General features: G+C 42.3%; 1 protein-coding gene across 1 annotated transcript; it reads left to right on the plus strand.

Annotated features, from left to right (window-relative positions):
* Positions 1-40,092: 40,092 nt before the first annotated feature.
* Positions 40,093-58,341, plus strand: TRIB2 (tribbles pseudokinase 2). The gene is made up of 3 exons (XM_009985359.2): positions 40,093-40,362; positions 44,368-44,660; positions 57,706-58,341. Exons 1-3 carry the CDS (start codon positions 40,093-40,095, stop codon positions 58,172-58,174), a joined length of 1,032 nt encoding a protein of 343 aa, XP_009983661.1. The 3' UTR covers positions 58,175-58,341.
* Positions 58,342-72,089: the final 13,748 nt, after the last annotated feature.

Raw genomic sequence — 72,089 nt, forward strand, 5'->3', positions numbered from 1 at the left:
CAAGCCTATTTCAGGGCTTCCTGCTTCCTAAGTTCTTATGCATATTCCAGTGATAAATTCGAATTCAGTAAATTAATAATACACCAAATGGCTTTTAAATGACTGCCCTCTTGCCAGACAGAAAAATCCCTCATGAAGAAGTCCAAGAGACAGTCCCTGAGGCATGCGGCTTACTATTCAGAAAGGAAGCTGGAGAGAGATGATGTAAACCAGTGTATTCCCACCCCTCTCTGGGCAGAACATGCACTGTGTGTTCATTCCAGATTTCCCTCCTTCCCATGGCCTGATCTTTATGACAAAAAAAAAGCTTAAGAGTTCTTCACAGTCTTGGCTGCTCATGGAACTTCCCTCATTACACATTAAACTTTTTAAGGAGCTACCAAGGTAGCAGCCTTCCAAGGTGATGTCCTGGAGCAGACTGTGCAGTATGTGTACAGGTTTCTCCTCGTGCTGTGGGGACAACCCTGAGCTCCCTCAGCAGCACTTGCTCTCCTGCTATGGCTTAACTGGTAGGGATTACACAGTCCGCTGAGACTTGGGTCACTCTTACCTCAAGGCTTTCGACCTACAAACAGAGCACAGCAGGGGAAAAAATAGCAACTAGCTGAAGACAGGGTAAAAGAATAGGAAGAAAGAGGAAGTCTTAGACAGTTCAGGGTATCAGAGTTGGAAGATACTGAGCCTTTGGAAAATGAAAACAAGTCAGGAGAGGACCGTGCAGACCTGCTGTGACAGGATGGGCTGCTCTCAGGTGAGATGGGCTACCTGCTCTCTGGTCCCACATTGTCCTCATTCTCAACTTCTCCTGTGGAAAGGAGGGCTCTTCTGTGCTCAGCTAGATCTTTTAACCACTTCCACACCTCTTTCCTATCCTCAGTCTTACTCCTTTTTAACTCATTACACATTAAACTTTTTAAGGCCATATTCACCTCCTAGGAAATGCAGGACTCAACCCAGGCTAATCTTAGCTGATTTTGGAGCCTTGTTTTTGGCTACTCAGCCGTGCCTAGCTCTCCTTTCCATTCCACTTTACTGTAGGAGCCTTTCCAGAACTACCTGCTCTTAGGAGGGTCATGTTTGTAAATAGCATTAGCTATTTTCAGCTAATCAGGGCCTGCTCTACTTAAAACCATATTACACCTGCTGGTATTTAAAGTAACTTTAAAAAAGGAAACAAAACACTAAGACATGCCTCTGCCCATCTGTTCTCACTTCCACATAGACTCATGGACCATTAACATCTCTTTCTGACATAACAAGTAAGAAGTTACCTTGTTAGGACAGAAGACTACCAAAAGGAACTGGATCATACTTGGATGTTCCCTTTTAAAGGAAAACATTTTCAACACTGTAACAAAACTGGTCAGTCAGCAAAATTTGTGAGCAGCAGTTTATATTTCTGTAATAGCACTTTCCTAGGTCTGGATTCCATTTCTTCATCTTTTCGTTCTGTTTGGTTTAGCTGATCCCAGTTACATAACTGTTCTCTTCAGTCAGTAAACTTAAAGGTCAGTATAATATAACATCAAAATCAGGATTATACTGTGTGAAGGGGCAACATGACAAACCAATGCGCTTTGAGCTGGTGAGTCCATGTGATGTAACTGACTGCTTCCTCCCCACTTCCTATCTGTAATTGTCCTGTGACTTGCATCTCACTGGTATAAGCCAGAAGAGAAGCATCTGTGCCACCAGTCAGAGGTAATACTTTGAGGTGCCATTAGCTCCCAAGAAAGGAGTGTATTTCAGGTTACTGGAAACTGGGGAAACAGGGTATGTAAAAAAAAATATAAGAGAAAAAACAAGGAACAATGGTTGCTAGGAAATTCAACAGAGTCAACAGGCATGGTCATGCTCTTTCAGCCCTCAAAAATGTATCTGAATGAAGTACTGGATCACTTCCAAACTAAAGTAATGGCAATAAGGTAATACAAGTATGCACCTCCTATACATTGTAGAGACCACTTCCACTGAATATGTTCCAGGACGTCCAAGTACAAAAAATGTTTTGTTTAAAAATTTTTTAAAAGCTGATTGTATATTTTTAAAGATATAGACCAGTGAAAAGTCAGTCAAGAAGCTCCTGAGTGGCACTAGAAACTCTTACATCCTCTAGCCTAATAATACACATTCAAAAAGAAAACTTGCAAACAATAGTGCTCTGTGTGAATTTAAGCATTTCACCTGAAAGGAAAAATATCAGGATATGGATAATTTCTCAGTTCTTCAAGAGGATCAATCCCATATCACTTGGACTTTCACAGAGGAAAATACACATTGGCTTTTGAAAAGCTTATACCCATTGTCTTAAGTAGTATATTGCTATTTAACTTTTGCTGTTCAATTTTAGTCATCTGCAAATCTAGTCTGAGTTCATCTTAATTTTGGCACATACCTTTCAGACTTCTTAGAGTTCACTGGAATTTGCCTATGTATACAAAAGTTTTGCAACATTAAGAAATAAAGCAGATTAGGGAGGCTTCTTTCCGAGTCTTACAGTTCTAGACTTGCTAGTAACAACTCATTCATTTGCCACTGAAATTTTCAAGATGGCCATGAGCAAATGTGAGCACATGAAGATGAGACTTAAAAGACAGAAGGAGAACAGATCTTAAACAGACAGAACTCTAAAGATAAACTCAGTCACCATCATTGCTACTCACTTTTTTCAGGAAAAATATCAGAACCATTTTTTCCACATGTAAAGCACCAGTCATCTTCCAGTATAGACACAACACTGTCACATTGTGCTCTCCGAATCATTGCCGTTAATCTAGTTTAACATCACTCTTGCTAACTTTCATGAAAGTTTGTCTGTGACTTTGTCCACAGAAGGTCACATTCCAAACATGCTCAGATTTTCATGTGTTAAGGACAAATTCATAGCAAATTAAATCCTATTTTAACCTCTTATGTGAGGGGACAGAATTACCGCTCTTCCACAATGGGGACAGAGTTCTGTTTGACTATGATTTCCAAGTACTTGACTTAAAGCTGAGACAAATCATCTCATAGAAGGCCTATTTTGTTTTTTGTTTTGGTGTGAAATCTAATATTTATTTAAGCTAATGATTTGAAAATTTATAATGCAATGTCTGGATTTTGAATTAATCAGCTCCAGATCATAGCTCTTGTTTTTGTTCTCTCTTATCAGGTGAGAGATGGAGTCCATGGAGGGAGATGATGACAATAAGCTCTCTAGAACATACCAAGTTGGGTGATTCAGCAGAGTGTCTCCACACACTGTAATTAAAAGGCAGGCAGACACACATTTTCAATAATGTGAAGGAAAGTGTTTTCTAATTGCTGGGTTTTTTCCAACTGAAATACACTTGTTTAACCTATACTGCAATCCATCCCTTCCTACCATTATGTGTCATCAGTGAATCTGAAGGTTTATTCAAACTCTGTGCTATACTCCCCCGACCATTTCACATAGGGAAGATTTAAAGCATGTGTTAGCATTCTGCAATAATTGTCTCAGACAGGCTATACAGGCATTTTCAATACCTTTACTATAAATTCAGAAAGGATGGACAAACCCATTTGAAATCAGGTCTGAGAGCATTTAAGAATTAGAGGTGAGAATCATGCTATCATCAAGTCCTATGTGGAGTATATGCATCTATTTACACCTCTCTGTGTAGGCGGAGTAGTTTGTTCTCACATACCCTTGCAATGATACATTTACATACAGAGCCTACTCACAGACCATATCAACTCTGAAGCATTTGGCACCATGTCGCATTATATTTAATGTTAACACTTATGTTAAGGAAGGATATACCAGGGATACAGAACAGTAGTGTTCTTTCAGTAGTGTTGCTTTCTTTCAGTTTCTCTCTCTAGCTTGCTGTCACCTTATTATTATGTGCAACACAACAGTAATTTATATTAAATTTAAAATTTTCTTTTTATAGAGCATAATTAAGTCTTTTTTTCTCCCTTGCTTTTATTTTGCTGATCCCCAATGATCCACTTGCTGTTTAGTCCTTGGAAGATGTCATTACTGTGTGAAGCTGTTTTTCATTCACTAGTATTTGTACACATGAATACATTTAGGTTTGGACTCGGTCTAGTGTTGCAGAGCCACACATTTCGTGACCTTTGCTGAAGAAATTATATTGGCTAAATTAACTGAAGAACCCTTGTTCTGCTGCTGATTCAGGGGATCTTGAATTTTCAGCCACTTCTCAGTGAAGGTCCAGGAAACAGTTTCTAGATTGAGATTAGAACTTGAAATTAGTTCAGAAAAGTGTAATCAGCACAAGGAGAAGTATATCATTTTAGTGATTTTTTTCCTCTGAAGTATAGAATAAACATTCTTTTTAAACAAAGGAATTATTTCAGCTGTAACTTAAAACATGTAGAATAACCATGTATATTCAAAAAAGGAAAAGGGTGAAGAGTTACCCGAGGAGGAAGAGAGTTCAATACTGGCATTTTGACCTGCATTGATAGTACTTAGTTTTCAACAAAAGCCTAAGAGAGGCTCCTATTTTGTGAATACTTTATCTTAAAGACAACTTTACTGAGGAAACCATGATGGCGCTTAAAGTCTTAGCAAACGTTATTCCCATTATTAAATATTTTTCCTATGATCAGTGTTGACTAAATAAAGCCTTAGATTGTCGAGGAGCCTGCACAGAAGAAAATTTTGCTGCAGCTCATTTTGTTCTTAACAAGTGAGAGGGTAAGAGAGCTTATCTGTATGAGGAGTCCACTTAGGTAGCAATGTTCAGGTCCAGGCTTTTACTGAAAAAGCCCCCGGCTGTGGAGCTGTAACAGGTAGATCAGGTGAACAGACTTCTGCTTGGTTTCCCGTGCCTACTTAGCTTACAGTCAGCAATAAATATTAAAGATCATCCTCTCAGGTCACACAAATAGCCTCGGGCCATATCTACAGTGGGGATTTGTTTCTTTTTGCAGTCGTTGGAAACCATTCTGCAGAGCTGCTGCACCAACACTGTCCTCAGGCTCGACAGACGGGGCTGGAGCATGAGCAAAGGTAGCTCACGCTGGCTGCAGGCAGAAAGAGCAAATCTCTGCCTGTGTGTAATGGGTCTATGTGCCTACAGACACAGAAGCAAACGACAACCCCCTGTACAAACAGGGACAGAGACCCAAACTGGATCTCTCTTCCTGTCGACATAGATTTACCTCTTCAATTCACGATTTTCCTGGCAATTCCTCTGCACACTTTTGAAACACTGAGAGTACCTAATTCTGAAAGCAGGCTTGATCCTGCTCCTAATGAAATCATTAGAATTGTTGCTGCTACCATTGATAGGTGCAGGACTGGGCCTGTAGCTCATATGCATCATGTTTCCTGAAATATTAGCTAGACCATGAGTTGCAGAATGCCACACGATGTCCCTGCCAATCCTTGTCCCTCCAGGAGCTGTTTGTGTGGAAAAGTCATCAGCCTGGCACTCCTGGTCTGCTTTAGCTTACCAGTGGTTAAGGGACTTCACAGACTTTAATTGAATGAATTATATAAATAACTATTATTGCTTGCACTTGGAATTGAAAAGGCAACTTGGAAAGGATTTTGCTTTTGTTTTGAAATTATACTTGCCTTCTTCCTGGCTTCTTTACGAACACCACAGTGAAAAAACTGAAGTTTTTATTGTGTTTTCAGATCATGATATTTGACAGCTCTCGGGCTTTTTTTATATACAGGGAAGAATCTCCTGACTGTCTCACAGAAGGAGCATTTGCTCCTGCAATTTAACAGCTAAAGGCTCAACAGACCCACTGACTTCCTTCCTCCAAAGTACTACTGACATAAAATGGATGTGAACAAGGGCATCAAAAGGTGAGGAAGCAAGAAATCTGCCTGCTAGCTTTTCCATTCCTAAATGCACTCAAAAGCAAGCCTGCTTTAAACAGTTTTTTATTCTACCCCATGTGAGCAAGTTAGGTGGAGTAAACATGTCTGTGCAGTGATAATACAAAGAGAGCCATGTATCATTTCATCCCGAGGGAAGGAGCATCTGGTGCATCACAGATTTGTCAGGAATTAGGTTGGGAGTCACAGTACTATGTTTTTAATCTTGTTTGACTTAAAACTGTGTTTTGTAATCAGCGTAACAGAAAGGCACTGCTGAGACACAGGGATTAGCTGTAGAGAAGAAAAACAATAGTACACCCGGCTCTTTGATGTATTTCTATTTGAATTAGAAAGTGCCACTTTAACAGCTCAGAGAGCTGCATATGAAATCTCAGCTTAGCAATCACACCATCCAGTGCTTGAACTTCTTGCAAAACATTGTTGAAGTCAGACAGAAGGGAACTCTGAGCAATTTAGAAGTGCAATAAAGGGTTCAGCACAATAAATCACAAGAAATATGGATCATATTGGGTGGATACAGCTATCAGTAATGTCAAGCATGTGAGTAGAAAGGAGCATTTACTAATGAAAACAAAATGTTTAAAAGAAGATATTGAATGAAAGAATGCCTGTTCTTTAATTAGGGAAAGTGGAAGGGAATCAGGGCAAATAATACATATGACTTTAGACTTTCCTTTTGTGTGATTTTTTGGAATCCTGGCTTATGAACACAAGCAGAATGATCATGGAGACCTTCCGTCTGTGGAACACAATCCAGGATTTATCACCCTAGAGGAACTGCCACTGTAGAAATGCCTGTTTCAACATTGTTAAAAGCTGAACATATTTGGCAGTGGAATAAAGCATTAGGAATTCTTTAAAACCCATCTTTTGATGCAAACTTGTGTTGTAAATAACACAGCAGCAGCTGCAAAGGATTCTCAGTTTCCAACATTAACTTGGTAGGCAGACACTTTTCTTTCCGTAAGTATATTTAAAACTTGCTGAGTTGATTTCACAAAGCTTATACACATCCATAAGAGTAAATAAAAGCAAAATATATGCTTTTTATTATTATTATTTTAGTGGATCGGCTCCTACACATGCTACACTTGCAATCCTGTTTAAATAATAGAAGTTTTGCAAGAATTTAAGTTGCAGAATCAGGGCTAAAGGTGCACTGAATGGTTCCTTTCTGCTGACAGTCAAGTTGCATGCCATGAGCATCCCATGGAAAAAAGACAGTGTTTAATTTGGAGTTTTACAAATTAAGTTTTGAGGAGAGAACATGGCCCAAAAGTCTCCATTTCGTGCCACATAAGCTCTGAGAAATCAGATGGTCGGTCTGAGAAAAGGGCTAATGAGGCTAATATTGGAAAGCTGCTTTAGGCTGCATCAGAAAGATCCAGAAGTTTAACTTTAGCGGAAAAGCTAAGATTGTGCTCCCTGAGGTATGAGCCAGTGATCAGTCCTGCTGTGGCCAGTTCTGTTTCTATCCATGCCCAGCTTCATCTCTTTTTCTTCCAGTGCTAAACAACACAACACATGCTTCAAGACTAAGCCTAGAAAGATACACAACCTAGACAAACTCTTTACTGTTTCTCAAGGGATTGCTCTTTCCTTCTAGCAAAGGCAGAGCCTTCACTTTTCCTCACTAGCTCAATGTTCAACTAAATGAGCAGAGTTCCTTTGCTCACAAGAAGGAATTAAAATCCACACCGTAGCTTAGTAGGAAAGGACACTCACCACCCAGCTGTAGGATACAGCAGTGTGTGTGCACAGCAGGCACCTCTCTCCTCATCGGTTTGATACTACAGTGGGCCTGTACCCTTTAAAGCTGATTGAGTAAAGTTACTTGCCAGTATGAAAGCCTGAACTTAGTTCTTATTCCAAAAACATGAAATAAACTATTCTTGGAGCGAGGAGTACAACACAGGCCGTCTCCATTTTCTCAGGAACCCAGACTATTGACCATACACTTGGAGAAGCTGACTCCACTGAAAATAAGAATATGATTTTTTTTTTTCACCCAAGCTGTCTTCCACCTTTTCTTTTTCATGGTCGGACAATGATCAAGTTACTTCGTTGTCCATTGAAACCTCTAGGAATTGACCATTTCAGACATTAAACCTGTCCCCTGCCCTTTTCACAATCCAACAGTTTTGCTTATAACTCAAATCTTTTTAACTATCAGGAACATCAAATTACTTCATAAAGCACAAGAGTTTGGGTGGAATGCCTGCAGGCACTCTCCTGGCAAGGCTGAGTGCTTCCCATGCCCAATAATGAGGACAGCCAGGTACAATAATATGATGAAACTGTACAGGAAATGTAATTGCTGCTAAGAAAGGTTTACCCTACTCCTGGCAGCAATCAAAGGTGTAATAGACCCTTTCTGTTTCCACAGAAATTCAAAGACTGTCTACACAGACAGAATGCTAGGTCTCAGTAGAGAATTGAAGGGAACTGTGAATCTAGAAAGATATATGGAAGAGTTTGCTTTTCTTCTTTTCCGAGACTCAGGGAACAAAGTAATCAGCAAATATTTGGTATATTTAAGACAACAAATGGCAAGATGTCTTCTTTTTTCTTTGATCTGTCACAAAAACCTTGCCCTTCTTAAAATTTGCCAACTAACACATGTTATTTTAATTCTGGCTTCTATGATTTTATTCTGAACTCTCACTACTCTATAAAGCCATCTTTCACCTATTACATGACTATGTTGTAGCACATGTACCTTGCTAGCTGCATGCAGAGTAATATTAAGGTAGTTGGGGTGGACGAGTTGTTCATTAGTAGTAAATTATTTTTTATATTTATTTGTTTATATGTCTCTCTAAGCTGTTTCAGGTCCAGTCTGAGCATTTGAAAATGTATGTGGATCAAATGGGTGTCTAAAATCTAGATCTCAAATAAACAAACTCTTTTGTCAGGAGCAAAGGCTAGATGTGGTACATCACTCGCTCTGGTTGCCATCAGTGGACAGAGCTGAGGCATATGTTAAAGTAGAGTGGTGGATCCAGTCAGAGAAGCTAGTATTTTTTCAACAACCTTGCTATTGACAAACTGCCATTCAAGAGCACTGTATGCAACTAGACAGAAAAGAAAATGCAAGGAATATCCTATAATTTACTTAAACATGCAATACCACAACACTTTTCCCTTGACCTTTCTGGTTTTCAGCTGGAGACCAGAGATCACCCTTCCCATTTCCCTTTCTTTCAAGGTAAATTCAATGAGGCTATGCCAGGTTTCACCTGATGTGGATTTGGCTCACTGAATATGAGACTAATGGCTTCAGAAAACACTTCAGCCTTGGCAGGATTGGTAAATACTGTTTCATGTTAGTTATGTATACCTCACACACTTAGCTCTAACTTACTGTAAATAGAATGAAGAGTGCCTTGTTGCTGAATAATTTATTACACATTAAATATAGCCCAAGGCAATAGAGTTTTCAAGTTCCACAAAGGCCTTATATATTTCCTGTTGTTATAATTATGTAAAGGAAATACTGACAAGCTGAATTATGAAGTATAGATTATCCATTCAGCAACAGTTTGAAGATATATTGTGTGTGAGGGTAGTGAGCAAAGACAAGGGATTTCGAACATCATGCATACTCATGGCAGGTACAGTATCTATTCAAGTATCTCCTTGCTGTGCAGCAAAGCTGCAGAACATGAAGAGATCTTCAGCTATCCCAGCAAATGGGCATGGCTGACACTACTGACTCATATCCCCTTTATAGTCACATTTTTTTCTCTTTGCTTTGTTTCCTAGTCTTACTTCACCCTTCTTTTCATGTTTAATGAGACATAAAAATACTTTTACTTCACTGAGCACCTTTCATCCAAGGAGCTCAAAGAATACCACATTAAGGCTCACACCACCTCTATGAGGAAGGCAAGAGGTACCCAGAGATTTTTTTTTTTACCTACCATAAGCTGTATGTATCTGTATTGGGTTTGTGTAACAAGGTTTTGGTAGCAGGGGGGCTACAGTGATGGCTTCTGTGAGAAGCTGCTAAAAGCTTCTTCCATGTTTCATAGAGCCAATTCCACCTGGTTGCAAGATGGACTCGCTGCTGGCCAAGGCAGAGCCCATCAGCGACAGCGGTAGTGCCTCTGTGATAACGTGTTTAAGAAGGGGGAAAAAGTTACTGCGCAACAGCAACCACAGCTGGAGAGATGAGTGAGAATATGTGAGAGAAATGACTCTGCAGACACCAAAGTCATTGAAAAAAGAGTGGGAGGAGATGCTCCAGATCCCAGAGCCAAGATTCCCCTGCAGCCCATGGTGAAGATCATGGTGAGGCAGACTGTGACCCTGTGGAGAGCTCATGCTGGAGCAGGTTTGCTGGCAGGACTTGTGACCCCATGGGGACCCACACTGGAGCAGTCTGTTCCTGAAGGACTGCGCCCCATGGAAGGGACCCACGCTGGAGCAGTTTGTGAAAAACTGTAGCCCGTGGCAAGGACTCAAATTGAAGAAGTTCGTGGAGGACTGTTTCCTGTGGGAGGGACCCCACACTGGAGCAGGAGAAGAACGTGAGGAGGAAGGAGTGGCAGAAACAACATGTGATTAACCAACTGCAACCCCTGTGCCCCGTCCGCCTGTGCTGTTGGTAAGGAGGAAATAGAAAAAGTTAGTTAAGCCCAAGAAAAAGGGAGGAGGGGGGGAAAGTTTTTTAAGATTTAGTTTTATTTCTCATTACCCTATGTGATGGTTGGATGGGGGAGGGGGGGTGGGGGGTGGTTCTGGTGGCAGGAGAGGGGATTTGCTCCCTATGCCACCAGATCGGACTCCCATCCCCCTCGGGGTTGAGCCAATCGTCTCCTCTGCGAATTGCCCTATTTAAGTTGGGACAAAGGAACCAGAAAAGGTGCTTTGCCCAGGAGCGAGGAGAGAGGAGGAGGGTGCTGCCCTTGCTCCCTGGCCCCTAGGCGGGTGGATGCTGGCGCCGGATGCCCGCGCCGGGCCAGCACCACCTGCTCAGGATGGCGGCGGCAGAGCCGCATGGGGAACTCGGGGAGCACCCTGCTCCCGGGGTGCCCGCTGGGCTGAGTTCATCCAGAAAGGACTGAGATCTGAGAGAAACGGCCACATCGACACCAGGTCAGTGAAGATGGAGCGGGAGGAGGTGTGCTGGAGCTGAGTTTCCCCTGCACCCAGTGGCGAAACGGCAGGCGGCCCCCCTGCAGCCCGGACAGACTCACTTGCAGCCCATGGAGAAGCCACGTTGGCGAAGAGATGCCTCGGCCTGAGGATGGTCATGGAGCATGGGATGCACGACAAGGTTGAGACTCATCTAGAGTCCATGGGATGACCCACACCAGAGTGAGTGGCAACAGCTCCCTAAGAATCCGAGACTGTGGCAAAGCCCGCACCGGAGCAATCTGATGGGGAAGGATTGTGTCCTCTGGGAAGGACTCATACTGGAGAAGTTTGTGGATTTTTTCCTCGTGAGTAGGGGATCCACTGGAGCAAGGGAAAAAGGTGTAAGGACTCCTCCTCCTTTAAGAAAGGAGCGGCAGTAACAACATGGATGAACTGACTTGCACTCCCCCAGTCCCTGCCCCCTGTGCTGCTGGGGGAGGTAGAGCCGGGAACAAAAGGAAAAGGGAGTGGGGAAGTGTTGTTTTTAAGATCTGGCCTTGTTTTCTCTTTATCCTCTCAAGTAACCGGTTTTGTTTTCCCTTTGTCCTTTTTAAGCAACTGTTAATAAAGTGTTTTGCTTTAAGAAAGCTGAGTCTGTTTTGCCCGGGACCATGGTTGGTGGGTGCTCCCTCTCTGTTCTTGTCTCGACCCTCAGTCATAGAATAGAATCATAGAATAGAATCATAGAATCATAGAATCATAGAATGGTTAGAGTTGGAAGGGACCTCAAAGATCATCTAGTTCCAACCCCCCTGCCATGGGCAGGGAAATCCTCCACTACACCAGGTTGCCCAAAGCCTCATCCAACCTGGCCTTGAACACTGCCAGGGATGGGGCATCCACAACTTCTCTGGGCAACCAAATGTAAAGAATTTCTTTCTTATATCTAACCTAAATCTGCCCTCTTTCAGTTTAAATCCGTTGCCCCTTGTCCTATCACTGCACACCCTTGTAAAAAGTCCCTCTCCAGCTTTCCTGTAGGCCCCCTTTAGGTGGGGGGAAAGCTGCTATAAGATCACCCCGGAGCCTTCTCTTCTCCAGGCTGAACAGCCCCAGCTCTCTCAGCCTGTCTTCATAGGAGAGGTGCTCCAACCCTCTGATCATCTTTGTGGCCCTCCTCTGGACTCGTTCCAGCAGCTCCATGTCCTTCTTGTGTTGGGGACTCCAGAGCTGAACACAGTATTCCAGGTGGGGTCTCACGAGAGCTGAGTAGAGGGGCAGAATCACTTCCCTCGACCTGCTGGCCACGCTCCTTTTGATACAGCCTAGGATATGGTTGGCTTTCTGAGCTGCCAGCACACATTGCTGGCTCATGTTGAGCTTCTCATCAACCAGCAGTCCCAAGTCCTTTTCCTCAGGGCTGCTCTCAATCCATTCTCCGCCCAGCCTGTACTTGTGCTTGGGATTGTCCTGACCCACATGCAGGACCTTGCACTTGGCCTTGTTGAACTTCATGAGGTTCTCACAGGCCCATCTCTCCAGCCTGTCAAGGTCCCTCTGGATGGCATCCCTTCCCTCCAGTGTGTCCACAACACCACACAACTTGGTGCCATCTGCAAACTTGCTGAGGGTGCACTCAATCCCACTGTCCATGTCTCCAACAAAGATGTTAAATAGCACTGGCCCCAGTACCAACCCCTGAGGAACACCACTCGTCACAGGCCTCCACGTGGACATTGAACCATTGACCACAATTCTTTGAGAGCGACCATCCAGCCAATTCCTTATCCACCGAGTGGTCCATCCATTAAAACCATGTCTTTCCAGTTTAGAGACAAGGATGTCCTGTGGGACACTATCAAATGCTTTGGATAAGTCCAGGTAGATGATGTCAGTTGCTCTTCCCCTATCCATCAATGCTGTAACCTCATCGTAGAAGGCCACCAAATTAGTCAAGCAGGATTTGCCCTTAGTGAAGCCATGTTGGCTGTCACCAATCACCTCCTTATTTTCTATGTGCCTTAGCATAGTCACCAGGAGGATCTGCTCCATGATCTTGCCGGGCACAGAGGTGAGACTGACTGGCCTGTAGTTCCCTGGGTCTTCTTTTTTCCCCTTTTTAAAGATGGGGGCTATGTTTCCCCTTTTCCAGTCAGTGGGAACTTCACCAGATTGCCATGACTTCTGAAATATGATGGATAGTGGCTTAGCAACTTCATCTGCCAGTTCCCTCAGGACCCGCGGATGCACCTCATGCGGTCCCATGGACTTGTCCGCCTTCAGGTTCTTTAGATGGTCTCGAACCTGGTCTTCTCCTACAGTGGGCGGTTCTTCATTCTCCCAGTCCCTGCCTTTGCCTTCCATGACTTGGGCCATGCCGCTAGAGCTCTTGCCAGTGAAGACTGAGGCAAAGAAGTCGTTGAGAACCTCAGCCTTCTCCATATCCTGGGTGGCCAGGTCCCCCGTTTCCTTCCGGAGAGGGCCTACATTTTCCCTAGATCTCTTTTTATCACTGACATATCTATAGAAGCCTTTCTTGTTGCCCTTGATGTCCCTGGCCAGATTTAACTCTATCAGGGCTTTGGCTTTCCTAACCTGATCTCTGGTTACTCGGACAATCTCTCTGTATTCTTCCCAGGCTACCTGTCCTTGCTTCCACCCCCTATAGGCTTTCTTTTTGTGCCCGAGTTGGTCCAGGAGTCCTTTTATTATATATTTTTCCTCTCCATTTCACTGGAGAAGGAGTGAGACAGCAGTCGTGTGGAGTTTAGTTGCCGGATCAGCCTAAACCACGGCACCCTACTTTGATTTGATTGGTAATAAATTAATTTCCCCAAATAGAGTCTGTTTTGCCTGTGACGGTAATCGCCGAGTGATCTCCCCCGTCCTTATCTCGATCCATAAGCCTTTTGTTGTATTTTCTCTCCACTGTCCAGCTGAGGAGAAGGAATGATAGAGCAGCTTTGATGAGCACCTGGTGTCCAAACAGGGTCAACCCACCACAGTATCTCTGAAGTGGAGGGTAGTAACTATTCTGAGAAGTAAAGTACCTCAAGATAAGTTTTAAACAGCATATTACGCTGATCTAGTCCTGCAAGGTGCTGCGTGACCTATCCTCAGCCAAGAAAAACACTCAATACTTGGGCTTAAATTAGATGTGTAGATTTGCTGGAGCTACTCGTTCTTAAAACATCAGGTGAGTAAAATTTTCACTTTTACACCTCAAAGAACCAAACTTTTTAGGATATCAGGATCAATGGATTCTGAAGTCTCAGTGAGACCTGAAGAAAACACCAGTTGACACGGATAGGTTTTCAGCTATGAACGAATTTTAATGAGGATACTTTGCAATTCTGCAATGACTTGCATCAGAGTTCTATATGCATTATAAAATTTATGAAGCACATTATCTCTGTTTTACAAATGAGGAAGCTATGCACAAACAGATGATACGATTTCCAAAGGCTGACAGCAAACTAGCATAGCACAAACAGAAACACCCTGCTGGCTTCCTGGCCTCTACCTTTCACATTGGGTTGTACTTCCTCTCATATACTTTTTAGAGAGACTTATATGCTCCCTTTTGAATTTAAGCAAAGTTATCTAAAGATCTTAATGCTGGAAACACTGATCTGGGGTCTATTTTATATTTTTTTTAAAAAGCCATCAGGTGGGAGACAGAGATATTTTGAAAATTATAAACATGTAGATTCAAACATATTTTTCTCTTGATATTTGGAGTGAATTTTTCCTATGTTTATGCTTCTTTGCTTTTTAAAACAGATATTTAATGGAAGGCTCTCAGAAAACCCACACCTTTGGGAGGAAGTTTGCTAATTTTTCCAGATCCTCCCAAAACATGCCTGGCCAAATGGAATTATGAAACTTTCCTATGATACTTTGACTGATGTATCATGATAACTGTGGAGATGATGTATGATAAGATTTCTGTATTTCAGAAGATGGAAAAAGAAATGGTTTGACAATCAATGACATGTTAACATTTTAACACAAAAACTACTCGTGCTAAGTGATATTCATTATCTTAATGCCACATCAAATGCTCTTTGTTCTATGTATGGCATGTATATATCCTTAGTCATGCAGGCATGGAACTTCGCCCTTGCTATAACACTGTATGAACGGAAAACACGCTGAGAAAGCAATTCCAGCTGTTATACTGAGGGTAAGTTGGATTAAGTTTAACTGAATCAGAAGTGCACTGCAGTCACTGGGAGGGGAGAGTGAGAGAAGGCATTCTTGGCACCTGCAAAAAGTGGCAAAACAAGTGTGATTTCACTAAATAGCAGATTTAGGGAAGGGGGTTTGACTTGCCCATATAGCCTCTCTCCTACTCTTTGTACTTAAGTATTATGACTGAGTATTTAATTATATTGATCATGTACTTTTTTTTTTTTTAATTCTGCAGAATCACTGCCTCATTTAGTGGGTGGTACTCAGTCAACAAGGCAGCTGTTCAATATTCCTTTTTATCCACTTTATTCACTGTGTGTGGTCTCATGCCTTATTTAGTTCACACAATCCCAAGTTGGCCCTGGGTCTGGAATTATTCACCAAATAGTATGTGATTATGCAATTAAAGACTGTATCAAAACACACAAAAGGGTAGAATTAGGATTGCACACAGTTGAATTTAAGTTGGTTGAATTCCTTACATTCTGAATACTTGATTTTTCCACCTTAATAATCTTTCAGTAGTTTTGTTTTTATTTTTGCTAACCTTCTGAGGAAAAGTCTGCGGTGGACCTTTGTAAGCCTCAGTTACTAGAACTGCAAAGTTGTGGCCTAAGTTGTGAATGGTTTGCTGTGTGGAGCTAAAAAGCCGTAAGTCTCAGCATATCCCCAGAAAAGCCTCAGGACTTTCTCTACTGGGTCATTGCCTAATGCAGCAGTATCATTCTTTCCCATGCCATTCTCCTAATGGAGCTTCCTGAGAAACAACCTCACCTTTGCTGGAGGAGTAAAAAAGGCTCATTGTAGGTCCTACCTAATATAACCCTTATGCAAGGAAACCCACAAGGGTCTGGAGAGAGATGACGCATCCCATTCAACATTCCATAGACACATGGGGATACCTCAGGTACGATGGCATCCCTGATCACAAACTATAGACTGTCCTTGTGGGTTTCCAGGGACATCCCTTCTTTCTCATTCAGCAAACAAAGAGTATAAGCTGACCCTCTATAATATTAGAGATAAAAGATCTATTCTGTCACCTACTTCATTTCCCCCGTGGTTTTCACACGTTTTCGCCTTATTCCCATATATAAGGGACCTCAGTGTTAGCGAGGCTGTTTTTTCATGCTGCTTTTTTTTTTTTCCCCCTTCATTTAATCCAAGTCTAATTATACCCAAGTATGTCTAATTATATCCCCTAATAGCAGGCTAAATAATTTCCAACCCTTCTTGGCTTTTACCCTGTTCAAATATTTAAAACTAGGGCCAGAATCTCCTCTCATTTCTACCGGGCTATGTCAGAGAGTAAAATTTAGTTTAGACCAACGAAGCTGCAGATTCGTGGTAATGGCAACGTGGTGTGAGAAGAGGGCAGTGTCTCAGACTCCAGGATAATCCTAGGATACAATCACTTTGTTAATTTGGGCCTAAATTGAATAAGTTTGGCAATCTTCCATAACCCAAATTTCTGAGGCTTTGTGGAGTCTGGAAGAGAGAAGGTGGAAGGGAGCTGGAGGATTAACTCACCAAAGGGTAAACTGATTATTTCGAATTTCAAGCTCAGAGGCTTTGGTACATGAATGCACAGAGGGCTCCGAGTGCACTTAGAAGCATTGAGTTGTGGGCACTACAAAGGGCTAACCATTAACTAAGTATTGTCACATACGTTGTGTGGATTGTTAAACCACTATTACTCTCATGCTGCTCTCACACTAGGGTACAGCTGGAAACATCACCCTTGTTCTTGTTTTACATGACCTGGTGCAAGACACACATGACCACTCAACTAACTGGTGTAAAGTAGTCTGTGTGCTGGCTGCTACTCGCGTTTTTTTCCTCTTTGTGTTGGCTGTCTTCCTACACGTATTGCAAAATCCAGGGTCCTCCACTTACCACCACTGCCTCCTCTTCTTCCTTTTCCACCTCAAGCTATGAATAAGGAAATGCAGCTGGATTTTCTTCCACTTTACACATTTCACCACCATGTAAATTCACTCCAAACCCACCCACTCGAGACCATGCCTCGCCAGTGACCTGGATCTGTTTTCAAAGAAAGAAACCTAAATAATGCCATTGACCAGTATCCAATACCAAATATCCCATACCAAAATTGGAAAGATAAACTAATATTAAAGGAGTCTTTTTACTGAATAGGAGTTGGAGTCTTTTTTTTTACTTTAAACACAGAAGGACACCTGAAGTTCTTGTTTCCTACAATTGAAGGGGAGGGTTATCCCACAAATTTAATAGGAAATTACATTTTTGGAATAGGATTTTGAGGAAAAAAATATATAAAAATAATTTTAGTCAATATTCAAAGATTTCTAGATCTATCATAGGAGTTCCTTTGGAGGTTTCATAAAGATTGGTCTTCAAGTATGAATATAACAGACCTGTTGAACAATATAGTATGAAAATAAATTAAAAATAGAGCATTTCCACTTTTGTCTTTGACTCAGACGGACCTGCTCGCGAATATACAGGTAAATTAGTAAACATGTAAATTTAGATTAATTTTCAAACACAGCTGTTAAAGAATTGTGGACTTTGTGTCTTTCATTTTTTAAGTACTTTTGTAAGAGAGATGTCTTTTTTTATATGTATTTGTGTTTCTAAATGACTGTTCTCTGCAGACTTGGAGTTGACTGTTCTTTCACTGAGACTTCCATGAACAATATCCTTCTTTCAAATTAGCTGTTCAAATCTCACTGTCTTCCAGGGGAATTAGTTTGCAGAGTTGACACTAGCAAACACTGTTCTTCAAAAAGGCTTTTTTATTCATTTCTCTTATCCCCACTTTCTGAAAACACATCTTTGAAAAATATAGTAGTCCAAATGTGTAAATACATAGAAACACACAACTATGACATCTGAATGCCATGGAATTTGTCACATGAAGAAAAAAAAAATTCAATGCAATTTTAAAAATCAGCTGTGTTTACTTCAAGACTATAAAGACTACTGCATTCTCATCCTAAGCGTATAGCTATTTCTTTATGTCACCAGAACAAAAAGCCCAGGGCATGTGGGCCCACTGATAGTCCTAACTTGGTTAGATATCCTTTATGTTAATCTCACCTCTGTTTCTCAAACGTTGTAAGCATTGGTTTTGGAATACTAGATATTTGCATTTGTGTTTCTCTGTGTATACTGAACTTTTGTCTAGCATTATGGAGATCTTATCTAGGAATTTCTATAGAATCCTATTATTCTGTTTCACTACTTAACATGCACCTAACGTACACTTTTCAAGCACAAAAGCTGCAGTGATTCTTTGCTTGAAGGTTTGCTCATGGTTCTACAGCAATTTCAAACTCTGCAAAGGCTAAAACAGATGATTTAGTTTTTGAGTGAAATCTCTGCAGGTCTGCAAAGTAAGTTAGTGACAGCTGATGAACTTCTGATATAACCAGTAGGTTTATATATGGATCATGATAAATCTTCCAACAACAGAATACAGTGTTCCAAAACTTTGGACTCTGCATTAACTTCGCACTATTTTATTTTCCAAAAAACTTCTTGTATTCATTCTGCTCATAATTTTTACGGTTGGCATGGTAACTGCCTAAAAATGTGCTAGAGGCATTACAGCTCTAAGCTTTTCTTGTAGCCTATGATGCTTAATCAAAAAGTTTGCAATACATCCCAGTACTGTAAGTGGTAAAGCTAAAAATATTGCTCTCTTCAGAGCATAAACAACTGCAACTTGCTTTCAAATAGTTTATGCTTACAGTGAATATGAAAAACACCAACACTTATCCCTTTATCCATTTCTGCACTTTAACAGTGTGCAGCAACCCTGAAAGTCTTGAATGTCTGGTATTGAGTAAATTTTTTCTTTACAGCACTATATACTTTTAAGATTGAGGTAAGTATGTAGGTTGAAAGAGTTTGCTCTCTTTAACATGTGAGAAAGGTGCTATTTAAAGCCATGATATTGCAAATGCATACACATGGGGAGATTTGCACAAAAGGGAATAGTAGCACTGAACTCATGGGATGGCTTGCAAGAGCAGTAACCTCTGTGTTCAAATGGCTACAGAATTTAGGCCTGGCCCTTATAAATCGTACAGGTGGCCAAATATTTTCTTAACAAATTACTGGTATTGTAAATATTCAATATTTCTAAGAAGACATACATCAGACTTAAGGAAAGAAGACAGGGACTGTGAAACCATCACAATACTTGATGCAGAAACACGTAACGCCAACAAAGGGCTGAAGTGCATATAGCTATCTTCCAGATAGATCTGCACCTGTTTAAAAGATGGTACTGAAACTAGGGCTATTATAAGAACAAATTTTATGAACATAAAACATTTCTTGCAAGAGTGAGATTCCTTGTACTAATAAGATGCACAAAGTAGTTCTAGCCTTTGCTCCAATACATAAGGCAAACATCTCCTCGTAGGGGCAAATGACAGCCCTCACATGGCTTGTTTATGCCTGTAATGTGGCTAAGAATGTTACCTATGGGGAATACATCCCTTTTTGGCACTATCATATATGGGTCTGTAAAACCAGGGATCACACCGTAGTTTCTTTCTAGAAGATTATGATAGTCCACACTTACAGACACTCATTGACACAGTGTGAAGCCAGATGAACCCTGCTACTCAAGCAAACATGGTTTTACAAGATGTGTGCCTGGTTTCCAGGGCTATGGTCCAGTCGTATATTCCCTAGCAGGCAGCAAAAGTGATATAGTTATTTGAAGGCGTGTTACCAAGATGTTGGTCTTTCTGTTCTCTGTTTTTCTGAAGATTTTCAAACAGGGATATTACATCTACTCCTGTGTAAAAGGCATGACTAGCAGTGCATTTGTGGCAGCAGTGGTAATGGTGGTGACAGCAACTGATGCTGACTCTGAAATTGTTCCTTAGATTTGCTGGAAAATCCTATGCTGTAAAGCCTTACAATCTTAATATCTCACAGTCTCAATGTTTTGATAGGAGTCAGAGGTGCTCAGAGCTTTTGAGAGTCAGATTTCTCAGTGAAGTTCAGGTAATCTGTATTTGAAAACCTTGCTCTGAAAGGTTTGGCCTCATCAGTCACTGTTGTACTCTAATGAGAATAAGAAAGGCTTTTTGACTGTCATGTAAAGCTCTAATGAGGGCATGCATAAGCCTGTAAATTTTTTTTTCTGGTCTCAAGCAACGAACAATTTAATTGCAACAGAGGAAGGTTGTTTTTATGGTCCCAACTTTTTGGATGCAGTTACAGTTTCCTTCTCTGTACATCACCAACTCCTTGCAATACCTCTGGTAAGACAGAGACAGAAAAAGGGCCAGATCCACAAGAGTAAACAAATTCCATCTTCCCTAAGCTGAAGTAAAGATACATACATGAGAGTGATGTTCTTGTAGAATATAAACACAGAAGAACTCAAAACCTCCAGTATATTTAATATGTTTACTTTTGCTAAGGAAACAGTGGGTGCTTATTTGCAAGAGAAATCTTCATTCAAACATACAAGAGGTAACAATTGTACTGGTGTTGAGCACAGTCTGTTTACACAGGATTGTAGGAATAGGCTCTTAAATGGCATCTTTTTCAATTTTTTAAAAATCGGAGTTTCTTTTAGGAATGACTTTAAGATATTACTAAGTATTACACTTCTACAAGAAAGCATAATTATGCTCTTCATTAAAGCCATAAAGCTACTGAAAAAAAATATTATTTCATAACTTTTTTAAAGTTTTTAACCTAGTTTTCTAAGGAAGTGGGGCCGATGTAACCATGATACACTTACCTGTCCATCAATCTCACTATCATTCTATCTGCCTGGCTTTACAAACAAGTTTTGAACCTCTTGGACAATTTCAGAGAAATATAAATTTCAAAGTTATCATATTGATAAAAGTGTTCTGAAAATATGGAACTGAGTAGGACATAGATATGATGTTAGCTGTCCCCAATGGGTGCAAAGATGAAATGTGAGCTCATTCCTGATTACACATCAGAGAATCCACAAAACAAAACAAAAGTGTACCAACCATTCAAAAAATTTCACTGTGAGTTTGTGCTTTGGTCAATGTTGGAGAATCTATTTCTTCGTTATGGTGTCTCACCGGTGTGGTTTCACTGAGTTGTAGCAAGGGCTGAACTGGTGCTGCAATTTTAACGGAACTCAATTAAAAATTTTACCTGTTTCCTGTTTATTGTCAGAAAATATTCCATAATTTTGTAAATACATTCATTTTAGGTCCATTTTTGTTGTCAACAACTTTGTCTATGATACATTTCTGTCCCATGAGCGTGATGGACATTGTTTGAGGGATTTAGGGCTCTCCTGCAGCTGCATGTGCTAGCAAAACCCCAGTTTTTTCAGCGCTCAAATAGGCTGTCACCCAACTGTAAGGGGACATAGGCACCACTCCAGCTTTGAGTTCCATCCAGGTGAAGGGTATGGCTGAACTCAGACTTCAGTTGATGGTTCTGTGACCACCACAGCTTGCAACACTATTCAGTGGAAACTATAAAAAAAGGCACCTAAAACATCTTTTACAATTAGGTCTTCTAAAATCCAACAGAATATCTATGGAGACATTTTCATGATGTTAAGCTTCTGCTTCTACCGGGAAAGACAATATTTCATTTTGGAGACAAGTGGGAAGCAGTTGGGAGTTGTGTTTTACCAGATCTTATTCAATTCACTTCAAAACTCTGTGTATACAGTGAGGTACTTTTGACTCTTAAGATGAAGTAAGTTTTGCCTTAATTACTAGTTTTGCCTTAATTACTAGTCAAATTGTATCAGGAAACAATTAGAATTTCAAGCCAATACTAGAAATACTAAATGTTACCGAAAATTAAGAATAAATCTAGAAGAAGTGGGAACTTATTCTTAGGCCTTATCTTGTTTTCAGATATTTTACCATTCCTTACTTACTGTTTCATGAAAATAAAACATAATTTGCAGTTGAATTGCTCTTTGAGCAGAGGAAGTAGAGCAGTAGCTGTGTGTCTAACACAGAGGTTGAATTCAAGGTAGTGGCTCCTCTGACTCAAATGAAACAAGATAGTAGCTCCCAGGACAAAGTGAAAGGCAGTGACCACTTCTTCCCTGGCCTTTGAGTGCCCAACCCAGTCCTGAATAGTGAGAGTCTTGGGGTGATAACAATTTAAAACCACTGCCTTTCATGTGCATACACTCAAAATACACCTAAAATAAAATAAAACCCCAGCGTTTTCTAAAGATGTAATTATTATGCTTGTGAATACATATTTCCCATTTTAAATATACTTTTATATAGGTAATATGTGGAATACTTTGTCAGGGAGATTGCAGGGGTTATTTTAACTTCTTCCTTACTTTGCAACATTTCCATGGCAATACTCAATTCCATTTATTTGGCTTCTTCAACGGTTAGGACTTTCAGGAGCATGACTTTCTGTTAAATGTTACCTGTGCCGTGTTTGCCAGCAAAGCCTCTCCTTTGACAGGTCTGATTCCTGCAACAGAACCCGAGATACAAACAGCCCCAGACCTTGCAGGCACCTAACCAGGTGTACCCTTAACAACATCAATGTGAAGTTACATATGAGTGTAAAATATGTGGATATGGGCCTGGGTAACATCGAGGGACGTGTGCCAGATCCTAATTGAGCAATAAGACAGGGTGTAGACTCTGATCCCATGCTTTGGTATGTTGCTAGGCAAAGGGCAACAGCCCTGCACTGTCACTCAACAAGGTGTTCTGTTATTGCACAATAACTCCATACTGAGCGCTGGGATGATTATAGAGTGCTATTTTCAGTGTACAGAAGATGTTTTATTTATGTATATTTTATTCTGCTGGCATGCAGAGGAAATAACTGCTCGGTAAATGTCAAGTTATAGTAAGTGCAAAGTCTATTTTTAGTTAGACAATAATGTGAAAGGTGCTGTTGTTTATAGGCCACTATAGGTGTGCGTGGCCTTACATACAAAGGCTGCAGGGAAGACATAAAAAAAGGATGCCTTGTTCCTGCAATGACTCGTGGGCATGCAGAATCTTACCTGTGCGTGCCACTGAGGAGAGAGGAGTTCAGCACTTTGCTACCTCCAACACTAAAAGTACACCTATAGCAAAAAATTCCCGACACATTTTGTGAGGAAATCCAGGATATGTAAAAAGATAACATGGCTCCTTGGAAAACAATTTCTCATAGGAAGCAGCATGAAATTGTTTTCAACTTCACAGTTATCTTGTTTGTTTTGCTAATCCTCACAAAGATTAATAAAGCAATGATGAGACAACAGAAAACTGTAAGCACAGGAAGCGACTATTGCCTAAAGCATCTGGATATGATTATGTAAACACGATGTAATAAGAAAGCTGAGAGATTTAACTTTCGCAATCTCTTTTATTCCCTCCTAAAAAAAACACCCTCTCAGAATATTTACCTTATTCCCCAAGTATCCTGTGAGTTGCTAAAGCACTGCAATTTTCACTGTAAGTTCCTTGCTATTATTGATCAATGTGCCCTAGATTTGATCTTTTATCCAAACTTTTCCCAGCATGTATGCTGGTATCTGACTCTTTAATTCAAGAGAGAGAGGTAATTATAATTGGAAGGGCCCACTTTGTATCTAACTGTTATATGTACTATTTTCCTCCTACCTGCTGGTAAATACAAACAATATTTTGAACATTTATTACATGGTACAGTTTCTTTTTCTCTGTCACTGAAACAGTGACCTCTTCTTTAACAGCAAGAAGTTGAATATTATTCACAGCAAGTCAGGCTAGTCACCCCAGTTGACAACTGTGCTACTCACTAAAATTCCCAAGAGACAAACCTTTTAAGAACACCGTTCTATCATGTATACATATATGTTAGTAATAGAAATATTAATTCTACTAGTTTGTAGCATTTTCCTCCCTCAGCACTTCTATTTTATACAGAGTGCTAGCTGTACAGATTAGTGTTTTTTTAGCCCTTTTGTTCAAAGTAAGGACTCTAGTTTTATTAACAAATCACCTTAAATCTGTACTTTGTATAAAATGTATACTAATCTTATTTTTACCTCTTTGTGGTTCTCTTTCCATAGATAATCATTACAGAGCTTATCTGCACAAAGGTCCTGGGAGATTCTGTGATACTATCTGGTAACTGATGCAGGGACACTTGATAATGTCTAAATTTGATCCTTTTCTCCAATTAAGTGATTTGGGTAAACAGAGACGATAGGAGAAGTTTTGCATCTTCTAAAGCTGACCAGCAGAACCCAACATGCTGAAGGAAGCTGTCCAGAGCAATCCAACAGGAACTTTCACGCATCCTTATGCCTCACCCTGTGGCATAAGGATGTAGACATAAGGATGTAAACATAAGGATGGCACATCCCATCCCTGGAGGTGTTCGAGGCCAGGTTGGATGAGGCTTTGGGCAACCTGGTGTAGTGGAGGATTTCCCTGCCCGTGGCAGGGGGGTTGGAACTAGATGATCTTTGCGGTCCCTTCCAACCCTAACCATTCTATGATTCTATGATTCTATTCTATGTAGTCACTGGAGCTAGCGGTACATCAGGCATGTCTGCATAACTCAGCAAGCCTTACATCTTTCAAGCTTTACTTCAGACAAGTTCTTAGACAGCCATAGAAATGGTGCTATTAGTTATGGTTTCTATAGCAATCTATTGGTCTGGGTGCAGACTAGGGAAGGGGGGACTTGCGTTCAGTCCGAACACATGCAGACCCAAAGGCTCCATAGGTCAGGACAGAGCAATGTCCAGGTCATACATGGCATGGGCTCATCCTCAATCTCTTGAAGTCAAGCCACTGGGAAATCCCAAATGCAAGAGACATTGAGAAAGATGTAGAGGAAGATCAACAGCTCAGTAACTTGGGCATTTCATTAAAGCAAGAGAAATATGCACCTATTCTGTCATGTTATACCCATGTAATAATGTAGAATGACTGGAGAGTTCCCAAAGGAGAAGGAGCTGGACTGGTTCCTGTCTGGAACTTCTATAGCATTCCCTGTAATACACAAAAAATCCTGCTTAGCCTCAGTAGCTCTTGGCAGAACATGGTCATTGCAAAGGCCTCTTTGGTGAACTTAGGTTCCATCTTTACTAAGCATATGCGAAAGGAGAATATTTTGGTGGTAAGAGGCTAATGATTTGGTCAGGTAGGTTAGTTTCACAAGGACACCAAAAACATTTCTCTGGCAGTAGGACAAAAAACCTGTCCCTTTTCCTCTAGCTTTTGCTGTTAAAGCACAGGGCTGAAAGAGCCTACATAGACCCTGTTGTCCTTTTTTTAATTTTTTATTTTTTCCCAACCCACCATTTTGGCTGACGTTTTCCAAAAGGAAACACATAAAACGAGGTTGAGACAGATGTCTGGCAAGAATATTTTCAATTCAGTTGTTCAGAGTCTGATAAGGTCACAAACAACAAAAAACAACGTTCCTCTCCACAGATAGTCAACTAACTCTACTCTTAATTGTAATAAGGAACTACTGAGTGCCAGACTATTACAGTTTTGCCCATAATATTAAGTTATAATAGATAATTACTGGTATCAAGATAGGCAGCTGTTTCTCTGAATTAATATTGTCCTTTCAATTTTTTTTCATTTAGATAAGACACCAAAAATGTTAAAAATGAGTAGTCATTCATTATATAAAGCAGCAGCTGAGCGGTAGGTGGAGGAATAGTTGTTTGTTCCTACTCCTAAGCAAACACACATACAGTTTCGTTTCTTAAATTCATTTTATTTTGATCGCAAAAAAGTGATCTCTAATGACAGAGTTTTGACTGGTAAATCTTCTTTGCGTTTTTTCCTGTTTAATCTCTCAAAGCTGATGTAGCTCATTCCAATTGCCCACAGCATCAGCTTTATTCTCTTGAAAGAACTTGCTCCCTTTTTAGTTTTCCCTTAATGTTTTGAGCCCTTACCAGAAATGGTAATCTTCTTAAGGTGTTGGCAGGAGCCATAAAATTCACCATAAATAAAGCTCGTGTCTAACCAACTATCCCATTATCAGGACCACCCAAGAGATCCAGGTTTGTCACAGACACAGTATATTGTTTTATATTATTTCCTAGGATTAGAAAGGAAAGAGACTTTGGGCGTTGATTAGTCAGGTTAGAAAAAGGTTATGAAGATCATTCCACCTAAAAACAAGTCTTTTACTTGTTTTGGAGCAAATACACTCAGGTCTATTTGTTTATTACAGCCAGTCCATTTATCAGGGTTATTTGATTTCATGCAGCCATCCTGGTGCTGAGTCCCACACCTTGAGTTGAGGAACTTCCCTCGGTAATTTATGACCAGCCTTTGCCCGACTCCCTTCTCTCTGCATGCTGGTACTGGGTCCTGTGAGAGATGCCAACCCCACAGGAACTGTGAGGTGCTACCACTCCTCTCGGTTATAAGCTTTCCCCAACCAAGGCCTCGATTACTGCGATACGCTGCCCGGGCTGAGCTACGGAGGGGTGTAGCTGTTACCCCATGACGGGACAGGGAGGGCAGAGGATTCCACAGGTCCGGGGATGGCTGGTCTATCCTGCAGTAAGAGCCTGCAGTGAACTTCAGCTTCACTGTTTATTTCTCTTGTTTTTTAGGGAAGTGAAAGCCCAGAAAGAGGATAGCTCTGGAAACTCTGAAGCATTCTGATTGTTTCAGCACAGGTTGGGAGTTGCCACTGTAGCACCTACTGAAAAAACAGTGGTTTGCATCACAAGAGCAGGATGAGACACCGTGATACTTCAGCTAAGTCACTGCCGCTTCCCAGGACAGTTCAAGGTGATGACTAGTCCCAGAGCAGCTGGCATCCCGCTATAGGAAAGATCACTTCTTTCAGTGTCTCATACAGTAGTGATTATAATCTGCCAGATCAATCTTTCCTTTCCCGGAGCTGAAATCTCTGTGACTGACAGAAGATCACATTTGGAGGCTCCACAGTTCTGAAATTGGCTTTTTCTGGAAACCTGCCAGTGTCACAGCCTGGCAAAGTAGAGGGATCAGTATTACAGTTGGCTATTCAGTCAGTCTTGTGAACTGTTGCATCACCGCTGCAGGATGTTACAAGCTTTTGAGTTTAAGGGACAGCTCTTTACTTTAGTCTTAGAATTGTTTCCATTAATTTCCACATACCTAAAACCTGGAAAAAATACACACTTCTCAAGTCCATTGCACTTTGAAAACATAAAATTTCTCTGTTCAATATTTCTTTGTCCATCTTAACTGAGGAAGTCAGGAAAATAAGTAATGTGAAAAGCCTGTAAGCAGCAGACTGGGGACCCACGTCGAAAGATTAGATGACAACAGTTATTCATTCATGCCTTGTGAGACAGAAACAAAATGACTTTATGTTCATTTCCTCCCCACACCTCCACCCTTTTCTAAGGTTAACAGAAAGGATTCCTGTAGTACAAAAGTTATTTTAAGATCTTGAGCAACTTACAGATCTAACATCTTTTTCCATGTGTATAAATAACCCCACCTGTTGCAGTATCATATATATGTGATCATTAAAATAGATGCAAGCAAAAAATAGTAGTATACTACATTTCAATCTAAAAATGATTCTAGGAACAAAGCATAGATATGAGATATAGGCTTTTCCTATTTCAAAAAGATACAGGGGATTCTCCAATCCGAGGTGAATTTTCCAGAGTCAAAAACCCATTATACACTCATCAACATTTCAAAAGTTACTGAAAATTGAAAAAATAGAATTTTTCTTGGCCAAGCTGTTGAAGTTCACAGACAACATTGTGTCACTGCGCATAGTAGGGGTTGCCAAAGTGGTGCCAGGGATGCATCAAATTTGTCTCAGCTTCACAGATTCATGTGTCCCCTTTTACTGTTGCATCTGAAACAACTACAGTTCTCCAGGAGTTAAAGAAGTGCTTTTTCCCCATTTTTCAACAGAGATCTGAGACACAGTCTGGGAAAACCCAAAGATATTTTGTGATAAAGTAGGCACAAGACACAAGAAGACACAATATCTGCTCCAAGCTGTTTGCAAGCTGATTTTAACTACACTCCTAGCATGGTGGAACAACCATTCTTCAGATGTGAAAGAGATCCGAGACCAAACTTCCTGCAAATTGTTCCCAGTGAAGTAAAAAGCCGTGGTGCGAAGGTGGTTATTTTTACAGTGATATTTTGGCTTCTTTGGTGGTCATATCACATTTTCAGCACCTAGAAATCCTCCGCTTATGACAGTGTCTGAATGAAATGTTGTTACTGACGTAACAATTATCTCCTCAGCCTGTAGCTTTCAAGTTATGACTTAATGTTGAGAAAACTGTGGGCTAAGTGAGTGAAATAACTTCAGTACCTTCAAAGGATGTGGTTAGAATAGTCTGTAGGGGTGGGAAGAGAGTTTTCCTTTGCAGTTGGTAGAGCAGTAACAACAGAGTGGCTTCTCAATTGCTTCTGTATTGCAGCTCAGGGCTTTTAGCCCCTGTTTGCTGCACCCACACACGATCTGGTGCAGTCACTTAAAAAGCATATAGCAACCTCTCAGCTCAAGGAGTCCTTTCAAAGCAAGCTTCAGTCACCCAGAGGGCCAGCAATCTGTAGAGGTTGCTTTTTCTTTCCCTGAGATAAGAGTATCACATTGGCTCTGCTGCACTGGGACCACCCTATGCACATGGTGGAGAAATAGGATTTGCTTTTCATTAATTCTGTTACTATAAAAAATTCCTGTAGGATATTCTGTAGCTAGAGCACTGAATCATTTCTGAAACTTCCTATTCAAATATTTGTTTTATATGGTAATGGTATTAGTAATGTGCAAGTTTTATGCACTGCTATTTCCTCCCACACCCATTGAAAACTAACAAGAGCCAGCCTGTCAAAATAAGCATGTGAATTATAGATCAGCTATAACATGTTTCAAATAGCCAGTGTTCCAGCCTAGGTGATACCATATAACTCTGCTCCCCCTGCGCTTGTAAAATTGCACAGTCTACAATTCACCAAAAAAAAAGCCCACAAACTGATGTCTGGATTTATCCCATCTCATTGGACATACTTAAATCGGTTGTTTAAGAACAGAGAATTTTCTCTTATGTTGATAGAAGGAGACAGAAAACTTCCTTTTGGCTCACCTAAGATTTATCTTGTCCTTAAGAAGGACTATTGTTGGCTACTGATGGAGCCCAAGGTGACTGATTTCAGCTTAGGTGCCTCGGTGATGTACCTCATTGTGAAGGAGAAGAAAAGGAGCCAAGGTTATCTCTGAAGCTCCAAAAAGCTTGTAGGAAGGCTGAGCTCTCTCTTTCCAGTCTGGCCTCTTTCGCGGGCTGCATCCATATGTTGCTGTGAAGGCTGACTCCGGCATTACTCGGTGGTTCCAGCTGCTCCCAATACCCAACACCTAGTAAGGATATTGTCCTGTAGGCTATATTCAAAACGATCAGGAAATGGGAGCAAGTAAGGTGCCTGTAATGTTTGCTGATGTGGGGTAATAAAAATGAAAGCTGACTCTGAGGAGCTGCAGACGGGCCTTATGCTACAGAATGACCGGGTAATAAAATGGCAGAGGAAATCCAATGTTGATAAATGCAAAGCAGTTCACAAGGGCGAAAAATAACCTTTAACTGCATGACCCAGCAACGGGCTCTGATCTGGTCTTAATCACTGAGAGGACACAGAAATCCTGGAGTCATGAATACAGCTATAGTCGCAGACTGTCACATTCAGCACAGCAATTAGTAGTGGTCAGAAAAGCAATTCAGTATCAGTAACTATTAGAAAGAAATACAGAACAAACCAGAAGCTAACAGTGTGTCCCTATAAATCCATACTGCTGCTGTATCCTGAAAACTGAGTGGGATTCTGATTACCTATCCCAAAAGGTATAGCAGATGCAGAAAAGGAACAGTGACATGAGATCTTTTATAAAAGGAATTATTAAATAGGCTGAGATTTTTCAGCTGGGAAAAGAGATGGGATATGATGCAAGGTCTATAAAATCATGAATGGCAGAGAGAAAGTAAGTACAGAATTACTGTTTGCTGTTTCCTCTAACACAGTAACAAGGGGGTATCAAATGAAATTAGAAGGCTTGAATGACACAAGTTCAAACAAAGAGTTACTTTTTCATATATACAATTAAGTTATGGAATGCCTGGCCACAGGATACTGTGGTTGCTAAGAGCACATGAGAGCTCAAAAGCAAATCAGAAGAATTCACTGAAGAAAAATACGCTGATGGATATCAAATAGAAAGTCACTGCTGCTGGTTCAGCGAGTAAATGGGCTGCAAATCATGGGCAGAGGGGCCTCAGAGACTGCTATGAGGGTGCATCATTATATACTTGCACTGTCCTTGCCCTCTCCCACGGACATTTGCTATTGCTCTGTGTCGAGGAGAAGATGCTGTGCTAGATGGACCACTAGCCTGACTTTGTGTGGTCATCCTTATGTTTTTAGTGCACCTACAAAACTCCTAGGCTTGCAGATGAGAAAAGATCATTCTAAATAAGATCACAGACCTTTTTGCCTGGTTGTAGTCATCACTTAAGCAAATGGAGGGTAAAAAAATGCTCATGGAAATTCAAACAGGAAGCACTTTGCAAACAGGCACAGGCCGGTTCCTGCAGAGCTGCTTCTCTTCATGCTCCATGGGACCTGAAAGAGACGTCTGCTACCTGCAGCCAGAGCACGAATGCAGAAGGACAATGAAGGCATCTGATTCTTTTTTTTTCTTTTTTCTTTTCTTCTCCAGATCATGGCAGATCTGCTGCTTATCGCTTGAAGATAGGACACACCTGGGCAGTAGCAGCACAGTGCTGAGCCAGAATGATGACAAACAGCAACTCTCCCTGGCTAATAGGTGCTGATGAAACGCAGGCCAGCACTCAAGGAAAACTCTTCGGTTTTAATGCTCTCATGGACTTCGGTTTCCAGTGCCAGTAGCACGGTAACACTGACAGTACAGCATGAAGCAAGGCTTTGTTCCAAACAGCCCAGAATTGGCTCATCTAACCAGCCCTACCTCTGGGTGTACGGTGACCTTCCCGATTAGCCTTTTAAAAGCCTTTCACTATATATGGCACTTTCAGTCTTGGCAAGATAAATCTGAAGGGAGAGCAAAGGGATGTCTCATGATGCAAGTACTAAGGCATTCTTGGATTTTCAAGAAAAAATACACAAAACAACTTCCTGACTCAAAAAGAGCTCTATCTGGCATGGGAAACTTCTACATTAGTCCTCATCTTGACAGGGAAATATTAATCACAAAATCTAGAGTTTGCTTAGGTGGAAGTGATAATGACTTGGGTTTATCTTTTATGTGCTTTTAAAATGCATTTTAAATGTTTAACCTATAAGTAAGGTAAAGTCCTAAATGTTAAAATTTATAGTCAATTGCCTTAAAAGATCCCATTCCACAAAGCTGAAAAAATTAAGACATGTATCAGGCAGCCTGCAGGAGAGAATTTAAATGAACGAAAAGTGAGTAATAATTCACAGCAATTCAGAAAAAATTTCATTAAACCTTCAAAAAACCACAATTAAGAAAGACATGCATGGCGGCTGAAACCAACATCCTTCTGAGGAAGGACTGGAAGAAAGTTAATGTTTTGCCAATACTTCTGCAGACAAAATAGGGCAACCAGGTAATTATAGGCCTGTCAGTTTGACGTCTATTCCAGGCAGAATGATGGAGTTGCTGATAGGAAAGTCAATTAATAAAGTATTAAAACAGTGCAATTTAATTAATGGCAATCAACACAGATTAATGGAAGAAAGATCTTATCAAGTTAATGTGCTATTTTTATAAGAATACAAATTTGGTGGATAAAAGCAATTGTGGTAATACTGTATACTTTGACTTTGGATGTATTTGCCATACAGTATTACAAGAGATTCTGACCGAAATCAGAACTAATACAACGAACACACCTGGCCAACCAGCTTGTTTTAAGGCTGGCTAGCACTAGATCTAACAGCCTAACGTAACGTGGGGCTATCAGAGAGTGAGCTCTGCGGGGACGGCTTATCAGCCTTGTGCGTATTAACAATGCCATCGGCAATGCGGGAGAAAGCAGTGCCTTTGCTAATACTATTTTTCAATGAAACAAAATTTGGAAGTGGACAGAAGTGGGCAATGCCTTTTCAGCATTGCTTGAGGAGCAGGTGCAAAAGAAACAATGGGTGTTTCACACGTAATCCAGTGTAAAGGATCTCTTTAAGAACAAACATCTCAGGCCTTACTTATGTAAGAAAACTTCCCCTTTGGGCAGCCGAGACTGAAAAATGAACTGGAGGTCCTGGCAAACAACCAGCTAAGCCCCAGAGCCCTCTGAAATTGTGTTGCCAAAAGGGCCAATGCAATCTTTTTCCGTGTGCGGAGGACAGCATCAAAAGGGAGTAAAAAGGTTGTATTACTTCTACATTTGGCCTTGGTAGAAGCTACTGGAGTAATGTCAGTCCTGATGTCAGCAACTCAAGAAGGCAGTCAGCAAATTGGAAGTAGTTCGGAGAAGAGCCATAAGAATACGAATGAAAAAAAAAAGGCTGTAAAATGGAGTGACTCCACAGGGTAAGTCTATTCAGCTTTAGCGTATCAAAGTAAAAGCTAAGGGATAACTTGATTATGGTTTGTAAGTGCTTTCATGTGGAACAGACACTGTCTAATAGGGGAGTTTTTGCTCTGGTAGAAAAATATACAAGGAAATCCAATGGAAAGCTGACGGTGCATAATTTTGGTTATATTAAGTATAGACAGCTACTGCAACCATTTACCGTTCACTGTGATAGAGCTGGATGTCTTTTCTGTCTAGTCCTTCTCAAGTCCTGCTCTTGTTCAACAGGAATCAGTTCCAGGTAAGCTAATGACCCATGCTGAAGAGTCAGAAATGGTCATAAGATGGTTTATGCCCTTAACATTAGTGAATGTAACTGTGTAAATGATATTAACATACATTTTTAAGTAAATAAAATAAAGACGTTTCTGAGTGAAGAATGGGATCTGAATTTAGCTAATGGGAGTTTCTTGTGTACATCAAGATGTGCTTTGTGAACGATGCAGGTGATGTTTCTCTCTAGCTCTGCTTTGGGAACCTGCTCATTTTTGAGTGCTACCCAAAGAGCTGGCAACACAAGATTGCAATGAAGTTTTGGAGAACAACTCCTAGAGGCACATCTAGTTGTCATGTTTCCATCTCACATTCGCCTCCACCAGCATCATGCTGATGGGTGCAACTGAGGTAGCAAAACCTGCCTGAGAGGGATCTGGCTCAGGATATGTACTTGTCTGGAAAATAACTGCAACTTATATTCATAAAGTGAAAAACGGACATTATACCTCCCTAAAAGAAAAGAGACCTTAATGGCAACTGGGAGTCTGAGTCAGTTAAATCCCAAAATGTTAGGAATAACTAGTCATAATATTTCATATCTTCTCTTGCATATAAGGGTTTCCTTGCAATGTGCAAACATACCACTTCTCTTCCTGATCTTACACCCATGGGTGTGCTCTACTCACCTGGCCCATTACAAAAGAAATAAACCCACTCTTTTTTCGTCTCTTAACAGTACAATTTTAAGTATAACTTTAAATGTAGGAATATAAAAGACACATCACTTATAACTGACTAGTGCTTTTCCTCAGGTAACGTCACAAAGTCAAAACAGGGGGCCATTCAGAAGAGAATTCCACCATGTAAGATTAATTTCAATTTGTGAAGGATAACATTGATATGGATATACATAATGCAACCACTTTCTTGCTTCTGGGAATGGTGCCATCTGCGAATAATGAGAGTTAGTAGTAACAGAGAAATGTAAGGTCTGACTAGGGTGGCCAACAGCCCACAGTCTTGACAGTCTGATTTGTAGGGCAGCGTTGTGATTTAGAAGGTCAATTTGCTTTTGCTCAAGCTATCTGAGACTCATCAGAAATGCAGCTGACATACGGATGGAGATTTCTAAACTACCAGGAATGGGTAGGCTGGGAACATACTGTGGTCATAGCTACAGCTAAAATCTGGGTACGTGATACTATCACTTTGAAAAATCTAATACATTACTGGGATTTGGAACCAGAGAGAAAGGTCACTGATTCTTGAGCCAAGGATTGCTTTGCCTCCTAGGCAGAACACTCTCTCATACACTGAGGTTTGTCCTGTAGACAACTAAGACTCTTTTTAGATCCCAGATGAACAAACATAAGAAGACAAACCTCACAGCACTTCAGCTAAGAGCGTTCTTTCTTTACAATTTCTGTAAAATATAACAAGAAGGTAGCTTGCAGAAATGTTGGACCTGCTTCCAACTATTTCATTTAACAGGCTTCTGTAAATAAATTACTTTGTGGAGTGTTTTTTGTTGGTTTTTTTTTTTGTTTTTTTTTTTTATTGCACTGCAGTTAGATGTAAATCTTGCACTGAGTTATTCAATAACACCTTTTTTTTTTTTTATTATTGTTTGAGTGAAGAACGAAGCCTAAGGCTTGATTCTGACTACAGATATGGCAGATAGGTATTTATCCTTACATAATTTTTGTATCCTTATTGCACATGCATGTAAGCCCCACACATGCAGTTCATGCAAATGGGTACATTTCTTGTCAAGTTACCTCTTGACAGTAGTTCATTTAATAAAAAATGGACTCACATACCAAAAGTCAAAATCACACCTCTTTTTAAAGAACAGATGCCTGTCTCCATGTCCTTGAGTTGTCCTTTTTTTATGTATGGAGAAAAGACTTATCTCTTCACTGTCCCATGATTTATCATTTTGCTTAGCCTTCCTTACTAATGTACTAAAGTTCTAGTGTAAATGATTACACAAAACGATCACAAAAAATAGAAAAGCATATCCAAGTTGGCATGGGAATCCAGCCTTGACAACTGGTGGTGAGGTACTTGCAAGGATATTTTGAGCTAGCTACTTGGATTAATTTTGCTGGAACGAGACTCTCTTCTCAATATGACAGTTCTCAACACTTAATAGTTCCCAATAGGCTCAGCCCTGCACTTTGTAAATCAGCAAAAAATAAAATGAAGGTCTTTACCTTTTCAGAAATTATTATCCTTTTTGTTCTGGCTTGTGTTTGCACGCTGATAACATATTTTCTGTGAAGGGACAAGGAGCAGACTGACCTGGAAAAGAAAGTCTTTTTTTATGTAGAACTGTCTTTGATCATTCACAAGACTTGTGCTCTGATCTAAGCTCATTGACATCAATGGAAGAAAGACTACTATTGGCTTGAGGGGGAGGGTTGGCTCCTGTCCACACAAAGTCCATAGACGCAAAAGCAGATGCTAAAAGATAAAACATACCGAAGTCAAGAGTTACAGAAAAGATACTTTTCTTCACACAAGGTTAGGTTTATAACACAATCAGATGTTTTTTCACTTAATATTTTTTCCTTAGTCCCTGAGCCAGGAAACTCCAATTTCTACATCTATTGTTGCTGTTTACCTGCAGATAAACCTTGGATACAGAAAAGGGGAGAGCTTGGTGGATACTTTCCAAACCATGAAAATGGAAGGCCTCCTCCATAGATACTCCTGGGAGAACAGGAGAGAATAGGAAAAGTGAAAATAAGGCTCCAGGGAAACCAACCCCCCAGCTGCATTTCCCGCAGGAGGAGCCATTCCAGAGAAGAAACTCAGCATTATAGTAATGGACACAGTCATCAAAGAAGTGCATAATTGCAGAGTCCACTTAAAAGATAAAGAAACTTCTAATGGGATTGTCTCTCTAGGTGACAGTTTCCAGACAAGGCAGATGAGCACAACGAAGTCCAGAGAGGAAAAGTCAGTCACCAAACAGTCCTAAAAGGAATCCTTCCCAGCTCACTTTGGGGAAAGAAGGCAACCTTCATTCTGACATGTACCAGTATCTTTGGAAAGGTCATGGACAGATCATGATAGTTTTGTCATAAGCCATTCTGCTGGCTCCTTCTTTGGTATCATTCATTCAGTTAACTTTTATATTTCACATTCAGAAAATTTCTCTCATTCAATTGAATAAGAAAATGTAATGAAACGATACTTTCCAGTACCAACATAGCTTATTTCAAACAAGAGTCTCCAAGTACTGTGAACGTGACATTTACTCTCAGACCAGCCAATGGCATCCATTTAGCCCAGACGTTCTGGCCAATGTGTTTCAAGTCAAGCATCTCTTTTCATTTGGTTAATGCCTCCTACATAAGCATCACAGCTATGCAAGGCAGGCAGCAGTTAGACAGACCTTTACTGCTGACTTCGTCTTCAGACTTTGGTCTGACTTTTAGAAACTGATTCCTTTTAACATCTCACATGGTATATGCTGACCTTGCTCTACAATTTCAGCCGACTGATGTAGAACTTACGTCAGTAAAAACAGGCATAGGTTATGTACACCTAATGTCTATATGAGGCATCTAAAGACTTGTTCATTCAGAGCTTATTCCTATAACATTGGACTGAAATGGCAATTGTTTCATTGACACATCTGGGAGCAGAAGCAATGCTTACAAAGTGTTAGGTTTGGGGAAAGATGCCATAGAAAATGAAAGTAAAATTATTAAAATGTACTGGAAGAGAGAAATTGATCCCATGGATAGATAACTGTGTCATTCCCAGTCAACACTATATGTATCCCTCCATGCCTTTAAGGGTAGAATTAAATCTGGAAAATGAAATTTATAACCTCTTCCTTCCAAATCTGAACAATTATCTTTATAAGAGGTGTATCCCATTCCACCCTGAATTACTTCTTCAGATTCTGTTAAAAATCAGGAGTTTCCAGCTAGATGGTTAGAATGAACTGGGTATTTCATCCCTTTCTCCTTTCACTCCTTTCTCCTGTTGGGCTTGGAGGCTCTGGGTAGCTTTCCCAGAGTTGCTAGGGACCGTGGCTCCAGCTGATGCCGGGTAACTAAGAAAGTTAAACAGAAAACATTGGTCTAGAGAACAAAGGTTGATGCAAGAGCCTAGGTCTCTCATGCTATGTCATAGACAGAAGGAGTACACAGGGTGAGAGGAAGGGAGAAATTGTGTAAAAAGCCATCTACTAAGAAAAGAATGTTTGATTTGGATCACAGGATGTGAGACTGGAGAATGTATTGCATAACTTTATGCCTTGTCCTTATTTGCAATGATTCAGTATCCGGCCCTGCTCATCCTATTTCTAAAAATGGTATTGAAAAGTTACAGAGTATTCAGAGGTGATGGGAATAACTGAGGAATGGGAGGAAAACACCTTTTCAGTTTACAGCAGATAGCAAAGGCCAGGTTGTTGCAGATCACTGGGTCTGTGTCCATCCCCACTACCCAGGGGACATTCTCCGGGTCAAATGCCAGCAGCCTCTGTTACCAGAGGCTTATCTTCATGACGAAGATCATGGTGATCCTTTCTCAGTGGTATTTCTCTTACAACTGCATAAGGTGGCACACAGAGCTCCTAGTGTGGAGGACAAGAGATGCGGTGGGTGCAACGCTGTGGAGGGAGAGCTACTCCTCACCACAGCCATTTCTGAAGATTCTCCTGCCAAGACCAGCCCTGATGAAGAAATCCCTACAGCCTCGTTGGAGCCCTGTTCAGAGGCACTTCTCTCTACCCCAAAGCAGGCACTTCCAGGACAGCCTTCTCTATCAGGGTAACTTCATTATTAGCCTGCTCATTTCTCCTTACCCCTTGAAAACAACCATCATCCAAACTCGCAGGTCCTTCCCCAAAACCAAAGCTTTTCCGACTTCTGACCCTTCCCTGTGCCGATGAGGGAAAATGGGAGCTAAGACATGGCCAGTCCCTTGGCATCGCCCTGCAAACTTGCCCTGTCCTCTGCTTACTGTTGGTTTATTTTGGTTTGGAGTTTTTTTTTTGGGGGGGGCGTATTTTAGGTTTTGTTTTTGTTTTTGTTTTTTTTTCCCGGGGTCGTTGTTTTAAAGGGATCCACAACCAACACCCAGTCAAAATCTAGGGAGTAAATACCAGGCTTGCTAGGAGTTCAGGGAGCTGCGTATCAAACTTCAACATACATCCAAACTCCTGTTATTTAAACAATAAAAGAGGAGCGGGTGAAAAAAAAAAAAACCCTAACAGACCGCAGCGGTGCTGGGCGGGGACAGACCGACCTCATTCATGGCTTTCTCTGTGCAGGACGAAAGGGTTTACGTTCTCCCTCTGCCCCCGCGTCGTTTTCATTTTGGGACGGATTAAGACAGGTTTGGAGTCGGGAGAACTCCTCCAACCCGACTGCACCGGGAAGCAACTGCTTTTGCTCCCGTAAGTACGCGGGGACCCACGCTGCCCGGAAAAAAAAAAACAAACCACGATTTCTTCATTGAGAAAAAAAGCAGCACGCCCGCCTTCAGCTCCGGCGCCAGCACATGTAATAATGCACCCGGCATCCGCGCCCGGGCGGGGGGGCGGCCGGACGCTTCTTTTAGAGGCGTTTATTCCATTTATTATTATTATTATTATTATTATTATTATTATTATTATTATTATTATTATTATTATTATTATTATCCAATTTGTTATTATATTAAAATTAATTAGTGAACATCTCACCCCCAACCGCAAGGGCATTCCCCCGAGAGGCTGGACTTGCTGGAGCGGAGCTCAGGCAGCGGGGTAGCCGCGGCCAGCATCGCACCGGTGGTACGCACCGGTGCAGGGGGCCCCGGTTCGCCGGGCCGTCCCCCGAGCCCCCCGGCAGAGCTCGGCAGGGCTGCGGAAGGACGGCTCACCTTGTTTACCCCGAGCGCGGCTGGCGGCGGGGGGAGGCGGCGGGTGGCCGGGCCGGGGCGGGGCGGGGCCGGGCGGGCGGCCGGGGCGGGGCACGGCGCGGTGGGCGGTGGGGCCGGGCCGGGCCGGGCCGGGCCGGGGCGGGCGGCGGCGGGGCAGTCAGCCTGCGCGCTGGGCACCGTGCGGGCGTGCGGCGGCCGGCAGCGAGGCACGGAGGCAGCCAGCGTCCCCGCCACGTAAGTAGCTATTAATACGCCGGGGGAAGACGATGCCTTGCTGAAGGGGAGCGGCGCGGCCATCCCTTTCCTTCCCCCCCACCCCCCCGTCCTACCAAAAAAAAAAAAAAAAAAAAAAAAGACTCAAAATCTGCTCACTGCAATTTTTATTTTTTTTTTAAACGATTCCAATTTATTCCCTGGCCTTTCGCTTATTGCCCCTGCAGTAAGAAATCAGCCCCTTCCTCGCCGTTCTGGTTTTTCTTTTCTTTGTGCGTGAACTACATTAAACCGCCGCGGAGGCAGCGAGCCCCCAAACAGAAATCCCGCTGCGCGGTGGAAACGTGAAAGCGTTCCTCTTCCCTCGCCCCTGGGCTGCACGTTTTGTTCTGTCGAGGCGGCCGCGACAACGACAGCACGCTCCTTTCCGCCGGCGCTGAGCGGTGCGCGCTGCCCCGCGTTCCGCTGCCCTTCCCCGTGCCTGCGCGGCTGCCGCCGGTGCGCGGCCCCATCCGCCCGTGCGGCTCTGCCGAGCCTCCCGCCGCGCCGAGCGCTCTTTTGTCGGCCCGGCCGCTGCCCGCTCCAAGTTAAATGCTCCCTCGCTGTTTCGCGGGGCATTTTCGGAGAGCCCCGGGCGCCAGCGGCGGGGCTTCCGCGCCATCTACAGCCCGGCCGCGGCAGCGCGGCTCTGCCTCCCCGTAGGAGAGAGAAAGGACGATCCCCGCTGCGCGCAGCGCGTTACCTAACCTTTTGTTTCCGCCTGCGCTGCGCGCCCTGCGGGAGCGGCGGCCGCCGAGGCCCGGCCGCTCCGCGCCGCTGCCGCCCCCACCCCCCCCTCCCCGGGCACCGGGCGCCGCTGCCCCGCCGCCGCCGCGCTGTTCCGCTCCGCTCCGCGCTCGGCCGCCGGCGGGAACAAAGGGCCGCGGGCTGAGCGCTCTCTCCCTGTGCGCAGGACGCGGCGCTGAGGCTGGTCGCCCGCCGCCGCCGCGCTCCCGCTCCCCCCCCCCGCCACACAAAGGCAGCCGCAGCTGGACGGGCGAGGGACCGCGCTCCACGCCAGGGCTCCGGTGCAGCGTCTCGGCTGGTCTTCTCCATACTCATGAACATACAAAGGTCAACCCCTATCACGATAGCACGATATGGGAGACCGCGGAATAAAACCCAGGATTTTGAGGAGCTCTCGTCCATACGGTCCATCGAGCCAAGCCAGAGTTTTAGCCCGAATCTAGGCTCGCCGAGCCCGCCGGAGACCCCGAACTTGTCGCATTGCGTTTCTTGCATCGGGAAATACTTATTGTTGGAGCCTCTCGAGGGAGACCACGTTTTCCGAGCCGTACATCTGCACAGTGGCGAGGAGCTGGTTTGCAAGGTAATGCCTCTCCTCCTTGTTCTCCCCCGGGTTAGCCTGCTGCCGCGTGTGGGTTTCCCGTGTCTTGCAGGAGGGCCGAGCACGGTCGTGTAGCTCAATTATTAAACTGTTGAGAAACAAAAGGCAGGGAGGCAGGATTAAAGGCGCATCCTGTAACTTTTCCCTCTCGCTAGACAATGGCCACGTTAGTGCGGTGGCCCGGAGCCAGTTCTGCCTCTTACCCGGGGGATATTGTTCTGGAAAGAGCCGTCCTTTAAGTAGGTCTTAATGTGAGTTCAGGTCAGGAGAAAGCCTCATCTTCCCCACTCTCACTTTTCAAAATGGAGTAGGGAACCCCTAGCTAATTTTAAGGTGTTGGGACCTGCTGGCTTCCTCGGTTTTTCCCGTCCCTTGTTCTGTGAGTTGGGGTACAGAAGAGGATGGAGAAGCTGGGGAAAGGGAGGAAGGGAGAGATTACCATCAGCTTTGTCTTAAAAGTGATTTAAAAAAAAAAATCCACATCGAATTAATCAGCCTGAGTTCCCTCACCGTGGAGGTTGTTTGCAAACAGCATCCTCCCCCATCGCACAACTGAGCAAGACTAAAACCTGCACACCTACGTTTTTTCGAAGAGCAGACAAAATAGCTGTCCTACTCTTTGTAGCCTGCCCGCTTTTTTCTCCCTCCTCCCGGTTTGCTCCCACTATTCAAAGGTGAGCTGTGGGAAAAAGAAACCCACATGCGTGCACGTCTGTGGAGGGATGTTTATCTCTTTTCGAGCTGAGGGAATATTTCCCTTTGTTCCTAAATTCCGATTCTCATTGTCTGTAGTGAGCCAGACTTTTACCCAGCAAACTGAGGCCGTACCCAGTAGTAGTTTTTTGTAACTACGTAGCAAATTGCAACCTTGCAACGCCCGCTGCGGTGTTTGTATTGTTCCCGAAATACGGAATTGTGCCATTTAGCTCTGTTGGGCAAATTTCCAGCGTCAAACTAACTGCAAAACATAAAAGTAGACGTACCATAGTTTATTTGTGTTCCAGGGATTAACGATAGTATTGCTGACTGTTTCATGCTTTCTCATACTTGATTCATAAGAAGTTATGGACTAGGCTGTAGGAGGGAAGTGAAAATAATGGCTCCTGTTTGCTGTTCGCAAAGATGGGAGTTCAGAGGGCGATTTAAATATGCTTACTAATTGAGCTGTAAAACCTGGTGTTAAGGCAACCTAGGACTTTGTGTGATTATTTAGGGGGGAAAAAAGGGCCCATGACTTTGCAAAGGACTAATGTTGCATGCTGAAGTGAATGCTTTGTTACTAAACTGAAACAGAACATGAGAATTTCTAGAATGAAAGCCCTGCTTGGTGCAGTAGTACAGTGTTGCACTCTAGGACATTGGCATCTTTTCATGACATAAACAGATCCCACAAAGCTGCTGCTCTGCATGAAATTATAGGTGAACTTGCATAGCAAGTAGTAAAGCGGGGGCTATGCTCTTCGTTTCCTGTTTGGTTTGCAGGATTAAGGCACTGTTTTGGTAACAGTATGAACAGCATAACTGCAGCTCACAAAGAGTGGACTTTATTTTTTCTCTTCCCTTTAAGCTGTGTGGTTTTGAGCTGATCTTGACATTTGAATAGTATCAGTTTTTCCGTATGTGCGAGGCACTACTTCTAGCTGTGCTCCAAAAATACGATCTTAGCCTGAATTGCTAGTTTGTGAATACGCAGTTGTCAGTCCTGAACTCATCTTAATTTAATGCGTGCTTTAAAACGCCTGCAGTATCATGACTACTATTTGTCAAGTAGCCTTCCGGCTAAGGGACCTGCTATCTGGTATCTTATTGAAGATGCTCTTGGAGATTGCTTGCAGAAACATTGGTTTGGATAACAGACACATACTGATGATTCTAAAGATTCGTTTGGCTGCACCCACTGACTGTACAGATGTCGTTATTTGCTTCGAGGCTCTGTGGCATCCAAACAATAGTAACTTCTCACTTCCAATTCCCAGCAAGAACTAAATCAAACTGCAGCTTATTGGACATTTGCTGAATTGAGGCCAGGGATCTGAAAAGCTGGGATACAAAGAAGCCCTTTATAAAAAGTATTCTAGATTGTAGCAGTGTGATAGCACTTCCCATCTCTCCCCTTTTAAACATAGCACTGGTACGAAACCAGACCTATGTATTTAACCTAGTCTGAGAACCACAAAATGTAACTAATTTATATCAGGATAATCTGTTTAGGAGAGAATTCTGGAAAGGCTTTTTTTTCACATGAGAGTTTGAGCTATACGAATGTTCCTGCTTAGATTTTATTTTATAGCACCCGCTTTGTAGAAGAGCCGTTCACTTACAGTGTAGTAGTTATGAGTTTTGAGATCCAAATGTCAATGAATTCTCCTCTGGAATGAATTACACACCAGGGATTGATTTTTAGCAACACCCCCTCCCTACCCCGGTTCTGCTTCCCTGGCGCACCATGTCACCAGAATGCCTTAGTGCTAATCTGCCCCCTGTAAAGTGTGTTGGATCTGTTTGGCAGTCTGCCTTTAAGGTTGTTTTTGCCCATGCCAGCGTATAGCAGCACACATATGGGGTGAGGAGAAAGAGGTGTATGAGGAGAGGGCATCTCAATTTCTTGAGATTTGGATCCTTTTCTGCAGAAAGAGTTTTAGGATTGCGCTCTGAAGCGTTGAATGACTCAGGTTTTGAAGCCTCAGGTAAATTTTGATTGAAGCATATCTCAGTCAGTTTTGAAAGCTTTTTAAAGCTTCAAAGAAAGCGGCGAGGTTTACTTCTTGGAGAGGATACAAATACCTGCTATTGGAATACAAATACTAGAACACAAAAAGAAGAAAACCAATTGCAGTTTAAACCAGTTGTTTAGAGACTTATACCAGTTCTTCCTTTTTATGTTCAGTTAGAATGGCACATGACTACCTTAAATTCTTTTTACCAAAGTAACAAAACACCCAAGAGTAAGTTACGTATTAATAGAATTTTTATGCTGGTGGAAATGCTAATCCTTTGCTTTGTAGTACCTCTGGAGCAGGTATAATTAAAAATAAAAATCACTCCTGTCAATATTCTCTTTTAGCACACTGACTTCTGTTATTCTCAATGAAGTCTTTCTTCTTGCAATGTGGGCATTTCTCAATTGACTCAAATACTGATTCATTCGTCATCACTAGATTATAGTAACTTTTTATGTTTGGGTTTCCCAGCAGCCTTTTTAATTCTTACAGCTCATTCATAAGATCAGTGATAACATACTTACTAGTAAAGGGACATTTTGCTTTTAATGGAGCACTCGATTGAAATGCAGAGAGTTCAGGGTGGTTTTGTCTTTGCCCTTTGAAGGATGTTTGTCTGCACTCCAACAGGCAGGGCTGTTTCCCTGGTTGTCCTTCTGATCTTATAAACAGCCATTGTAAAACTGAGACTTTGAAAGTGAAAGTGACTTTGCTGTTTGTCAGAGATGAAAGAAGGGCAGGAAGTAAACATGAATAGCGCTAGATGATATTTTAAACCTGAAAATCCTTAAAGCTCTAATGAGTTAATAAAATCAAGAGCGAGAGGCGTGTGGATCAGAGTGGATTTAATATGACAGCTTCTTTCAATACAAAGCTACTGACCATGTTCTCTGAGTTTATTTGGATGGAAAAGAGAAGATAAACACGCTTACTTCTCAGTACTGCTCCTGTATGTTGCTGGTCTTCAGAGCTTAATTCGGATTACATTCTAAATTTGATCAGCTGTTAGCTAATGAAACTGTTCTTGCTACAAGTTTTGCAGACGAGCCTTTCCTGTCAAGGTTACGCATATGTTCTTTGTGGGGTTACATACTCTGTTTTGTCTTGTCCTCAGTGCGTGAGCTTTTGACATCCTGTTTACATCAATGCAGCTTCAGCAGCAGCATAAATTGTACTTAGAGATGCTTCTGTTAACAGAATTAGATGTACCATAACTTCACTGTCCTTTGTGTTGCTAACCCTGGCTTTACTGTCATTGTTCCTGCAGGTGTTTGATATTGGCTGCTACCAGGAGTTATTAGCACCATGTTTTTGTCTGCCTGCGCATAAAAATATCAACCAAATTACTGAAATAATTCTTGGGGAGACAAAAGCATATGTGTTCTTTGAAAGGAGCTATGGGGACATGCATTCGTTTGTTCGTACCTGCAAGAAGCTTAAAGAAGAGGAGGCAGCCAAACTCTTCTATCAAATAGCTTCCGCTGTTGCACACTGCCATGATGGTGGACTGGTACTGCGAGATCTCAAGCTGCGAAAGTTCATTTTCAAGGATGAGGAAAGGTAAGAGTCTCCTTTATTTTACAGATGAGGCTGCCTGAGGTTAGATATTCAGAGTTACAGGATGCTGTGCCCTTTGTTGTCACCGTACCATTCGTTTGTAGCACACAAGGTGTTACATTTTCTTTGCTTTCCTCTGCAACCTGGTTATGGGAGGGATGTGCCATTTCACTTTCTGGCTTAGACTTTGGAGTAAAGTATAGAGTGCTGTTTGCATCTGTGCCGGCCCTCTGCATCTCCATCTAGAGGAGCACCCTTGTTCCGAAGGAGAGGATGTCTCCTGGAGGAAGGCTTTGCATAGATGTCTGGTGTAAGAGCTCTGCTATCATAAACGCTGCTGGTGTTAAAAGAGGAAAGAAGCAAAAGATCCAGTATGTTAAAGAGGCTTGGGGTCTGAAATGGCTCATCCCAGTGGGGAGACACGAAGAGGAAGAACAGCTGAGTGGTTAATGCTGATGTAGGTTGGAGGGAAGGGCCACCAGTGCTTTGAAGGACTGCTTTGAGGACAGCTTCTTGCTTCCTGTATTGGGAATGGTCTGGTGACTGCTTCTGAGAGTATTATGTGGTCATTAATCATACTAAGACTAAAACTGACTTGCTGTGTGGGTGCCTGTTTTTAGTATCAGAGCTGTTGTGGTGCTTGAGGAAATACCTTTTTTCTTTTTTTTTTTTTTTGTATCTCCTCACTGCACACTCTTCTGTCAATAAATGGGTGATAAATGATTTGGGGTTGAAGTATGGGAATACTGGAGAAAAAAATAATGCTGAATGCTCTAGTTGCATTGTTGAAATGCTATTTCTGATGCTGAGCCATAGCTATACTGTTGTACCTGTGAAAACTTAACATCTCGTTCCTTGTGGTTGCCAGTTTTCATTATGTTACATCATGTATTCACTTGAAACTTCCACATGAAGCTCTGGAGTAATGAACACTGCCAGAGTAACATCAGACTTTCACAGAGGGATTAAATTGGAAGATGACCATTAGGAAAAAAAATGAAACTAAATGGGGGCAGAGCCTGCCTTTGTGCTTCTTCATCTCTTGTTAGAGGCTAGGGAGATGTTTTTCCCTTTCAGTTAAATCTTATAGATTGTCTGAAAGCTTGTTCAAACTGTTGCAGAATGAATGTTCTGGAGAGCTTCATTAAAATAACCAGTGCGTATCAATTCTGTTTGGGGAGGTTATAAGCAACAGCAGAGGCATGTAAGTTTGCTACAGTCTTAGTAAGTCCATGATCTGAGAATTACAAAAAACTAGTATGCAATTCAGTCATGAAGAAGTTCCTGGCCTTAAAACAGAAATGACAACCATCAATCCTGTTTAAATATTCTCTACTTAAATTTTACTACAGGCCGAGTTTTGCAAAATAAACTTCTCCTTTTAATTTCTTTACAAACTTAAAAATAAAAGACATATTTTCAGTTCTTAATTCACTTCAGGCAATTCTCTGCAAAGCAAATAGCTACTTATTTTTCTACCACAGCCTCAATATATATGATTACCCTTTCCACCTCTTCAAATAAAAAAAAAAAAGCCTGAAATGAAACTAGTTTAATGTCCATTCAGAGAGAAATGCAAAGCAGATAGATGTAAACTATCTCAACTTTTACCTCGAGTTTAATAATTAAACACCGCTGTAGTACCTTTGATGCAGATAAGAAGGAAACTTGCACAAAATAGTTGAGGGAGAGATTATTTTCTGTTATAGCTGATAACATCCTAATGTTAAAATGGATTTTATTTTTTTTTTTTCCTGGGGATATGTGTAAACTTGCGTGGTTTTGTATGAAGGACGGGACTCGGAGAAGCCCTCAGGCTCACCCAGACTTTCTGCTCTAAGCAGAGGCAGCGTGAGCTCAGGGCAGCGCCGTGGGAGCAGACGTGGGCCCGTGCTGAATACTTTTTGAACTCCTACCCTGCTGCTTACTAGGAACTGAATGCAACGTGAGGCACAGGGCCAAATCCTTCAGCCACCCAAGAAGAGTGGTGTGTACTATAATAGCAGTGTTTGCTTTTATGAATGTTTTTAACGTAACCGTAGTCTGCAAAATCACAGTTACTCACTTTTGAACAGCGTCTTCTAATTACACAATAATTCACTTTAAAGGTCAAATACGGCTTGCTGGTTATTTTTAAGATAATCGTAATGTGGTTTTCTTCTGGATGTAATGTTGATTTGTAAGTAGAGAGGTATTGTAATCCTTTCTCTGCTAAATAAACAGAGACGAAATAGCGGGGGATAGAAATAGAACCAAACAGCGACTGTCTTTTTTCACATGCTCTGATCATCAGGCTGTAATCAGTCATCACTTTCAATCTGCTGCTATATTTAGGCTGAAAAATCGTCCTGGTCCTTCTGGGTTGCCGGAGGTGTTTGTGTGCTGCCTGCACCCCTCCGAGCCTGCGTTTCCCTGAGGCTCTGGTGCTGGTGAGGATGCCCGATGCCGAGCATCCCCTGCCTTTCAGCAGCTGCTAGCAGCGGCAGTGCCTGGGAGATGGGTGCTGCACGATCTGTTGCTCTTTGATACCGGTAACGAACCAAGGAGGAAGAAAAAAGGTGAAAATGGTGTTTTGAGAAATGCGTGTGAACTCCTCTGCTGCGTGTCGCCTGTTCTTCAGTGGAGCTTTTTCTCAGTAGTTCTTTTCCTGACTGTTCCTTCAAGTCCGTTTTTTCTGCAGTTCACCTTTAGTACCTATTGCTTTGAAACTGTCTCTTCTTGAAGACTCTCACAGCTTTTACTTTGGTAGAAGAAAAGATGGGAAATCCAGCGTGCAGGCAATGCATGAATGGAAAACTCAATTTTTATTATTTTTTTTTTTTTTTAGTAAGATACTTGTCTGTTAGTAGCTGAGAGCTGCCAGACTGGAGGAGCCAGAGAGAATGTGAAGGATATATGGAAGCAGTTCCATTCATTTAAAAAAGAAAATCAATTCAAGCATTTCTTAGTACATAGTCCTTCCACTGATCCTAATGATATTTTGGTAGTTCAATATGAAATCTGAGCTCCTGGAGTTTTGCAGACAGGTGCATATAGCATTGACACTCTTTCTACCCCATTCCCATTATCTAAATTACAGCTGGAATTTGCAAAGATTCAAGCTCCTGATCTAGCAGCCTCGTGAGAGCTCTTTGCTCCTCCTGATGTCGCTGCTAGGAATGCATGTTATTTGGATGTTGCGAACTGCAGTACCTTGGGATGTCTGTAATGAACTGGGAGGTAAGAAGGTGGGAAAAAGTAATGTTGGAGGCTGGTAGTGCTGAGCATTTTGTAGGGATCCTCATCTTAGTAGTGACATTCTCTTGATGTGCTAAATCAAAGGTAGACTGTGATGGTGTCTTACATCTTATGCATGTGTGTAAATAGATTAGCACTTAAAATGAAATCTAAAATTCCACAGTGTGGAAACAAACAAAACTAATTTGTCTGTGTTTCAAGGTGCTTTATCTATAGCTTATTTTAATCCTGAACTGCAGAAATTTTGAAGATATGGTAAATTGCATCCCATGAAAAGTATGTGTTCTGTTGCCAAGCACCTTAGGTCTTTTATAGTGTTGTTTTGTTTTGCATAAAAGAAGGTTGAGGGGTTGAGTTTTGAGGGGAGGTGTGTCTGTGGTTCTGTTTGTAAACTATAGGGGGAATAGCCAGTCTTGTAGTATTGAAATTTCAGAGTTAAACTCCTTAAACCTGCAGCTGATCTTGATGAAGCAGAACTTTGAAGACATTACAGCATGGCTGGAAATGTTCTATAAGACTGGGTTAGCAAGCAGCAGTGCATCTGTTAAATGAGGGCAGTGACTTTCAAAGCACTGAAAATATGGAAAACAACACTGACTTGCCATGCTGGGTCTCACCAGACTTTCTAAAGCACCTGTAAGATTATTGAATACTTTAAAAATTGAGTCCTTAAACTTCTAAATAAAACTTGAATCCAAAACAGAGGAGATGAGCTAAGATAAAACGTGGTTTTGTATGTTTTCTGCTTCCCATCCGTGTTGGTAATTTTTTCTTGTCCTGGATGTTAAGCCAGGTCAATGTTGATGTTGTGGGGCTCTGCTTTTGATAATTTGTGATGTGTTCATGTCACGGTATTTAGTTTTCCTTGTACAGCCTGTCCTTGTAGTAGGCCCTTGGGCAGAGCGACTGTGCCCTTCTCCTAGCCAGTGTCCCATAATGATGTTGCAGAATGGGCAGGCCTTTCTGGGTTGTGCTAAAAATAGCACTATACGCAGGATATAGCTAATAAAGCAGTTCATCAGTCTGATATATAGCAGATGTTTCGAGAAAGAGCCACCTCAAAGATCTAGGAATTAAATCAAGCATTTCTGTATTGGTTGTTCCAATGGTTTTCTTAATACAAGAACATTTCTGCTGTCAGGGAATTATTAATTTCTTTAGTGCGTTTTTAAGCCTTTAATTATATTAAAATATTAGCTGTCGTAATATTTGAAGCTTAAAGACCTTGTGCATTCATCATACTTGTTGAAGGGAAAATTAAAATAATGTTAGTATTTAGATATTGTAATTTGCCTGTGTTCTTTGAGTAAATATGAGGCAGGTGGGATTCAATAGAAATAAACAGAATTTGACACTTTTTGCTCTGCACCAGGGGAATGCAGCCAGTACAATACACTAATTTAGAAAGCCTGTGTGAGCATAACATATTTATTTGGTGCTCTTAAAATGTTTTTTCTTTTTTTTCCTCTAGAATTTCTCAGCTTTGAATGGATGATGCTCTCAGTTGACCTAGTTAGGTTGTTTGCAATCCTAGTGATACAAACCTGATCCCACAAAAAAATACAGAATGCATATACCTACCTTTTCCCGAGTAGACTTTTCATTTTCTTTCAGTTAGTAGTAAATTTCCTCCCCAGCGTTTGTCAAATTGTAATGTGGTCTGCCGCTTTTTCCCCATGGTGTTAGAACTTACTGTTTTACTTACAATTCCATGGAGAACAGGTAAGTTAATGCTTTCCCTAAGTCCTAGAAACAGAGTCCTAAAGTGGAAGAAAATCAAATAAAATAGGAGTGCTCTTTAAATACCAGAAGATTTAGAAATAAAGCAGTCTTCATCTGTTTTGTCACTTAAGCGCTTCACGTTACCCTGAATGGGGCCACAGGACCAAAGAGCATGACTTCTTCAATAGTGGAGAATCATAGGTCAGATTTCAGCCCAGGAATTATTATTCCTAGAATATGGGGAGGAAGGTGAATTTCTTCACAGGCAGCAAATCTCGGCTGTCAAACTTAGGATAGAGGATGATGCAGTTGCACAACTGTTTTCCACAGAAGGGTTCGTGCTCCCTTTTGTCTTCATGTGGTTTGGTTACTAAGCCTCTGTTTTCTCCTGGTGTTACTGGGAGCAACGCCCTTTGGATTTGTTGGGTATGCGGTACCCTTCCCAGCGGGGCGTGGGAGGCTATCTGCAGATGTTGAATGCCACACCAGTCCTGTGAAGTGCTTAAATCTCCTCCTGAAGGCATAGATAGTCATAGAGGTTAAGTGCTGCACCTGAGGTCATAAATGAAAGCAAAACCCAGGGAAAAGTTGGCTGCCGGCTGGCTACGGGATGAGAACAGGAGCTCCAATGGACCTTGAGTCAAGGCCCTTCTGTGGTGAGAGCCTTTTTAGTAGTACCCAACTCTGGAGTTTGCAGAAGGTTTTTCCCTTGGACTGTGCTGTCTTTTGGTATTTAGCTGATAGTTGGACCTGTATCTTTTCTTCTTCACTCTTTCTTCAGTCTTTTGCCCTTTGCAGCCTCATGTACTAGCTCTGCTGAGGAGTGGTGTTGAGGTGCAGGAGGGAAGCCCTCCTTGGGGGCCTGCCTTTAGGCTGGTCTGTACTGCTGCACGTTGTCCCCATGTCCTGCCTGGCCTCCCCAGCCATGCTGTCTGACTTTGAGATGTGCCTCTGGCTGAACGCTGTTACATGTTGGCTGTAATGCCAGACATGGTTGGCGTGGCAGAATGCCCGTGAGATGCCTGTCACAGGATTAATCTCTCTGATGATAGGTGCTTTGCAATCCCTGGAAGTAGATATCTCTTGAGACATCTTGCATTAAGAGTTCAACAGCTGGTCGTTTTGAAGACTTCAAAACCTCCATCCACAGACTTGGTGTAAAATACTCCATGTTGACTTTTGAGTGGAGACTGAGGATGTCTGCGGAGATCTGTGCTGGGTTGAGGAGGGCAGGCAGGGTGCCCAGCTAGCAGCAGCTGCAGTGGACTGTCATGGTGAAATTCTTCTGCTGCTTTTTCTTCTAATTGTCCTTATTTTCACACTGAGATTACTTCAGGCTTGGGAGGGAGAGGAAAGGTGGAGATTGTAAGCAGAAGCCAACCTGGGGGGTATTTAGTCTTAAGCACCTGCTTTTTGGTAGATGTATATTGCTTGGAGGCAAGTTTGCAGACATGTACGCAAAAGGTTTCCGGTGGGGTCGTGAAATAATGGCCCTGATTTGCCTTAGAGGTGTTGAGCACCCACTGCAAGCTCGAGAAGTGTAGGGCTTTTTTCACAACATGCAGTTATGTTAACAAAATAAAATTTTGCTCTCGTTTCCCTGTGGAGCTTCAGCATGCTTTGTATGAAAAGAGCTAGCAAAGATGGTGAACACAGCATACAGTTGACAGCAGAGCCTTTTAAAAAAACTCAGACCTTCAGTGTGATCTAAAAAGATAAAAGTGAGGGGAAGTAGCTGCCCTGAGCCAGATGCTTATCAAATAATGGACTCCTCGAAGTATTGTAACCAAGCCCCTCTATAGAAGGATCTGCATTGGATTTCAGAGCCCGCACCCCAATCACTACCTGCCTACCTACTTTCTGGGGAACGTGTTGTCTCCTTAGGCAATAAAGGCACGGAAGAAACTAAGTATACGGCATGCAGGACAGGCTGTTCCCAGCAATCCTGTTTAAGTGAGGTGTCTGGGGCCCTGGCCCATCCTGGAGGGGTGCAAGGGGGTGGTTTCAGAGTATTTTTAAGTGGCATTCTGTAGAAAGAAAGTCAGCTTAAAACAGTTAAAAGCCTTAAGTTGCTGGGTCCCACACATCAGGAAGGGAGTGTGGGGCAGGGCTGGGTGTGCTGATAGCATCCCTTCGGAGGAAGGGTGGGGGATATGGAATTTTTAGAGGCTTCCTCATTCTGCGGAAGTACCAGTGAGGGAATCTTCCCTTAGGAACAAGGTTCATCCTGTAAACCTGTGCTGCCTGCAAGTCCCAGTTGTCTTTCGAAACATATCCTTGAGCCTGTTTCATTATGCAAGAGACGGTTTGTCTGACAGCCTTTGCGCAGGATTTGGTTGGGTTTTTTCCCCCTGAAGTTGTGTAGGATGTTGTGCGGTGAACTCTCTGGCTGAGTGCTGTTACGCACTGGAAAGGATCTTACCGTGAAAGGAGCAGGATTTAAATTGATGGCATAACATTTCCCCTCTGATCCCACGTCCCTCGCCGCCCTGGGAGGAGATCGGGTGGTTCTTAGTTCAGAACAGGTCTTTGCATCAAGCTGCAAATCATCTACGCGGGGTTTCATTTACCACCTTCCCCATCTCACTGCCTCCATGACGGCAGCCTACTTCTACATTATTTAGGAGAGATTCCCTTAGTTACAAAAAAAAATCAATTAGCAAAAGGTAACGATTTCCAACGTCAAGCTTGCCTTTTTTTTTTTTTTTTTCCTCCTTGTGACTGATGGCATGATTGCACTCATGCTTGTCACATTTTTACAATGGGGTGCTAGCAACTGACCTTGATTAAATGACCTGTAAATTATTGGCCACATAGGAGCAATCCCTGATGTACTGGGCAGTTGATGGCTTGAGTGCCTCTGCCCAGGGAAAGGCTTTCCTGGCCTCACTCAGAGTAATGCTGAAATATGAGGGAGCATTGCTTGGGTGCCTTCATTTTTTATGTTCAGAGGGCACATATTTTGAGGCATCTCTTTTTTTTTTATTATATTTTGAGGCACCTCTTTCCTTTAGGAGTTGCTATTTTATATTTACCTGCAGTCATATTAATAAAATAGCAATTCAAATGGCGATGGTGGTTGTTTCCTGATCACTGTAGGCATGAGACTGCGATATAGAATTGGTAAATCTGGATCATCTAATTTTGACCAGCCTGAATAGCAAGTGGAGTGTCCGGAGCAGGATGGCTCCTTCCATCTTCTCCCAAACCAGCTGATCTGGTTGTCGTCTGGAGGATGATGCTGCACTAAAATTGTGGGTCTGGCCTGCAGTTTGTGTTTCCAAAATGGTAACAGTGGCTCAGCTGTGGTTCAGGTGTTATTTCCCGTACAGATGTCTTTGGGGACAGACTAGAAGCAACTGCTTTCATTGATTCAGGCATAGGCTCCTTTGCTACTGACTGTTTATTCACTGCAGTGGAGATATTTTCCTCTGAAACACTCAGACTTTCAGTCAGTATTTCTGCTTTAAATGTTCCAGATTTCTTTTTTTTTCCTCCTGCCTTACGAGCTTAGAGCCCTCTGAATAATTCCACTGATTTTTGGTATGGAAATTATGTTTGCTTTTGGAGAGCAGATGTGAATGCCGGGTTCTTACAGCCCTGGCTTCGGTGTCAAAAGGCAGGGTAGCAGTTTGCCAGTAGCCCCTAAGCTCTGCAGGGAGGAATAAGGCGAATTGCTCTGAAAAAAGTGTAGGATGTGCAACAAAGCCGTCTGCCAGGGATGGGTGCTAACTCGGGAGGTTGCATTGAAGAATCTTCTGGAAGACGTTTAATTGATTAGGTTTTGTTACATTACTGAAGAGCAAAGTCTGAATGCAGTCAAGTAATGAATGGCATATTGATAAGAAATTCAGAGTGGTATTGTTTTTCATGGGTTTCCCTGACGGTTTCTATGGGGACAAAGACGCATTTCCCGTCTGAGTGCTGTTGCTGCCCTCTGATTGCACTTCTGTGGTTTCATTCACCAGTAATGGGAAAGCATTCACGGGCAGAATAGCTTCCCCTTTTTAAATAGCCATGATTCAGGGTTGTATTTTTTTTTAATGCATTAGACTAATGCAGTGTTTTATCAATGATCTGATAGATGCATAATGCTCTTTTTCCAAGTGCTTATTCAGGGTCTGCATTAAAACTTGAAATTATGTACTGTAATTACGTAAGCCTTGACAAAAGTCTTTGTTGCCCTACAGTATGTGTACAAAGTGATTCTCATCCGGCTTTGGCAGTAGCTTACATTTGAACTTTAGGGATTAATTTTGTTGCAACCGTTTGAATGGTCGAACTCGAATGCTGATGCTTTTGGAGAACTTTCTTTCTCTTCATTTGACTGATGGGAGTTAATTATTTAGAGAATGAGAGTTTTTTAAAAATGTGACTTTTTAAAAAAAAGAATGATTTTTGTTTGTTGTTTTTCTGCTCTGTGATGGGAGGCACTTCAAAGCTGGTTGTGATTTCACATCTCAGTGTTTGGTTTTGAGTCTGTTCCTTGGCTGCCAAGTGTCGAATTTAGGGTTGTCCAGTTACTCTGCAATCAGATGCGCTTTCCCCTCTTTGCTGTGGAGGTTCTATATTCTCAGAAACTACTTGCAATTTTGAGGGTCTGTTTGTTGTTGTTGGCTTGTATTCTTTTTCCTGGATATTTGATTTCGGTGCTTCCTCAGAGAGCGTGTGGGGGAGAGAGAGATTGCTCCTCATCCAGCATGCCTCTGTGTTTCTGTGTATTTAGACTCCCCTCCTTCCTGTTCCACTCAACCCCCCCCCCCCCCCCCAAAAAAAAAAACCACCCTCTGACTTGCAGAAAACAGAGTTCTTTTAGGCTTGAAATGTAGAGGAAAGGAAGGCCAGCCAGAGCTGGAAGCTGTTTCTCGCAGAGATAGGGTGCTGTGCCCTGCGAAAGAGCAGCTCCTGAGCCAGGCTGCTCCTTTTTGATTGCCTGAAAAAACGTGAAATGACTGTAAAAAGGGGAGTGAGACGTGCCGTGTACACCTGTGTGTTACCCAGTCGTAGTATGATTGCAGACTGTGTTCTGTATAGGAGGCTGGTGTACGTGAAGTCATCCACTGCTGGTGAAAACAGGCTGGAGTGGGTCTTCCCAGCCACGTGCTGGAAAGATGCAGCTCCTGCAGATTGAGAGGGAAGCAGGTCCCTGTGTGGAGCAGCATGTCCGGTGCCCTCCCTGCGCCAGAGCACCCACCTCATCGTCGCAGAGGAGCCATGACACCCGCTTGTACACCAGGGTGTTACTGATTGCGGGTTTGGAGGCTGGCGAGGAGGGAGGAGGAGGGCTGGAGGTTGTGTTTTTGTTTAATTTGGGACCTTTTGTTTCCTCAAAGCCTGTCAGCTCAGCAGGATGAGAAACCTGGTTTGAGTGTTTGCTTCGTTTGGCTGTGGCTTACAGAGGAGCAGGCAGATAAGGGCCAGCTGTTGTTCCATTTGCTTGCTTAAACAAAACCCACCGTAGCATGCGTGGAGGGCTGCAGGCTGCAGCACCTTGCAAGGAAAGTAAGACAGGGATAAGGCTTTAGTGTGCTGCTTCTGTGTTATTATCAGCAAATTATTTCTCCTGTTGGAGAAAAAGATGAAATTTTTGACACACCTTGCAGTCTTTGTACCTCGTCCGTTGCAGAAAATAAGAGATTAGGCAATTCCAATAATTTTCTGTAATATAAAAGCTTCTCATTGGGCTGTTTCTCTAAATTCTGTGGCCACTCTCAGAAATGTAAAAAAGGATGGGAGAGCAAACAGTGTTTCCCTGCGCTGTTGACACTGGGATGGCAGCAGAGCGTGTGTGGGGGGGTGAATTCCCTCCTGGAAGTTGTTTATAAATAGCATGCTCTGCCCTGCTCCATGTGCGTGTGTTCTGCTTCTGTTAGCAGGAGTGAGTTGATGCTTTTCTGTCTGTCAGTTCAGTGCCTTAATGCATGTTTGAGTAGCCGGCCTCACCGTTTTGTCGCTACGCACAATTTTCTATGGAAAAACTGAGGTAGGCAATGCAAATGGAACCTCAACTCATGTCCCTGTCTTCCCTTTCATTCCCCCCTCTCTGTTCTCGGCCCTCCTTGGCGTGTTTTTTTTCTCTGGGCGTTTCTCTCTGCCCTTCTTGTGCTGTGCAGGTGCAGGAACATGTCAAAGCTGAGCATTGTGAAAGGACTCTTCTGTAGTCAGTCTCTGGCTGTAGGCCTTCTGAGCTGTATATGGAGGGAAATTGCTGTGGTCTTGCTAATTGTAGTTCAGTTTCTCCTTGCAGCCAGCTTCCTGTGTGAGCTATTGCTGCTGTAAAGTATTGTTTGGGTGCTAACGAGGGGGTTGTCCCTCTCCGGGAGCAGTGCCCTTGCGCTGGCAATGGGTAATTAATCAGGAAGCAGGTGTGTTGCGCAAACCCCATCAGCATCCGCCCTGGAGGAGAAAACACTGCGCTGTGTGAGAAGGAACTGCCTTGACACTGTGCTTGGGAGCCAGGTATTCTGGATTCTGTATTTATGGCTTCCTGATTCGAGGCAGGTTGCCAAAGGGGCTTTCACCTCCACTAGTAAACGTCTCTAGCTGTTGAAAAGGTCCAAGTGTCATTAGGAGAGTTTATGGCACAGTTGCCTCTGGAGTACTCCATGGAGTAAAATGCTCTTCTGTTGGTTCAAAGAAGATAGTGCTGAGCTGCCGTGGAACCAAGTCTAAGCCAACGCGGGCCCAGCTGTCTTTTGCAACTCAAGCCCGAGCCATGTTGTCTTCAGTAAACATTTAAGAAACAGGGCTCTCCTTGTCCATTTTAGTACCTGTTAAACGATGTGTTTTAGTCAAGAGATGCGAGTTCTGCTGTCTGGGATAAAGTTCAGTCCCTGCCTGTGAATGTCTGTGGTATGGGAACATGGCCACAACACAGGGCGAAGAGTGATTTTACAGACCAGCAGGGCTGAGGGACGAGGACAGTAATACCCAAGGTTGAGTTATGATCCTGAGTTGTTGGAGCCTGTGCTACTGCTAGGTCACTGTTCCATCCAGATGCACTGGACACGTCCCGTTGCTTTGTACTGATTCTGGTCTCAAAGCCAGCCATTGCTGGCAAATAGTCTAAAGGGTAATTAGTAATCCTTTTGAATGCCTTTAACAAGGACAGATTTTTAAATATAGTTACAGACGCTAGCAGTGAGAATTAAAAGGAAAGAAAGGTTATCTTCATCTAGTGCTATGACAAGCAAGTTCGGCATAATTTTTTCTGCTCCTCTGTGATATCCATAAGGGAAGAAAATTCTCTTACAGAGATAATTACTGCAGCACAATGACAAGTTCACAGTGCTTTGCAGGCAGGAGGAGTTTGCAATCTAGATAAGGCATCCCTGTCATCTCTCTGCAAGCCCTTTGCTAGCCTCTCCGTTGGATCAAATGTGAGGAACATCTCTGGTTCAGCTGGGTAGATAAGCTTGCTGTTAATCTTGGCATTCAGCTCACCTGATCTCCCTTTGCCCAAGATCTATTTAGGAAGATTGAAATCTGTTGAACTTGGTCTTCCTTGATGCTGGGATAAAAAAAAATGTTGGTTGGTCAGAGGGATCATTTAGGGTCAGAGTAACAATTTTATTCCTGTTGAACCTTGTGGTATTACAGGTGCAAGTAACTGCTCACCAGTGTGAAGGTGTCAAAATAACCTTCTCTAGCTAAGGCTAGACTTGTATTTAGATGTAATCCCTACACTGGTACATCAGAGTGCAGCCGACAGAAATAGTCTTGAGGCTTATGTCTCCATTTGGAAATCATGTCTTTGTAAAATTTACCGAAAGTGTGAATATGTGAATATGGCCATTACTTTTGTCTTTTTAGGACCTTACTAATGCGTTTACTGGACATAACTCTGTTTAAAATCTGGTCTCCATGTGTGTGGCAATATTCCCTGTTAAGTCTCTAATCCAGTACAGAAGAGACAGTATCAATTATCTGTAACAAGTGCTGTGAGTGGGATTTTAAACTGATGCGCTTCTGTGGTTGTTGAATTTTGTAGCGTATTACTATTATAACCATGTAATTGTAACAGCCCAAAATTTGTGTTTTGATGTTTGTTTACCTTGATGTCTTTGTTTTGTTTTGTTTTTCCCCACAGGACTAGAGTGAAGTTGGAAAGCCTAGAAGATGCTTATATTTTAAGAGGAAATGATGACTCTCTCTCTGATAAGCACGGATGTCCAGCCTATGTGAGTCCAGAGATCTTGAACACAAATGGCAGCTACTCTGGCAAAGCAGCGGACGTATGGAGTCTAGGTGTCATGCTTTATACCATGCTAGTTGGACGCTATCCTTTCCATGACATTGAGCCTAGTTCCCTCTTCAGCAAGATCCGTCGTGGGCAGTTTAACATTCCAGAAACTCTATCCCCCAAGGCAAAATGCCTCATACGTAGCATACTGCGTCGGGAGCCATCGGAAAGGCTGACTTCACAGGAAATTCTGGACCATCCGTGGTTTTCTACAGATTTTAATGTATCGAATTCAGGATATGGTGCTAAGGAAGTATCAGATCAGCTGGTGCCTGATGTCAACATGGAAGAAGACTTGGACCCATTTTTTAACTGAGCACAAAGACTGGTGTTCAGAAGGTACACAACCTGGAGATGGACACATGAAGGAGCCCTTCCTGACCGCGTTAAATCACATCCTGCATCAGCCTAGCTTGGTAGCAAAAGACACTCAGAGGTCCTCGGGTTGAGAAGGAACCTCCACAAGGAGCTAATATAACAAATGTAGCATGGGGACAGACTGGGGGGGCGGGGGGAGCTTGCTATCAGGTTAGATTGATTTGGAGGAGAAAAGGCAGCATGGAGCAATTGTAGCTTCTCGCCTTTTTGGAGCCAAGGAGACTGCACATGCCAATTCTGGTGCAGCTGTATCACTCCTGTTTCTGTTCCATTAAAAATAGTGGTAACTCACAACAAATAGAAACTTTTTTGCCTCAGCTTACATCTTGGCATCGCACTGTTAGATATTTAACTTCAGCCATTATTCAGGGAAAGTACAATTGGCTAACATTTTTTTTAATCGGATGTCTAATAATTAATGGGATTAATTTAAAAAAAAAATTAGGTGCACAAAGATGGACATGAAAAGTGGGTGCTAAAACCAAACAAAATTTCAGTTCATGTCTCTTGATACCTATTTTCAACTCATTTCTTCTAAATAAACTACTTAATATTCTTGTCAGGAAATGACATTTTAATGCTTTGTGTTCCCTTAAGGGGAAGTAACTGTCATTTAACAAGCTGTTCTGTTTTGTGTCAAATGGTTTGTTGCAGGAAGCTATTATAACTCAAACTTCCAGATGCATTACTGCTATAATAGGGGAAAAAAAAAAAAAGAAGAAAACTATATAATTTTTTTAAAAGATATGAGATACTGGCTTCCATATCTGCCATGCTGCACGTATATGACTAGAAAGGGCGGAAAGCCCTTAGTCGTGTCTTTATCTGAGAACCGATCTCTTCTTTAACTGACTGGCCCATGTGTAAATAGAGGGCTCTTTATTATTGAAGAAGAGTATTGTGGGTTGTTTTTTTTTCTTTTAATTCCTCTCAACTTGGGAAAAGAATTGTTTGGGTTTGATTTTTGTTTATGTACAGAATAAGAAATAAGAGGGTATTAATAAGCTGAACATTTATATTACAGATATTCCTCTTGAAACATACACAGTAATATGCACCTTTTGTATTGTCAAGACTTATTCTATTTATTGAAGAAAATGTCACAGTAGTGATGTATTAAGCCAGTACTTCAATTACGGGTTGACTTGGGATGACATGTTACATGCTGTAGTTAACACACTTCTTTTCTGTTCAGGTATTTCTGTCCCTAAATAACTTTTTATTTAGCTTTTTTTTTCTAGATAGCTTTATTTGATTTAGACTGGCAAATGTTTTTATTACTGCTTTTATATTGCTGTATGATATTGAAATCTCTTGGCATAAATATTTGTGTTTCCAGTACCTCAGTTGTTCTGATATTACTGCCTGTATACGTTTTGTGAAGTGGTCATGTTTTTTGGGTAGGTACATGTGGACTCTGTAGTATGTAAATGTTACTTGAATTTGTGCTTAATTATAGTATGTGGCATGTGCGTACAGCTACTTGGCATTTGACGTATGGATGCTATTTGCCTGCCTTGCAGGAAAGTTATGGTCCCACTCTCAAGAGGATGTTTCACAGTTCTTTATCAAGAGACAAAGCTAGCTGCAGCTGACCTGCCTTGGTTCTATTTTGGTAACTAAGAATATAAAGGAGTAATGTTTTTACACTCTGAAGATGGTGCTGTGTCAAGAAGGACTTTTTTTTATTTTATAAGTTCCTTATAGGAGGAAAGATTGGTGATGTGCATGGTGGGGTTTTACTGCCTCTGGTGCTTTGTCATGTATTTGGTTTAATGTTTTTGTCCTAATCTCTTCAATAAATAAAATTGTGCATATTTAACTAAACTTCAGTGGTGAACGATGTTCTTACTGAATGTCTGAGGTGCTGCAGGAGTTTGCTCCATTGGGATCATTTAGCTGGTATTTTTTGTGCTGCTAACAAGCTCTTGCCAGCCCTGTGAGCCGAGAAAGCTTAGCACTTACATTTACAAGGTAACACTGTGAGCCTTTTCATCCAAAATTTTACCGTTTACTGTGAATGAAACTGGCTTTTTATTTTGGTTATTTTCTTTTGGCTTGTCCCTGCCGCTTCTGAAGCCCATTTACCTTTTTCAAGTAGGGTATTGAAATGCAGTAAGAACTATGTCTCTTGGTGATGGAGGCTCTTTGGCTGATGAAGAGAGGTACCAAAATGGAGCAAGCTGGCACATGCACTTTCCAAAGTCCTAGAGAAACATGTATCTTGCGCTTACCCCTCAATTCCAAAAAGGATGGATCTGGAATAGCACCTCCTAATTCACTGTCTCTTATTTAGGGCTGGATTCTATTTCTGTCATTCATCTGGGATAATAACTAATAGACGCACGTAGTGAGATCACACAGGTGCATGTGGAGTAATAAGGTGCTTTGTGAACATGGGGAAGGACAGATGAATCCTGGTCCTTTAAGAAAGGACCATTTGAAGGGGGCTTTGATTTGAACCGGGATGAACTGTTTTCCACAGTTCTGTGGTTTGAAAGAGCCGTAGGTAGCCAATGATCACCTCTAAAGAAACATCCTTCTGCCCTGAACCCCTCCACTTAAAAATAAGAGTTGCACCAAAACTGCTAGCACAGGGATTGCTGTCAGGCTGACTAACATGCATGATTTCATACTAGGTAATTCCTGGCATGTGTTGAATATTTCAGCTGGTAGGTTGAGAATCAAAATCGTTGGTTATTGCACCAACCAGAAATGTTATTAACATGTAGAAACACTTGAAGATCAGTTTTCAAATGATCTGTATGCCTGCAGCCAAAGTTTAAATTACTTGAAACTCTTTCAAATCGAACTCCCACAATAAATGTGCTTTACAGAAAAAAGCAGATTGTAATCAGTCAGAGAGAGATGGGGAGGGGGGAGCGCTGAGGGTTTCCCTCTCCCCCACTAAAACTTATGTGAACGGCTTCTGTTCTGTTTGGGTGGAAGTAGTTAGACCTTATTTTACAGCAACCTGCGTGCTTGCTTTTTCACTGCCAGTAATTGTATGAAAAATGCAGCTGACTAATGATTGCTCGTTTGCAGTGAATTTTTTATTTGAGGCAAAAGCTTTCTTGGTGTTACTGCAGAGGAATCCTTTGGCAGCTGAAGTCAGGTTTGAAAAATACTGAAGGAGTGCCTTGTTTTCGGAGCTTCCTTGTCCCTGAAGTGACACCTGAGAGAGGGATTTGTGATTCAAACAGCTGATTTCTGGCTCTTTTTTTATTCCTGTTTTGTGGGTGCTGTTAGTGGAGTGCGAGCATAGGGCTGCATGCTGCAGAAGTGCCTCAACAGCTTTCCTAGTGCTGCTCAGCCCTCGATTTGGGGAGCAACTGCAGCGGGATGCTGGATTTTGCTGAGCAGACTGCCGGATGGGCTCAGCTGTGTCCTGGTCCAGAGGAAAGGGATGATCTCACAACTGTGCAGGGTGAAAAGCCGTGTATACAAACAAAACAATTTCACAGAATGGGACTCTATGGCAGACTTTGGGAGCAGAACCTCCCCCAGCTCCTCTGTCTCTTCTACCCCTCTCAATTAAAAAAAAAAAGAAAAAGGTGGGTTTTTTTAAAATTTTGTTATTTACCACAACATTTATTTTGTCAATGTGTCAATGCAGCACTGTGTGTGATTTCAAGCTACAGGCTTTTCTTCAGGACTGCATAAACAAGTGACAATTATTCCTTTGGCACCATGATGTCATATAACTTAATCCATTAGCCTTACCGAGGTGTGCATGTGTTATAGGAATAAACAAGTCAATTAAAACCACATTGTTTTAGAGATGAAAGAACCTTGATAAACCTGTGAGGTTTTTTGTTGTTTTTTTTTTTTGGGGGAGGGGAGAAAAAAAAGAAAAAGCCCAACCCAAGCCCCTAAAACCCCAAACTATGCTTTCCTGGCAGTCAGAGAGGAAGGGTATGAAATGTGATGCCAAGGAAAAATTATTGGGAAGGGGAAAAAATACTACTTCTCATCCTGAAATGATTATGTTGAAATTTGGAAATGTATGAGTGAGCTCTGTGACTAATAACTTAATGAATACCAAAAGGATTAGTAATGATCAGTTCTTTATTCTTAAAGTTTTGTCTAAGATTTCTATGAAGAACTTGCTAATTTAATAAGTGACTGTACAGCTAACAACTTAAATAGCTTGTAACTTTCCTATTCTTTCAGTAGAAGCAAATGTTGAAAATTGGTAACACAATGAGACAAATTGAAATCAAAGTTTAAGTAAAGCAGGGTATAAATGACCTGTAATGTGGTATAATTCCTCTGTAACATGAAAAATGACTAAGGAAAATTTCTTTCAAAAAAAAAAAACTTAGGACAGTTCCGGCACTGACTTTTGCTTTTCCCAGTGTCCTTCATAATAGCATTCTTAGTACTGGTCTCCATGCCTCAATTTCTGCTTTTTTGACTTCTGAATTATGCCAATTTAGACTATTTGCTTGAAATTCTGATCCTCCTGAGGTGCCTCCCCAGAGGCCTCTATACAAATTTGAAACTGTAGGCCACATTTGGCTTGGAAAGTTTTAAGTATATTGATGACTGTATGTAAATGTGAAGACAAACGTTTTTACAGCGATGGTAGAGTAAATGCTGAGAAATTAATTTGGTATTATTTGCACTGATGTAAATGAGTAAAATTCATTTCTTAAGGACCTAAATTAGTCTTACTTGTGTGCCAAGAGGTGTCGTTTGTTCTAGTTATTATTAAATTTAAATTTGTTTGGACTCCTCATGAAAAATGGTGCAGCACAGGAGTGGATCACATTGTTCTGGCTCTCCGGCCTCCTTCGCACAACATCCATAGCCTGCGGGGAAAGAATAAAATAATCTTGGTGTGGCAGCTTGTGGAAAGTAATAGGTTAGCTGCTGCATTTATTTCCACTCGAGAGATTAAAGCGCAGTTGTGAAGCTGGTGCTGACATCATTCCCGGCACACAAAAAGCTGACGTCAGTCACGCAGTGTGTTGCAAGGTGTTTATCTCCAGCTGATTAGGTTAGCAACACACCGACTGCCAAGGCAGCGCACGGAGAAGGGAACAGTGGGTTTGTCCGTGATTCCCACTCACCCTCTGTCATGGTTTGATGTGGAGGGGGGGTTGGTTCTGGTGGCAGGAGAGGGGTTTTGCTCCCTGCGACCTCCCCGGTTTTGGAACCGGGTTAGGCTTAGTTCTGGCCACCAGATCAGACTGCCATCGCCCTCGGGATTGAGCCAATAGGGCGCCTCTGCGAATTGCCCTATTTAAGTCAGGACAAAGGAACCGGAAAAGGTGCTTTGCCCAGGATCGAGCAGAGAAGGGAGGAGGGCACTGCCCCCGCTCCCTGGCTCCCGGCCGGGCAGCTGCCTGCGTCGGGCCGGCGCTGCCCACGGAGAATGGCGGCGGCGGAGCCAGCTGGGGAACTCGGGGGCACCCCACTCCCGGGGTGCCCACTGGGCTGAGTTCACCTGGAGAGGACTGAGATCTGAGAGAAACAGCCGCATCGACAGCAGGTCAGTGAGGATGGAGCGGGAGGAGGTGTGCCAGAGCCGAGTTTCCCCTGCGGCTGATGGTGAGATAGCAGGCGGCCCCCCTGCAACCAGGACGGCCTTGGTGGAGCAGAGACCCACTCGCAGCCCGTGGGGAGAAGATGCCTGAGCCTGAGGATGGTCGTGTTGGGATGCACGACAAGGCAGAGAGGCATCTGGAGTCTGCGTGACGACCCATGCCGGAGTGAGTGGCTACAGCTCCCTAAGTATCCGAGACTGTGGTAAAGCCCACACCGGAGCAATCTGTGGGGAAGGATTGTTTCCAGTGGGCTGGACTCACGCTGGAGAAGTTTGTGGATTTTTCCTCGTGGGTAGGGGATCCATTGGAGCAGGGGAAAAGGGTGTAAGGACTCCTCCTCCTTTAAGAAAGAAGCAGCAGTAACAGCACGGAATGAACTGACCTGCACTCCCCCAGTCCCTGCCCCCTGTGCTGCTGGGGGGAGGGGGTAGAGCCGGGAGGAAAAGGAAAGGGGGGGGAAGGTGTCGGTTTTAAGATCTGGTTTTGTTTCTTTCTGTCCTCTCGAGTAATCAGTTTTGTTTCCCTTTGTCCTTCTAAGTAATCATTAATAAACTGTTTTGCTTTGAGAAAGCCCTGTCTGTTTTGCCCAGGACCATGGTTGGTGGGTGCTCCCTCTGTTCTTGTCTCAACCCTCAGTCCCTTTGGTTTTTTTCTCTCCTCTCCTTTACTGGAGAAGGAGAGACTGTGTGAGTTTTAGTTGCTGGATCAGCCTAAAACCATGACACCCTCTGACACCGGAGTCGGTCCTGGAAAGACTGAAACACTTAATGCTCGATAAGGCCCCTGCATAAAGCTGTAGAGCTACCGTTGGGCTTGACTTTTTCCCATGTTCATCTCCAAACGTCAGTGTTAAACACACAGCTTGTTTGAGGTGGGCGTTGGGTGTTGCAGGGCTGTCCAGATCTGAGCTTTTGGCCTCTACAAAGCTGATCGAAGTGACAAAGAGAAAAGGTATGTCATGACGCAGCAGCGCAAATGCTGATCTTCTCTTCTGTGTGCTCATCTAAGCGTGTGTCAGTGCCCCTGCCCTCCACCCCTGTCCGCTACCCCTGCCCACTACCTCTGCCTGCTGCCCCTGCCTGCTGCCAGGAACCAGTGCTGCCATGGGAGTCAGTTACACTGCCTCTGCTTCCCGTCTGCAGGAGTGTGCTGGAGATGTGGAGGGCAGCCACAGAAAGCAGATACCTTCCTCCCTTCAGTTGTGATTGAATGTACCCTTAAAAATAGACACTTCCAGGTGTAGCTGTAAATACCTGCACTAGGAGAACACCTAAGAATAGGGAGTTCTATGGGTCAAGCCAAGTTCTTCAAGGTATGGGGCAGAGGAGGATAGGTGTCTGATTTCTGCTTGTACTGAGACCTGGCTCAACAGCCCACATGTGTTGTGCTATACAAAGATGTCATTAAGTATTGTGCTGGCTTTGGCTGGGATAGAATTCATTTTCTTCATAGTAGCTAGTACGGGGCTGTGTTTTGGATTTGTGCTGGAAACAGTGTTGATAACACAGGGACGTTTTCATTATCACTGAGCAGTACTTCCAGAGTCAAGGCCTTTTCTGCTTCTCATCCACCCCACCAGCCAGCAGGCTGGGAGTGCACAAGAAGTTGGGAGGGGATACAACTGGAACAGTTGACTCCAACTGACCAAAGGGATATTCCATACCATATGACATCATGCTCAGCTTATAAAGGTGGAGGAAGAAAAAGGAAGAGGGGGGACGTTCAGAGCAACAGCATTTGTCTTCTGAAGTAACTGTTAACACATGACGGAGCATTGCTTTCCTGGAGATGGCTGAACACCTGCCTGATGATGGGAAGTGGTGAATGAATCCTTTGTTTTGCTTTGATTGCGTACGTGGCTTTTGCTTTCCCTACTGAACTGTCTTTATCTCACCCCATGATTTTCCTCACTTTTACTCCTCCAATTCTCTCCCCCATCCCACTGCAAGGGGAGTGAGCGAGAGGCTAAATGGGACTGACTTGCTGGCTGGTGTTAAACCTCAAGAAATATACACTTTATGTTCTATGCTTACCCTTCCTTAAAAGGACAATTTCAGTGTTTGCTCTGAGTACCTGTCTTGGATATCTGTGTGTGCTTCCACAAGAGGAGTCTGTCTGCTCCATAAGGACCACTGGGCCCAGCAAGTGACCACTCATCTAATGCAATTCGGTCTTTATTTCAGTCTATTTTTTTTTTTTTCCAAGTTAGCTCATCGTTTCTCTCACAACAGTTTACAGTTAAAATCTAAATCAGTCACTGGAAATAAGGATAAAATTTAGGCACATATTTTAGTCATAATTAGAGTATCATAGGTTGAAAAGAAAGTTCCATTTCATGCAGTTACAGTTTAATTTTAAAAGCTCAATGTCAGCCTGCTAGAAGAGGGGAGTTCATGCTTACTGGTCACCAACGGGCATTTTATTACTTTGTATTTTGTTGTATTCTGCTCCCTCCTATGTGTAATCACCATAACTGCAGATTATTTGTAATTTCTAAGTGTTTGTAATTGCTAATTAAGAGTGTTAGTTTTCACATTAGCAAGAAACGTGCCTGGTCCATGTGAACAGCCTTTAGAGCATCTGTAAGATGAGCTGTATGTGTGGGTAAAAATCACAGCTCTTCTGGGTACCAAGTTTCTGACAGGGCTCCAGCTGCATTAGGGTAAAAAGATTTTACTAGATGCAAACTTTTTATTAGAATAAAGCTTGCTTCAAAAATTACATAACATGCCTACTCTCCTTGGTAGCTCAAATCAAGGCCAATCAAATCAACACGCTGAAGATGAGTAAGTACATGCATATTTTACCGGTTGTTGCTTTTTACAAACTCTATAATTTAGTTAAAGGAACATATCTTGGAAGAGCAATAGCATGATTGCAACAGAGACTTTATGGCAGAGAAAGAAAAAACATCTTTTTTTTCTTTTCAACATGATGAGAAATGTCGACAAATCCATTTTCTACTGTGTAGAATATTGAGTCTTTGCTCTGTCTGAGGAGCTGCTAACAGGAATAACCAGTGATCTCATGTAACCTCAGGACAGCAGCGAGATTTGTCAGAAAGTTAGCAATGTGCTGTCTTCAATTTAAAAAAGGAACATCAGGCAGCATAAAATGCATGATTCAGAGAAATCCACAGACATTTTGCTATTGACTGCAGCTGATAAAACTGGAGTAGTCAAAATCATCTGATTTCATCCCTACTGATTGATTAGGCCAGGAGTATAACCCACGTTTTACCACAGGATGAAATTTTTCCGGGATAAATATAGCTGTGTGTAGGAAGCCAGGATAATGTCAAGGTTGCATTTATGTCCTCAGAGTACAGGAGATGCAGGGTGATTGTGCCCTTCCTCTCTTTTTTTTTTGTTCCTTTCAGAACAGTCTGTCTGCATAGGTAAATGGAAGGAAGATAATACCCTTTACCCCTTATGTAGGAGGAATCCTGCTGACCTGTTCCAGAATGACTCCACATGCTGACTTGTCGAGGGCCAAGCAGTATGTTGAGTTCTATGTATTTGCTAGTTGAGCAAGGGGAAGCCGGTGCCTTATTTTTTCCATCAAGTAAGCTGGGATTGTACAACTGACTTTGCAAAATGCCTTGGAAATCTATTGGTAACATACTCCCATGATTTAACAAGCGTATTGTTCTGCACCTTCTTCTACAGTTCTCCTTCAACAACATCATCACCATTTTCTGTAGTTAGTAATACTTAGAGAAATTAAGTTTTTAGGTTTTGGATAGTCTTGCCTATAAATAAGTCACAGAGATAAAAACGTAGCAGATATAGGGTATTTTATGCAAGCAGTCATGGACTTTTGGTAATCTGTTTTCCTAAATTGCAGAAGAAAGACTGAAATCCCTCAGTCATTGTGTTTAAAGTTTTATGTTCTGACTTTTTCTACTCTGCCAATACACTTTGCTTTTGATCAGGACAACTGCAACTGTAAGTGACGCTTGCTACCTTGGGCTTTGTGCTGCTGGGTCACTCAGAGTGCATTCAGAGGCCACCACGGTGAGCACTTGGTAAAAGTAAGGGAGAAATGCATGTTCTGTATCTGAAGGCTATCTCAGAAGCACCAGACTTTTCTAAAGGGTAGAAGGCTTCTTATCTTCTTCCTAATGGTAGGTGAATATTGCTGCTCGCATCCATAAGTAACGTTTCTAATATTGTAGTTGTTGGATGTCTATTGTTCAGTGAAGTGGGAAAAAAGTGTCTAAACCACATCTTTCAATGTTTATTTACAGCCTCATGACACCATCAATTTACTGTGAGTTCCAGTTAGCTGAATCAATAACAGATGCAATCTCTAGAGACCTAGGAAAGACCTTCTTTCAGGAGGTTAGTAGACAGGCTGTAGGCTTCTTTGTCTGGGGTGGAATCATAGTGCTTTTGCTGCAGAACTAGACCGAAGAAGACTTTGATATTTAGAGCAATTTCAAAGCTCGTTCCAAGACTGTTTTCACAACAAAAGGTTACCCTGTCAGAGCACAGCAGGGGAGGCTGACCGCACTTCTGGAGTCAGTATAGACAAGCCCAAGCTTTGTTCTGCCTCTCATCTCTTTAATCAAGTTCCTTGAAGAGAGGCATAGAAACTCACTGCCAGCTTTACATGTACAGGGAGGGCAAGGACAAGATTCTGACCATCTAATGCTGTTGAAGCTGGGAGTTACGGCTTACACAAGTGGAATTTAGGGGTGGGATTTATCCGGCTGAATGTTGACAACTATATTTCTCTCTGCTGACTATAAAAGGAGCTCAGTGTGACTAGCTCAGGCATAGATGTCTAAAGTTAGATGGGATTAATCCTCTCTGCTTGCCAGAGCCCAAATTCATTTGCATACATAGAAATGTCTCTTTCCTTTTGAGATACACCAGGTATCCCAGACATCAAGACAAGGCTTGCAGATGTGACACAGGAGCTATGGAAGAAGGACCTCTTCTGAAGAGACAGCTGGAGATGTGGTTGAGTGCCCTTGAGCATCTCAGATAGCAGTGGGTGGGCATATCTATTTGAGCATCCATATAGGGTGGTCCAGAAGATGTTAGCTTTTGAAAAGCTAAGCTTTACAACATTATTCTCTCATTAGCTTGAGAGTTTCCTAGGTGTCAAAGCTTAGGCACCTTTAAAAATGTAAATAAATGTGTAATTTATGTGGGAAAACACCCTCCTTCCCTCTTCAGAAATGACCACTGTAAACCAAGCTTGCAAATGTTGGCCCAGAGGGCTTCAGGCCAAAGGAGGCCTGACCCTTATGTAATACGTGAGTAAGCGCTCAGCCATGGGCACACGTGGGCTGTTTTAAGCCTTTTGCATTGAGCAGTTGCTGGACAAACCCCAGAAATAAACCCAACTGCAGAGACAGTACAAATCATCATCATAAAAAATAGTAATGATGAATGCCCATATATCAAGATACACGGGGAGACTGAATAAAAGATGAAAAGCCAATGCATTTATTTACTTTTTATAGCGCATCACCATTTTATTTTCCTCTTGTTACACCCCCATGTAGGATGTGCACCTAGTGAAATCGAAAATCACAACCTGCTAAGTAGAGAAATGAAATGCTTTAGAAAAACATTTCCCATTTCTTTCCTTTTGTGTCCAGCAGAGGATGTGCTCTCTGGCTCCTAAAGCAGCTGGTGCAACTCAAATAGTTCATTAAAGGTGTCTTGTGATCCTTTCTGTGTGTACATGGCGCTTGAACCTGTTTGCTCTTAGATTTTCTCCCCCCGCAGCTTCCTGCAAAAACAAGTCACTTCTTAGTTGAGAGAGAGATCTGCGCGTTGTCAGGGAGGAAGACTCAAATCGGGCACAGCGCAGTAAAAACAACACTTGCAAATCTCTCTGGTTTTAGGCAGCAGGAAAATGAGTTCCTAGCATTTGCTAATACTTCTCCAGACAAGTGTGTTCATTAAACAATGTTAATGTTTTTCTTCTCTTAAGAGCCAAGCTATGGTATGAGGCAGCCTTGTGTTTAGCAGTTGCTCACTGAGTAAAAATCCTATGGCAACCAATAAATGGAAGCCAAAAAATGTTGCAATATTATTTTAGAGGACTCATCTGCTTATTTTTACAGTTAGCCTTGCATAACCTTCTGCATTTTTGGACTCTGCCTTATGTAGAATATTTCTTAAAGTTTCCATTTATTTCCATTGTACACTGCACATTAGGCAAACTCACTTATAAATGAGTCACAAATACTTTCCCTTTACAATGTTATTCTGCCCTTCTATAACCTACTTATGTACTGTCCTTACATAATATTTGTTTCATGTTATAGTTTTGCTGAGGATCTAACACTAATTTTTTAGCCTGCAAAGCAAGGATGAAAATAGTGGCATGATGGTACCTTGAAATGTGTCTGCTTCCTGGGATTTAAACATGTGGACATAACAAGTGATAAGTGTGGCTCCCAGCTGATGATCACAGCTTGAGCCATCCCATATCTATCACAAGAGTGTGGGGTTTGGGATGGGCCTTTTTTTTTCTTTTCTTTCTTTTTTTTTTTTTATTTCAGTGTTGTTGTGGAAATGCATGTTTATAAACAATGAAGAAAAGTCTAATGGTAGATTTAAAATGATGTGTCTAAAAAAATATCTCCAGTATCAGTGCAGCTCAGGCATTTGGTGTATGCCCACCTCTGTATTACCCTGGCATAACTAACAGTTGTCAGCAGAGTATCAAAGACTGCATCTGTAAGATTGGGCCTTGATAACAGATATGATGTCCGAGCAATGACATATCCCACTCTCTCCTCCCACAAAAATAGCAACAAAATCCTGACAGTCTGTTCGTCTTTAGCCAACGGTATGGCAGTACACGAATTGCTTCAAGCCAGCTCCCTATAGATTGGCCGGTTCGTGCCTGATGTTGCAACCCCATCACCCATGACGGATTACACATGTAACTGTTGCAAAATTGTATTCTGAATAAATAAAGGCTTGGAACTTTTTCCCTGCCTTTCTTCGGCAAACAGTATCTTATGTAAAAGTGATGATAGATGAATTTGCACGCCTGCGTGTGTGCATAAGGATGTGCGTGCACGCACATAAATGAACAATCCTAAATTAGGGAGGGGGTGGGACAGTACCATCCTGCTTCTCACATATCTGTGCGCCAAGCTGGGTAAGAAGCTGAAATAAGAAATAATGACATACTCTCCAGTTGCTTTAGAGCATCACAGCTTATTTCTTCAGCAAGAAGAGCAGGAGAAAGGTTTGATACTTCTGTAGGCTGGAGGTTTGCAAGCTGCTGTGGCTGCCACCTGGAAGGGAGGCTGATGGGAGGTGGCAGAACCCTTCCCTTCACCTTTTCAGGAAATCCTTGCCCATGCAAATGTAGAAGTTTTATCACTGAAAATTTGCATTACGTTGTGTATATATATAAAAATAACATGGGAAACAAATAGTTCGGTCCTTGGATTCTTTAAATACCTGGGGTGGGTTTCAGACCCCTGAGCTTTAGGTTTCTGCAGGAAGGATGTCTCAGGTCCTGTACAGTTCATGGACATCTGATCAGCGCAGCCTGTGGAGCCCGGAGAGTGATTAATCTCATCCCAAAGCAGACACTGATGTTTGATCAGATGAATGGCACCCTGTCCTCACTGCCTGGGAACTCTTTTGTTTTCTAAAACAGGAATCAAAACATCCAGCTCAAATATAGATGGTAACCTTGTAGGCACCAGAGATCAGCAGAGCTGTATCATACTTCTAACCTGACAAAGTCTAAGAAAATCAACGTAATCATTTTCATTCCCATTGGTTTCCATGTGCCTTGAACAAGAACATCAAGCATAAGAAATAAAAGAAGTATATATACAAACAGGTATTTTTATACATTTGTAGATAATAAGGTAGAATATAACTATTCATATGCTAATCCTTTTAAAATACGTACTTAAATTGCAAGTTCTTTGGGACAAGGACAGCTTTTTTGCTCCATGTTTGTATATAGCAGCATAATAAAGTCTGGATATGCCTAGAACAGGGACTCCTTCGGACAATTGAAGTAAAACTAATATATTAGAATGGCTGAATAGTTTTAGGATCAAGTACAATATGTCCTATCTTATGAGATCAGCAGCCTCCTATTCTTCAGACAAGGCATCTGCTCTGTTCTAATTGAATTCTGTGTGGTTTTTTTTTTTTTTGTACAAAGGGAACAAATTTTATGTATGAACTTTAGCTGCAACTGACTTAATATTGCAAAACCCATTTCTCACAGAACTTAAGCAGGTTTTAACCCAGCTTTTGAAAGGAAAGTAAAATATAATAATCTACTTCAGCAACTGTA

Source organism: Tauraco erythrolophus, chromosome 2 (assembly GCF_009769465.1).
Source record: "Tauraco erythrolophus isolate bTauEry1 chromosome 2, bTauEry1.pri, whole genome shotgun sequence".
In the NCBI taxonomy this organism is placed as follows: domain Eukaryota; kingdom Metazoa; phylum Chordata; class Aves; order Musophagiformes; family Musophagidae; genus Tauraco; species Tauraco erythrolophus.

Excerpts from the sequence above, each read along its gene's own strand:
- TRIB2 (XM_009985359.2), top strand. The coding sequence starts at position 40,093 with ATGAACATACAAAGGTCAACCCCTATCACGATAGCACGATATGGGAGA. Across the intron at positions 40,363-44,367 it reads GCGAGGAGCTGGTTTGCAAG|GTGTTTGATATTGGCTGCTA; the intron begins GTAATGCCTCTC and ends TTGTTCCTGCAG. Across the intron at positions 44,661-57,705 it reads ATTTTCAAGGATGAGGAAAG|GACTAGAGTGAAGTTGGAAA; the intron begins GTAAGAGTCTCC and ends TTTTCCCCACAG.